A 70922-nucleotide genomic window follows, 5' to 3' on the forward strand; every position below is an offset into this window, starting at 1 on the left:
AAAAGAGAGAAAAAAAAAAAGGACGAGAACAAAAAAGAGAAATGAAAAAAAAAGGCGGGAGGAAAAGAATGGAAAAGAAAATCAAAGGAAAAAGGAGAAAAAAAAAGGAGAAAAAAAGGGAAAGAAAAGAAAGGGGAAATAAGTGAAAAGAAAAAAAGGGGAAAGAAAAAGGGAAAGAAAAAAGGGAAACAGTAATTAAAAAGGAAGAAAGGAAAAGGAAGAAAGGAAAAAGGGGAAAAACGAAAAATTCAAACGGAAAAAAGAATAAAAAACATGAGAAAAGGAATAAAGGGCAGAAGAAAGGAATAAAGGACATTAAGGAAAAAAAAAAGGGGGAAAAGAAAACGGGGAAGAGAAAAAGCGGGAAAAGAAATGATGGAGAAACAGGGAGAAAAAAAGCAAAACCCCGAAGCCTGTCGGGCTCCGTCCCCGCTCCCGGCGCTCCCGAGCCGCCACCACCCGCCACAGCCGCGACACGGCCCGGGCGGCGACGGGACCGGCCCGGCCCGGAGCCCCGGCCCCGTTCCATCCCGGTCCCGGTCCCGGCCCCGTTCCATCCCATTCCCGGTCCCGGTCCCATCCCCGGTCCCGACTCACGCATTCCGGCTCCCCGGCTCCCCCGGCCCCAGCGCTCCGCGCCGGCCCCGCATCGGCAACGCGGCCATGGCGGCACCGGCCCCGCCCCGGACCGCCCCGAACCGCCCCGGAACCGCCCCGGAACCGCCCCGAACCGCCCCGAACCGCCCCGAACCGCCCGGAACCGCCCCCGAACCGCCCCGAACCGCCTCGGAACCGCCCCGAACCGCCCCGGAACCGCCCCGGAACCGCCCCGAACCGCCCCGAACCGCCCCGAACCGCCCGGAACCGCCCCGAACCGCCCCGGAACCGCCCGGAACCGCCCCGGAACCGCCCCGGGAACCGCCCCGGAACCGCCTCGAACCGCCCCGGAACCGCCCCGGAACCGCCCTGGAACCGCCCCGGAACCGCCCCGGAACCGCCCCGGAACCGCCCCGGAACCGCCCCGGAACCGCCCCGGAACCGCCCCGGAACCGCCTCGAACCGCCCCGGAACCGCCCCGGAACCGCCCTGGAACCGCCCCGGAACCGCCCCGGAACCGCCCGGAACCGCCCCGGAACCGCCCCGAACCGCCCCGGAACCGCCCCGGGACCGCCCGGAACCGCCCCGGAACCGCCCCGAACCGCCCCGGAACCGCCCGGAACCGCCCCCGAACCGCCCCGAACCGCACCCGAACCGCCCGGGAACCGCCCCGGAACCGCCCCGAACCGCCCCGGAACCGCCCCGAACCGCCCCGGAACCGCCCCGAACCGCCCCGAACCGCCCCGGAACCGCCCCGGAACCGCCCCGGAACCGCCCCGAACCGCCCCGGAACCGCCCCGAACCGCCCCGGAACCGCCCCGGAACCGCCCCGGAACCGCCCCGGAACCGCCCCGAACCGCCCCGGAACCGCCCCGAACCGCCCCGGGACCGCCCCGAACCGCCCCGGAACCGCCCCGGAACCGTCCGGGAACCGCCCCGGGACCGCCCCGGAACCGCCCCGGGACCGCCCCGGAACCGCCCCGAACCGCCCCGGAACCGCCCCGGAACCGTCCGGGAACCGCCCCGGAACCGCCCCGGGACCGACCGGAACCGCCCCGGGACCGCCCCGGCCCCGCCCCTGGAACACGGCCCCGGGATCCGCTCCTGGATCCGGCCGCGGTTGCGGTCTCGGTTGGGGCAGGGAGCCGAGCGATCCCCGCCGCTCCTCAGCCATCCCTCAGCGCTGAGCCCGGCCCGTCCGGACCATGGAACCGCCACACTTGGGAGGGATCCCAAATCCCATCCAGATCCACCCCTGCCATGGCAGGGACACCTCCACTGTCCCAGGCTGCTCCAGCCCCAGTGTCCAACCCGGCCTTGGGCACTGCCAGGGATCCAGGGGCAGCCACAGCAAATCTGGGAATTCCAGCTCGGCCCTTTACAGGGAAAAAATTCTTCCCAATATCCATTTAAATCTCCGCTTTTCCAGTGGGAAGGCACTCCTTGTGCACTCCCCAGTCTGCCACGTTCCAGCCTGGCCTTGGGCACTGCCGGGGATCCACAGCTGCTCTGGGCTCCCTGTTCCCTCCCAGGGAACAACTCCTGCCCCAAATCCCATCTAAATCTACCCACTGTCAGTTTAAAGCCATTCCCCGTGTCCTGTCCCTCCATCCCTCCATCCCTCCAGCTCCTTCAGGCACTGAAAGGTCACACTTGTGTCAGCCCGGCTCCTTCTCCAGGCTGGAGAATCCCGATTTCCCCAGCCTGTCTCACAGGGGAGAAGCTCCATCCCTCTCTAAGAAGACACTCCTGCCCTTCCGACTGCACCAGTCAGTTCTGCAGGAGAGAACACGGATCGTTCCCTGGCATTCATTCCTTCTGGAGCTTGTTCCTCACTCAGGATCCAGCATCCACGAGATGCTCTGTCACATTCCCTGAATCTGAGAGCGTCTCACGAAAGATAATCCACAGATCCTTCTGGTTTTTTTTTTTTCTTTTTTTCACTTAGCACTTGCCATGCCTGGATAGCAGAACAACCAAAATCCAGGTAAATCCAGTTTGCAGAACATCCCAAGCCCCTGCAGAGCTGGAACCAAACCCAAACCCAGTCCCAACAAATCGGATTTATTGTCTTAATCCCAAACCACCGCCCAGTCCCACCGCAGAGCCTCTTCCGTGCCCTGCCAGGCTCTGTGGAAAGTTTTCCAGGGAGAACAAGGGGAAGCACCACGAACGTCCTGTGCCACATCCACCTCATCCATCACCCGATTTTTATCTGACAGACTTTGCCCTGGCTTTGCAGAGGAATTCCTTTGTACCACCCCAAACCCCTCGTTTTTAGGTTTGGTGTTTTATCCCGAGGAAGTGAGGACTCACAAGGCTCGTTCTCCCCTCAGTTTAAAATTAATTTCTTCATTTAATACCAATTCTATTTTATTATTAGAATAATAATTTCAGAATAATAATAAAAAAAGGATGTAGCCACATAAGAAAAAAGTCGCTAGGTGAATTCTGAAGTTACTATTTTTTATTTTACGCTGCAATAAATAATATTGCAGGATCAAAACAGAGTGTGGAGATATCCTGAATACTGGGCAAGTTCCAGCTACTTCCAGCTGGCATTCCAGTCTCATTCCTCTTATGTCTTTGTCTATAATATTAACAGCATTAAGCACCAGGAACTTTCCTGCAAGAAGCTGTGGGATCAGGGACTGGAGAGAACGGGAATTAGGTTAAAACATCAATATTTCAGGGAATTCCCAGCAGGAAGGTGTCAGACTAACCCTGTGTCCACTCCTCCAGCTGGGCACTAAAACCAAAACCAGCTGGGCACTAAACTGTGGAAATCAGCACATGTAAAGGGAACACTTTGGGAAACTGCTGTGGGGTTTGGGAGCAGTCGGGAGCACCCACCCATCCTCTTTCCCTGGGGGTTTTCATCCCAGTTTGGGCTCCGCATCCACCCCCTTGGAGCAGCAGGGGAGCAGGGTAACCCTGGTTTTGTGCCTGACGTTTTTTGGTTTGCTGAAATCCTTCTCCCAGGGAATTTGCTGTAAACAGGAACCATGTTTTTGTAGCTGTAACTTTGTTTCCATCCCTTTCCCCTAGGAGGGATTTCTTCTTGAGGTCCCTCTGGTGTGACCAATGTGAGCGAAGAGGCTTTGCCTTCGTGTCACCAATGTAGAATAGTATAAAAGACAGACACGTCTCAAAAGCAGAGCAGTCATTTTGAACCTTCTGAAAGTCAGGATCTGTGTCGCTGTGGTGCAGAACAGCGGCAGGGGCTGTTGATTTGTCCCCCTGCCTGCTCCATCCCGAGTCCTTGGGGCTTCCCTGGGCCGCCGCTGCCACGGCTCCATATGGGATCCCAGAAATACAGCCCGAGGGGAGGCAGATTTAGCTCTTCCCTGTCTCCCTGGGCCCATCCATTTGGAGCAGCTTTTCCCTTCCCAAGGAACCTGCAAAAGGTCTCGGGAAGCTCTTTTCGAGGCTGAGGGTTTGATTTACGGGGCAGAGCTGGAGCTGACATTGGCCAACGGAGGGAGGAGATTTATGTCCATCTGTCCCACGCCTCATTCCCGGAGCCTTGGCCTCCAGCCCATAATGTCTGCACCCAGATTCCCTCTGCTGAATTCCTCCACAGCCCAAAATTCACCTCTGTTTGTTGGGAACTCACCGGGAATGGGACTGGAACACGGAAAAATAATCCCCAACCCCAGCAGGAAGCCAGCAGGAATTCCAGCCTTTGCCGTGGAAGTGACACGCAGGGAATGTCCACAGCAAAACTGTGTTTGGTGGGGAACTCCAAAGGCAAAAGGGTTTCCCGTTGGAAAATAGGAATTTGTGGGAATTGTTTGTGGAATTCCCTGGTTTAGCCTCACTAAGGGCACAGCACGGTGTTTTCCCTGTTTTCCCTGTGGGATTTTGCTTGATATGAGCTGGAATCTAAAATAAAATTGGGAAATCCTCTTATAAAACAATAAATCAGGATTTAAACAAAATTAGTTTCTTCAAAACAAATATTTTGTGGGGGGAAAATCCCATTTTTCCCCTTGTTTTGTGAGAGAGGAGCAATAATTTTGAAAGGCCTCCAAAACTCAGCAAAATGGGATTAAACCCCAAACATGCTTTTCCTAAAGGCTGGAATTTCTGGTTATTCCACTGACTTTCTGTCGGGTTAAAATGTCAGAGAAAATAATCAGAATTAGACTTTTTTTTCTCCACTCACACAATTTGTATCAACTACAATGTCTTTACAGAAAATGTGTCGGGTTTTATAATTTTTTTGTCAGTTTTCTTCAAAAATATTTTAGCCTCTAGGAAAAGACAACAAAATGAGACATTATTATTTTATTTTGCATTAATTTGCTTGTTGAGAATTCAGATAAAACATTGTGGATTAAATGTGTCAAGATTTTAACACGAGATTTCTCCAAACAGTGAAATTTCAGGGTTTCCTGACCCTCTTTTTTTCTACCAGCACAGAGCTCAGGGAGGTTTGGATTAATTCTTGTCTCTCTCTGCATCAGGAGGATTATTGGACAGAGCAAAATAAATATCCACTGCTCTGATCCACACTGCAATTCCCATCACTGGAGTAATCCTGGTTCCAGATTTCTGGGCAGCAAGCTCCAGGGCTGAGAATCTCATTTCACCTTGACAACATCCCGGGTGGTTTTCTTGGTTGTTTTTTTTTGGTTTTTTTTTGGGGGGGGGGGGGGGTTAGGTGTTTTTGTTTTGTTTTGTTTTGTTTTTTTCAGTGGAATATCCCAGGAAACGCAAAAGAAAATGGGAATTTGTCACCCTGAGCATCAGCAGGAGGATACTCTGGATATCTGGGATGATATTCCAGAGGGTCACTGGTTCCCAGTGCAGTGGGGCAGTGACCAGGGGGGTCCCCCACCTGGGGGTGCTCACCTGGAGAGGAGAAGCTCCAGGGAGAGCTCCGAGCCCCTGGCAGGGCCTGAAGGGGCTCCAGGAGAGCTGGAGAGGGACTGGGGACAAGGGATGGAGGGACAGGACACGGGGAACATCTTCAAATTGGAAAAGGGGAGATTTAGATGGGATATTGGGAAGAACTGGCTGCACGTTACACAGTTCCCTCATTAATTAGTGTTCTGTCTTCTCCTTAATGAATCTCTTGCTCCTCATGGATTCCTCTGCTTTTGGGGTTTCTCAGGTTGCTGGTCCCTCCTCCTGGAATCCCCTTCTTTCCCACTGGGAGCTGATCCAGCACACCTGGCCAGCTGTTTATATTGGTCTCCTTTTTGTCTCGGGAGCTCTGCCAAGTGTCCTTGGGGCTGGCAAATTCTGTGTTCCCCGTGCCCTTTGTCAGCGGGAATCCTTCCTCTCAAAACATGGGAGACGAGACCAAGGGGAGATGTCAACAAGTCATTCCAGCAGCTGGACATCACTTGGAGGTCACGTCAGTGTTTAAATCTGGATTAAATCTCCTTTCTCACCCATTGGGGTTCACGTCAGTGTTTAAATCTGGATTAAATCTCTTTTCTCACCCACTGGAGGTCACATCACTGTTTAAATCTGGATTAAATCTCCTTTCTCGCCCATTGGGGTTCACATCACTGTTTAAATCTGGATTAAATCTCCTTTCTCGCCCATTGGGGTTCACATCACTGTTTAAATCTGGATTAAATCTCCTTTCTCACCCATTGGGGTTCACGTCAGTGTTTAAATCTGGATTAAATCTCCTTCCTCACCCATTGGAGGTCACGTCAGTGTTTAAATCTGGATTAAATCTCCTTTCTCGCCCACTGGGGTTCACATCAGTGTTTAAATCTGGATTAAACCTCCTTCCTCGCCCATTGGCGGAGGCGGAACATCCCAGAAGGGCGTTTTCAGGAGAATTTGACACTTGGCACGTTTGGGAGGCTCAGGAGCCGGGCCGGGTGTGACCTGGGGCATCCCGGTGGGACACGCGGGGATGTGTCCGTGCCCTGGCAACGGGGGACAGGGGACACGGAGGGGACAAGGGACACGGCGAAGACACGTGACACTGGATGGCCACGTGACACGAGCAAGAACACGTGACAAGGGCGGGAACACGTGACAAGGGCGGGAACACGTGACAAGGGCGGGAACACGTGACAAGGGCGGGAACACGTGACAAGGGCAAGACCACGTGAGGCGGGCGGAAGCGCGTGACCCGGAGCGGACGCACGTGACCCGGCGTGACCCCCACGTGACCCGGCGTGACCCCACGCGTCCCTCCCTCAGCCGGGCCATGGCGGGCGCGGTGGCGGCCGCGGGCTCCGCCGAGCAGTTCCAGCAGCTGCTGCAGCGGCCGGACAGGTGAGGGCACAGCGGGGTGTGTCTGTGTGTCTGTGTGTCTGTGTGTCTGTGTGTCTGTGTGTCTGTGTGTCTGTGTGTCTGTGTGTCTGTGTGTCTGTGTGTCTGTGTGTCTGTGTGTCTGTGTGTCTGTGTGTCTGTCCCGTTCCTTTGTCCCTTCCCGCGGTGCCATCCCCGGGTACCATCACTGGGGTCCCTCAGGGCACAGCTCGGTGCTGCTGCTCGGTGAAAGCTGCGCGGGGAAGGTAAAAAAAAAAAAACAAAACAAAACCAACAAAATGGAGACAAACCGAGCCCCAAACTGCGCCAGGGTTCGGGCAGTGCCAGCCCCGCGTTCCCTGGCACAGCGGTGGGAGGGAATTTGGGGCCGAATTGGGCGGAAAATCCCCCGAAGCAGAGGTGGGATTGTCCTCCGGCCGCGTCAGCAAAACCACCGGGACGTTTCAATGGGAACGGCAGCTTTGGGTCCTCATTGCCGCCGAATAAATTCATTTATTTATCATACTGTTCCCAATTATTCGTCTCCTGCCCAAGGTTCTCGTTAATCCGGTTTTGTGCTCTAATGATGAATGACTGGGCTCTGCTTTTCCCGCAGTCCCAGCCTGGTTTGGGAGCTGAAATCGTGAATTGATTATTTTAATTCATTTGGTTTCTGTTTGATTATTTTATTTTTATCCTTCTTGGGCTCAGGATGAGTTGATAATTTTGATAACTCTTCCCGTGCTTCCCATGAAAGCAGCATTTATAATTAATTTCAGGGGGTTCCTCGTTTCAGAAAATGAACATTTCCTGCACTGAGTTATCAGCAGGTTTGTGGTGTGGAATAAGTTGCAAATCTTGATATTTAAAGAGAAAATTTGGGGGTTTTTCGTGACCTTTTTGTCCATGTCGCTGTTTAACAGAGGAGATTTTTTTTTTTAACCTTGGTTAAATGCATTTAAATGAATTTAATTTAAAGAAATTAAACCATTTCAATTAAATGAGTAAAATAATTAGTTAAACAAATAAATAAATTAAATAATTAACTAAATAATGAATTAATTAAATAAATTAAACCATTTCAACCTGGCTTGAATGCAGGGAACACTTTGTTCAGAATTCCTGAAGTGCTTCGCTTTGCTGAGTCCTTAGTTTTATCATTCTTCATGTTTTCATTTACTCTGGCTTTTTTCAAAGGTGAAATTGAAGTGCTCAGGGAGCAGCTCCGTTGCAAAATTTGAATTATTTTGTAAATGAACTAAAAAAAAAACCCAAAACAACTCCAAAACTCGCAGTCCAAATGAATTTAAAAAATGTTCTTCCTGAAGATGAGAATGAATATATTTTGGGGGGGGGGGCACAAAGAAAAGTTGTTCTGTTGTTTTTCTGCCAGAATTTTCTAGAAATATCATTGGAAAATCGAGTTTGTGGAGGCATCCGGGGGGTGTGATCAGGACCTGCCCCTGCAGGGATCCTGTGCTGCTGCAATTCCCAATGAACTTTGGTTATTTGGGAATAAAAAGACAAAAAATGTCCCTCTGTGGCACGGGTGACTTGACTCCTCCGTTTTTCTAAGTGAATTAACATCATCCCACTGTATCTTGAATTCCTCATTCCCGTTCTTTGGTGGGTTTGACCTCTGCAAACCTGCAGAAGGGGATGGAAAATTCCAGTTTCTTCTCACTGTTGTCATCCCAGATGTGATGGGATTTCTGCTGCATGGAACCCATCCCAAACATCCCAGAAAACCTGGGGTCAGAATGGTTCCTGGGAAAGGAAAAAAATCCTGGTTATCCTTCCAAAAACCTTCCTCAAAGGGTTGGTTTTAACCTCAGGAAGGTGCTGGGAGTGGGTTTTTATGGAATTCCCATCCTCTGGAGTATGCAGGGAATTCCTGGAGGTGACAAAGTGAGGATGGGGCACCTGAGCCTGAAGTGTCTGAAAAATATGGAATTAGTTCTGTTCCAGCTCGTTCTTTAAGGTCAGGGGAAATGGATTGAAGGGAAAACAGAATCCATGTGAATTTTAATACTTGTACTTTTGTAGTGCTCCCCACTGAGGAAACGCCTCTGTGACTGGTTGGAGTTATCCAGTGGAACCTGAAAGTGGAGATAGAAATGAGGTTTTGCACTTTATAGGGAATATTTCAGGGCTTCCTTTAAGTGCTTCTGGATTCACACATAGTTGGTTTTTTTTTTTTTTTAAATTTTTTACTTTTTATTATTATTTTTTTAAAGTTTTTTATTTTTGTACTTGGGTCAAAAAAATGTATGGATGGTGGCCCTGGAGGCCTTTCCCAGGCTCAGTGATTCCATGATCCTGGGGGTTTTTTGGGGCAGTTTTCCCAGGAATTCTGTTTCTCCCCAGGTCCCTGGTGGTGGTGGGTCACTTTGGGGCTCAGTGATCCCACAGTCCTGGTGGTTTTGGGGCAGTTTTCCCAGGAATTCTGTTTCTCCCCAGGTCCCTGGTGGTGGTGGGTCACTTTGGGGCTCAGTGATCCCACAGTCCTGGTGGTTTTGGGGCAGTTTTCCCAGGAATTCTGTTTCTCCCCAGGTCCCTGGTGGTGGTGGGTCACTTTGGGGCTCAGTGATCCCACAGTCCTGGTGGTTTTGGGGCAGTTTTCCCAGGAATTCTGTTTCTCCCCAGGTCCCTGGTGGTGGTTCACTTCTGGGCGTCGTGGGCCCCGCAGTGTGTGCAGATGAACGAGGTGATGGCAGCGCTGGCACAGGAGCACAGCCAGGTCACCTTCGTGCAGGTGAGGCCAGGGAATGTCCCAAAATATGGGGGAGGTTCCTCTCGGAGTGCCTGGATGGCCTCATTGCAAATGTCCCTCTCACATCTGGCTGCCCTGAGGTGCTGCTGCTGTCAGGGAAGGGCTCCGACAGGGAATCCTTTGGGTGGGAGAAACCCTAAATCCCATCCAGTGTTATCCCAGAGGTGCTGCCCTCAGGGAGGGGCTCAGACAGGGAATCCTGGAATCCTTTGGGTGGGAGAAACCCTAAATCCCATCCAGTGTTATCCCAGGCCTGGGCTCAGACAGGGAATCCTGGAATGCTTTAGCTGGAAAAGGACCCCAAATCCCATCCAGTGTTACCCCAGGGGTGCTGCTGCCCTCAGGGAAGGGCTCAGACAGGGAATCTGGGAATGCTTTAGCTGGAAAAGGACCCCAAATCCCATCCATTCCCCCCCCCTGCCATGGCAGGGACACCTCCCAGTGCCCCAGGGTGCTCAGCCCTGCAGATGTCACTGCCTGGGGGAATCTCAGGATTGCCAGAGGGCTCCTGTGGCACCACAGGGACCCTGCAGGAAGGTGAGTTCAGCCCCTCACTGTGCTTTGTGAGAGCCTCTGCACATCCCACTGAGATCCAGGGGCAGGAAAAAAGGAATTCCCTTCATCCACGTGGTGTTAACGCGAATGTTTAATGAGACACTTGTGGGATGATGAAGGCAGGCAGCAAAGGAGCAGCCAGCTGTGTGTGAGTGTTTTAATGGGGTTTTTACAGCCTTTAGGGTGTGTGTGGGGGGGTTTCTTTTTAATGATTCCTCTCAGTTGGTGTTTGTAAAACAAGACAGAATGATTTTAATGGTGTTTTATGACTTAGAGCTTCCAAAGACTAATTTTCAACATATTGCAAATTCAAGATGCTGGAATTTATCTGGAGATTAGCAGCTCTTACTCAGCCCAACAGAGTCTGAAATCTCTCAGTTGCCTTTTTCTTATTCCTGTGTTATTTATTTATGGCCTTTATTATTCAGCTGTGATTTATTTTTTAATAACGAGGTTCCAAAGTCATCCAGGATGTGGAAAACCAAAGATTTTGGTTTTACACATCCTTCCCCCTAACTTCCCTCCTCCCAGTGATTTTCATATTCCTGCTGTTCCTGCTTAGGGAAGACAAGCTGATGAAAATTCCTGGGTGAATTTTCCTGGTTAGTTTTGGAGGGAGGAGCTCCTCAGGAGGAATATATTTGATTTTGGCAGTTCTTGGTGGGATTTTTTTTGTCTTCCAGAACATCCAGCCTGCCTTTGAATTGGCAAAGCCCCTGTTACCTCCTGGGATGTTTGGTTGAAATGAGCGTGTTCACATCCCAAAACCCTCACAGACAACGTTCTGGGGAGCTGTGCCAACAAGAGCAAGGTCCTCAAATACCAAATGAATTTTTTTTTTTTTTTTTTTTTTTTTTTGTCATAAATATCCAAGCAGGGAAGAAAAGGGAGTATGAGAGGTGGAGGTGATGATTTGCCCCTGGAAAAAGAATCAATAATTGGAATTATTTTCAATTATCTCTGAGCTTTCAGTTGAATGCAACCTTTCATTTTTCTAGCTGTAGCTTCTCAGTTGATTCCCTTAGAGGAGGCTGGGGCTCAGTTTTGATGCTCCTGCTTTGCCTCTGTAATTAGTGGGTTCATTAAGAGCCAGTTCAGATAAATTTTCACAGCAGATCCCCACATGCTGGAAGTGGGAGCAGGAGTCCCCCAGGCTGGGCACTCAGCAGCATTGCAGGAGTTAAAAATCAAGTTTTAGCCCCATCACCTCCTTTTTTCCCCTCCTGCTTCGCAGATGTCAGGGGTGATGTAGAGCCCCAAAAAGGGGCACCAGAGAACCTCTGTGATGGTGACAAAACTGGGGGGCAGTGATTTATGGATTCCAGTATAGCAGGAGCTGCACAGGAGGGAAAATTTACCGGATCAGGAGTGCACCAAAAAAGATTTTATTCACAGCCTCGGGGAGTCTTTGGAAATGTGCAACAAAATAAAAACCTCTGAACCTGTTGTGACACCAGGGAGGTTCGGTGGGTGCCCCAGCAGCCCTGAGAGTCTCATTTAAATGCAAATGTCTCCCAAACTTCAGCAGCAGAGCCTGTTTAAATGTATAAAATGCCAGGGAGAACATTCCAGGGTTGACACTCGCAGTGAAACTTGAAAGAAGATTATGAAAATAATCCAGGGTTTGTTTTTTTTTTTTTTACTTTGTTTGGTTTTTAGCTGGAAGCTGAGGCTGTGCCTGAAGTGTCTGAAAAATATGGAATTAGTTCTGTTCCAACGTTCTTGTTCTTTAAGGTAAGGGGAAATGGATTTAAGGGGAAATGAATTGAAGAGAAATGGATTTAAGAGAAAATAGAATCCATGTGGGCTCTTAATACTTGTACTTTTGTAGTGCTCCACACTGAGGAAACTCCTCTGTGACTGATGGAAGTTATCCAGTGGAACCTAAAAATGGAGATAGAAATGGTTCCTGCTCTTTATATGGAATATTTCAGGGCTTCCTTTAAGTGCTTCTGGATTCACACACAGTGTTTTCTTTATTTCAGTTGTTGTACTTGGGTGTAAAAATTTACAGCAACGTTTCTTTGTGCTGCAGTTGGGAGAAAACCCAAGTAAATATGGTAATAATAGAACTAAATCTGTTTCAGTGCTGTGATGATAAAATGGATAATATTTTCTTTAATAAATGTTTCTAGAGGCAAATTTACTGCTGTTACTGATGCCTTGGAGTGGCTCCCTAGAACAGAGGCTGGACAAGATTAAGAGAATTAAGTGGGGATTTATTAAAGGCTTTCAGCAGATAAACCTTGGGCAGTCAGAGCCTCCCAGAGGCCAGGTGGATGATGGTCACAGGTTTTTCAGACACAAGTAAATTTACATAATCAGGGGTTAATCCCAAATTAGAGCTTCAGGTAATGAAGTCATATTCCTCAGTTCACTTTTATTTACACTTTCAGTGCCTGAGGCTGCTGGGTGTCCTTGAGTTTCAGGCCCAGAGGGATTGTTTTGTCTGGCCAAAATATGAGGACAGTTAACTAAACTTCACATGAATTAGGCCCTAACGTAGGATCTGAAAACCAGAAAATCTGGAATCCCTTGGGTATCACTCCCATGAGCAGAAAGTCCTGAGCCTGAGAGTGCAGATCCTTTGCTGGGATACAGGTTAACACCTGGCCAGAGAGTCATGAGCCACCTGTAAATGGATCAATCCCTCAGGGTCCAGCCCTTGCAGGTTGGCTGAAAATAATCTTAGCCGGAATGCTCTTCTGGTGTTTTGTAAAGCAAAAGGTTTAATAATGAAAAATAACAAAGTAACAAAACGTTGCAGAAAACAAAAAATAAGCGAGGACAGGCGCCTGAGAAACCTCAGACACCTTGCTGAGACATCTCAAAAGCCCTGGAGTTCCTTTGTTCTCTCTCTTTAGTACCTGATTGCTTAGGTGGGCTTTTGGCCCTTGGCCCAATAAGAAAAACAACAGTCTCTGAGTAACATTTCCAGGGTCCAGTCTGCACTTCTGGGCTGGCTCCCAGCCAAATGCAAAGAGAAATCCACAGAACTTTCCAGCTGACTTCTTAACATGTCAAAAGGGAAAGTGAAGCTCTTCTCCTACTTGGAAACAGCTGCTGGAGGTGTAGGGATTGCATTTCTGCAGAGAGGTGCAGGGTTTGAAGAACAGGGAAAAGGTTCAAGAGCTGCTTCTCCCATGGCCCTGAGCCAATCCCGGTCAGAACCGCAAAGAACTTTCTGGGCCCGTATCAGAAATGCAAGGGGTGACTCTTAAACTTTTCCCCTGTATGGAAACCACTTGCTGGGTGTGGGAAATGCATCCCTGCAGTGTGTGCTGCGCTGTTAGCCCATGCTGCGTGTGTTTTTCCCCCGCAGAACTCCCAGAAGGTGGACAGGCTGGACGGCGCCCACGCCCCGGAGCTGACGCAGAAGGTGCAGCGACACGCGGCCGGCGCTGCCCCCGCCGCCAGCCCCGCTGCCTCTGCCCAGGAGCAGCTCCAGGCCCGCCTCAAGAAGCTCATCAACGCTGCCCCCTGCATGCTCTTCATGAAGGGCTCCCCCAAGGAACCCCGCTGTGGTGAGCATTTCCTGGGCTTTCTCTCCTTCCTGGGCAGCGTTTTCCCCGTTCCGTCCGTTTTCCCCGCAGTGCCGTGCTCGCCCGGTGGAGCCACAGGCCAGTCTGATGCACCAGCCAAGCTGGTGGAGAGTAATCTTACCAAGCCACCTGCAGTTGTGTGGGTAGAGCTCTCAGGAATTCGTTAAGGTCACTGAGAAAACAGCGGGATCAAAAATAAGAACAGAGAGCCTGAGAAAATGTCTTTTTTGTTTTTCATCCATCTGTAATCCTGCAATTCTTTAGCGTAGAACTCTAAACCCCACACACAGTGGGAGCTGCTGCTCCCCCAGTTTGGGCAGACACAACAATTCCTCTCCAGGCCTGGGGATCAGGGACACCTCACTGCCTCAGGCCTGAGAGGTGGGAACTAAACTGAATTGGGGGGAGCAAATTTGGGGTAAATGACTTCATTACCTGGAGCTGGAATCGGAAGATTTACCCCCAGTCTGCAAATGGGCCAAACTGATCAAAGTGTGAAAATTTGATACTGTTTCTCTTTATTACTGTTATTTGTTACTGTTCTCACTAGTTTAGCTTAAAAGTTGATTTTTGTAAGTATTTTCTACTTATATTTATATTATACTAATATTCTTACAATTACACTTATTAGATAGAGCATTTTATTACTATAATATATATTAATAATATATTAGTATATGTATAAAATATATATGATGCATATTTCATTATTATACACATAATATATAATTATACACACGTAATATACAATATATTATATATGTCATGAATATATGATATACAATATATATTTTATTTATATATAAAATATATATTATATAATAGATATATGTATAATATGCTAAGCATATTATATACTTACATAATATAAGTATTATATTTATATTATACTATATATTAGATTATATATTATTACTATAATATTATACTTATGTAAGTATTTACTTCTTACACTTCCTACCATTTTACTTCTGGAGCATCCTTCCCTACTTCACCTAAAAGGCAAATTCCTTTTTATTTTTTAAATATTTTTCATGTTTTCTCGAGCATTTAATGTTATTTTATTGCCTCTTTGATGCCTTCACACCATATTTTGTTTTCCTTTCCGACAGATTTTCACATCAGCACTCTCAGCAGGATGCTAAGCACTGAATATTCTGATTTTACAAGATTTTGTGTGTTTATAAGTGGCCAACCCGAGGAGGAAAGTTTCTCCTTTTTTTTTTGTAACTAAGCATCTTTTTTTTCCCCAAGAAAATTGTCACATTATTTGTAAAGAGTTGTAGGCATGAAAATTTTAATATTATTGAATTTAGAGTCATCTTTTTCCACCTCCCAGACAACACAATCACATCGTTTGCAGGGAGGATCCAGCAGAACTTGCCCCTAAATCAATAAAATAATCCGATTTTCCACCTTTGCCAGCTTTGCATTCAAACCCCCCTGCAACCCTTCCAGTTCCCTCCAAGAATTCCACCAAATGAAAACCTTTACACAAATATCAAATAAAAAGAGAGACAGAGGGAGACAATGCTTAAAACTTCAATAAAAGAATAAAAAAAAAATCGAGGCTGAAGTGGGGAAAGGATGGAAGTGGCAGCACAGAACCACCACAAATAAAAATTGGCATTTTTACTGGAACGTTTTTAAGTTGTTTTTCCTTCCCTTTCCTGCTGCATTTTTGGAGTTTATGGGAGAGAAGGAGGATCCTGAAATTCCCCTTCACCTGGGAGCTCCTCAGCAAACACCTCCAGGCTCGGTGCTGCTGGAGATTATTATAAATAAATCATTTTATTCCAATAAATGAGCTCCAGGAGCTGGGGAGAGAGGGGAAAAAACCAACTTTGTTTGAGCTGTGGGCAATGCCATGCAAAGCAGGGAGATGGATTGGTTGGGATTCACTCGGAATAAAACGTCCCAACATTCCCACAAGGAAAGGATTTCTGCAGGAATAATTAAATTGCTGAGGAAATGGTTTAAAGCGAGGGCTGGGTGATCACAGCAACAAAAACACCTCGGAAGACGAGAGTATGAATGAAGCAAATAAAAACCGTTTGTTTGCCAGCTATTCAATGGTTTTTTTCCCCTTTTATATTGTTGGAAGCTGTTAATAACAACAGCCAGAGGAGTTTGGAGCCTGCTGGGGGGAAAAATGTCATTTTTTAAGCAGGTGAGGTGAGCACAGCATTATTAAAACCCAGTTTATTTCCTTGTTTTTAGGCTTCAGCAAGCAGATGGTGGAGATCCTGAGCAGGCACAACGTGGCTTTCAGCAGCTTTGACATTTTCTCTGACGAGGAGGTTCGGCAGGGGCTCAAAACTTTCTCCAACTGGCCGACCTACCCGCAGCTCTACGTGTCCGGGGAGCTCATCGGGGGCCTGGACATCATCAAGGTGACAAAATTGAATTTTCTCACCTTCTTGGCTTGCCACAAATGGCTTTTTCTTGCTTTTTTTGGGTTTGTTTTTTTTTTTTTCTTGCTTTCTCCACCTCATTTTTTTTTTTTTCTCTTCCCTGATTTCCCCAGGAGCTGGAGGCATCAGGAGAGCTGGACACAATCTGCCCCAAGGCGCAGAAGCTGGAGGACAGGTGGGGGAATTAGAATAATTATTGAGGTTTTATTTTCTATGTTCATATAGGGAAAAAAAGTTCCTACTTTATCAGAATTGCCTCGAGAATTTAGTTACTTACAGAATTCCTGCAGTTTTTCAATGTCTTTTTGGGGTTTGTGCATTTTAGTCCGAGAATTTTTACTTATATTTGTGGTTTAATTTCTGCTTATAGCAAGAATGAATCTATTTTTATATTTTTATATTTATATTCATGCATTAATATTTATATATTTATAGATACAGAAAGTTATATTTTAAAATTTATTCAATAAATAAATTTATATAAATCAAATAAATTTATATTTTATATTTTATATTTTATATTTTATATTTTATATTTTATATTTTATATACCTATTTATGTATCTATTGATATATTTGTGTCCCTATGTATCTATATATACCAATATAGATATCTATAATCTCTATACCTATATAGATTTATAAATCTATATGTTAGCTCTATATTTAAATATTTATGAATCTCTGTTATCTATCTGTCTATCTATCTATACATTTATAAATCTATCTATATTTTTACATCTCTGTAACTATTTATATATTTATAGCTATATATTTATATACTTCTATTCATATATTTATACATCTACATGTATATATATCTCTATGATTATAAATATCTATATAACTATATATTTGTAGATCTAATCTATTTATATATTTATAAATCTTTATATTTAAATATTTTTATTTCTATATTTATATCTAATTATATATTTATATCTATATGTGGATATATAAAGATAGAGATTCCTTCTGGTGTCCTTTTAAGATTTTATTCTTTAAGAATAATTGGGAAAAATCATCTTTTTAAGCTTTTTCCAGCTTTATTTGCCGCTCACTTCCCAGCTCAGGGAATCCCTGCCTGGTTCTTCTCCCTGCTCAGTGCAATGGAGAAATAATTTCATTAATCCTGTTTAAAAGTGGTGATAAATAATAATCCCACCGCTCTAAATTCTAGGGATTTATTAATTCTTTCCAAATTTGTCCCAAGGCTTGGGTTACTTTGCTTTTGAATCGTTTCACTGGGGCCACAAACCCCAATTAATGCTTTTAATTGGAGATAAATTGGATTAAATTGGAGACAAGAATGAGATGGGCTCGTCTTTCAAAACTTGCTTTTTGTGGCCTTTAAAAACTTATTTTTTAAAAACCTTTTGGGCCCTTCTTGTGCTTTTTAAGGAGTTTGTTAAGAAATGGGAATGGGATCCTCTCCAGCCCCATCCCAGTGGGGAATTCCTGGAGATTTCTCAATTTTAATTTTCGTTTCCCCTTCTGCATTTTGTTTGGGGTGATAACCAAGGTGTTTGCTGTCTTTCTGCAGGCTTAAATCCTTGATAAACAAAGCTCCTGTGATGCTCTTCATGAAGGGAAATAAGCAGGTAACGTGGAGTGGTTCAGAAAATATTGAATTCTTCAACCTTGTTCTTCCTTAATTCAAATCAGGGCTGCTGGAAAAGTTATTCAGCTTTTTATTTGGTGCTTCTATAAACCATGGAGCAGGTTTTTGTTGCTGGATTTTGCTGGGTTTTATTGAATTTTATTGTCGGATTTTATTGAATTTTATTATTGAATTTTATTGCTGAATATTTTCTAAATAAGAGATATTTCTACCAATATCTATTAATATAGATAGTAGGTATATTATTATACATTTAGATATTAATAGATATTATAGTAATATATGTATATGATATATAATATATGTATATATGCATATAATATTATTATATAATATTATATATTATACGTATAATATTATAGTATTAAGTGTATATTATATACTATTATTAGAGTAATATACATATGTTGCTATAATACATAATATATATTATAGTAATTTATGTATATTATATATTATATGTTATATGTATATTAAATATGTATATTGTATGTATTTATATATTGTATATATTGTATATTGTTTATTATATATAATATAGTATTATCTATTGTAGTAATATACGTATATTATATATAGTAAGATATGTATATTTTATATGTATATTAATATGATATATTATTTTTATATTATATTACATATATTATATGTAAGATATTATCTCTTATATATTATTGTAGATATTATTAATATATGTTTATTAATAATATCTATTAATATCTAAAAATGGTTGGGTGTTTTTTGTCCTTGGCTGTGGATATTAATTACTAATTCATTATAATTATAATAAATATCACAAGGTTTCCTGCTCTTGTTTATTAGCTGCAGTTCATTCTCATGATGAATCCAGGCAGCGATGCCTCAAAATAAAGCAGATTTATTCCATAAATCCAGAAAAAATCAGGAGATAAAGGATGAAGAAAGGGATTAAGGAGTGGCGCATCCAGCCAGAAAATTGGGAATTGCTGTGGTGTAGCTGGAATTCCATGGATTACAACAAAACAAAACAAAACAAAAAGCAGAGAAATTTAAATATCTGTGTTTTTTTCATTTCAGATGGCAAAATGTGGCTTCAGCAAGCAAATCATAGAAATCATGAATAACACCGGGTAGGTGACGGGGATTTGGGTTCCAAACTGCATTTCGTGGGAAATCTATTGGAAAACGTGAGGGGAATTCTGCCTCAAACATAAATTTTTTGATTTTTAAAGAGGATTTCAAGCAGTTGAAGGGTTCCCTGAGAATTTTAACGGGGTTTTTTGAGATTATTGAGGAGATTTTTGAGGGTTCTTTCAAGATTTGTAAAGGGGTTTTTTTTTTGGGAATTTTGAGGGGTTCTGTTAGAATTTTGATGGTTTTTATTCGAATTTTGAGGAATTCTTGAGGGCTTTTTGAAAACTTTTTGAGCGTTTTTGCTGAGAATTTTGAGGGGTTTTTTTTTTTTTGAAGAATTTGGAGTGATTTTTCAAGATTTTGGGGGTTCTCTGTGAGAATTTTGAGGGGGCTTTTGAGAACTTGGAGGATTTTTGAGCATTTGATGGGTTTTTTAAAAAAATCCTGAGGTTTTGAGACTTTTGAGAGGGTTTTTTTGGGAATTTTGAGTTTTCTAAAAATCTTGAGATTTTAGGACTTTGAAGGTTTTTTTTGAGAACTTGGAGGAGTTTTTGGAGCATTTTAGGGGTTTTAAAAAAATCTTGAGTTTTTGACACTTTTGAAGGGTTTTTTTGACAATTTTAAGGGGTTTTTTTGCAGAATTTTGAGAGTTTTTAAAAAAATCTTAAAGTTTTGAGACTTGAGGGATTTTTTTGAGAGTTTGGGGTGGTTTTGACACTTTTGGGGTTTTTTTGAGACTTTTGAGGGTTTCTTTGAGAATTTTGAGGGATTTTGAGAATTTTGAAGGCTTTTTGTGAGTGTGTTGAGGTTTCTTCGAGAACTTTGAGGGTTTTTTGAGCATTTTACAGCTTTTAAAAAAAATCCTATGGTTTTTCAAAATTCTTTTTGAGAATTTTAAGGGGCTTTGAGAATTTTTGAGGTTTTTTTGAAAAACTTTGAGGGTTTTTTTTTTGAGATTTTTGAGGGCTTTTTTTTAGAATTTTTGAGGGGTTTTTTGAGGATTTTGAGGCATTCCTTCACCATCTTCAAGGGATTTTGCTGGTTTTTGAGCATTTCTCCACAACCCTGGTCCTGGTCCGAATAATATGAATAACCCATTTTCCCCCCCTTCTCCCCAGCGTGGATTACGAAACCTTTGACATCCTGGAGGACGAGGAGGTGAGGGCACCTTCCCCATTTCCCTGCTGCTTTTTCCAGAGCTGAAATTCCCCCCCAGAATTCCCAAAATAATTCCCATTTGCTTTTGCAGGTGCGCCAAGGGCTGAAATCCTTTTCCAACTGGCCCACGTACCCCCAGCTCTACGTCAAGGGGGAGCTGGTGGGAGGGCTGGACATTGTCAAGGTAAGAATTGGGATTTGTTTGCAAGAAAAAACCCCTCAGTTTATAGGAATTTTCTTGCCTGGCTCCCACAGAATTCCTGCAGCCACCCCGGGATGCTTTTTCCAGGGAAAGGAGCTTTAAATTTCCAATGAATGATTGGGAAAAGCCAATTTTTACCCCCTTTTTTTTCACTTTTCTCAGCATTAATTTTATTCCTGATTTTTTTTTTTTTCCCTAGCCAAGCTGAGTGGGGTTTTTCCAAGAAAGCATTCCTGGGAAAAAGGAAATTTTATTGGAGTTTTTCCCAGAATTCCCAAATCTTCTTGAGCTCATTCCTGCCTGGAGGGTTCAGAGCCAATTCCTCAGATTCTGGGACTCCTGGGAAGGCTCAATCAATAAATCCCATTTCATTCTAGAAAATCCCATTTAATTCTAAAAAAATCCCATTTCATTCTAAAAAAATCCCATTTCATTCTAAAAAAATCCCATTTCATTCTAAAAAAATCCTGGTACTTCTGAAATTCTGGAAATTAGATTTATTGAAGAAGAAATTTGATTTATTTAAGAAGGATTGCTTCAATTACATAGAGTAATTTTATTTATGTAGATAAATGTTACTTAAAGGATATGGATTGATTTTGTTCACAAAGATTAATTTTAGTTAAATGATACAGATTTATTTTATTTATATGAATTAACTTTACTTCTATTATATAGATTAGTTTTGCTTATATAGATTAATTTTACTTAAAGTATATAGGTCTTTATTTAACAAGTGTAGGGATTCCTTCAATTATTATATTGAAGTAATAATTATTATACTATTATAAATTATAAAAATTATAATTACACAAATACATAATATATATGCTATATACATAAAACTGTTACATAAATAATAATTTTATTTATATTTATTATTTTTTACCTAAATTGTATCGATTCATTTTATTTATATAGATTAACTCTACTTAAATTCTATAGATTAATTCTATTTATATAGATGAATTTTACTTCAAGTACATAAATTAATTTTATTTATATAACAAGTACAGGGATTGCTTTACTTATATGGATTATTTTTGCCTAAATTCTGTAGATTAATTTTATTTATATAGATGAACTTTGCTTAAAGTATATAGATTAATTCATTCTGTTTATTTAACAAGAGTAGGGCTTGCTTCCATTACACAGATTAATTTTGCTTATATTACATAAATTAATTTCTAGATTTTATTTATTTATTATTTATTTAGCAAGTGTGGGGGTTGAGTAAATAAAATTAATTTGGATAATTCAGGAAGCGTGGGGGCTTTCTCAGTGCTCAGGAAGGGGAGTCTTGGGCACTGGGAGATGCTGTAAAATCCTTTTCTCTGGTATTTAAATGGAATTTTTCTCTCTGCACCCTTGGGCTGTTTCAATTCATGACTTGTAGGGGTGGGTGAGCGTTGTCAGTGGTTTAAATTTCATTTTTTAATGCAGCATAACACGGAATAAAATAGAGAGAGTTGTTTATTCCAAGATGTGGGAAGAGAAGAATATTCCACGTTGTTTTCCTGGTGTTCCTTAGGCAGTTCCCAGCCCTGGAATTTGAATTTCAGTCCCCAGGGGGAGCTGGGCAGGCACCTCCTGCTCAGAATCCCCAGGATGTTTTATTGCCTGGTTGGCTTTTATGGGTGGGAGGCACAAAATCCATCCATGGGTGACTTTTCCTCCTTTGGATGGGAATGTCTTTGAATGGGAATTTCAGCTCTCAAGGTGTGATTTCCCACTTAAATTTCTCTCTTTTTTTACTAAATACACCCAAACCAGAATTAAAATACTTTATAAACCTCAGAGTGTTGACCAGGAGGGAGCTCTAGTGATGCATTCCCTGCTCCCAGGGAGTATTTCCTGATGGATAATCCCCCCCAAAAAATCCATAATTGCTGCGTTTCTGTCTTCCAGGAGCTGAAGGAAAGTGGGGAATTGCTGCCTGTGCTGAAAGGGGAGAATTAATGGGGAAGAACATCAGTGGGAAGAGAAATCCCTGGAACAGCCTTCCAGTTAGAGATTCTCCTGGAAAACCAGCCAGCTGCAGCCCTGAGGAGCACCAGGAGGGAAAACAGCCAGGAAATAAATAGAAATATTCTCTGTATTCCATCTGTATGAAAAGGGGTTTCACTGGAGACACAAAAAAGGTCAATTAAAATTCAGTGTCCCTGGATTTGGGCTCTTGGGGTTTCATTATTTGCGGCCCAGAATGATTTAAAGTGAGATTGGAACTTGTTTGGGTTTTTTGGGGGGGGTTCAGCTCCGATTAGGGGAATATTAACGGAGCATCATCTTTTCCTGCCGCTCTGAATTGTTTCCATGTCTTTGGAGTGGGTTTGGAAGTGTCGGTGAATGGTTTTTGGGGATGTTGGAGTGGGTTTTGGAAGTGTTGGTGAATCCTCAGGGATCCTTCAGGGACGTGGAAAGGTTTCCTGGGCTGGTCCAGGGATTTTTCTGGACCCAGGGGATTTAATTTGGGATCAATCCTTGTTTCAGCACCGGAGTCTGGGTAAATCCCAAAGCCACAAAATCCTTGGGGGAAGTTTCTCCTTGTTAGGAGGGGCCAGGACTGACCTTCCCAAGTGCGCCTGGAAAAAGAGGTCAAGGTGAGGTGCAGACGCTCAGGCAGGATTTGGGAACAACTTTGGGACTTCTTCCCCTGAATTCTCAATATGATCCAAGTCTCAGAATCTCAACCAAAACTGGTGTTCAGCTTATCCCAACCTGGAAAAGTTTGGCTGCAGGGAAGCAGGTCCTTCCACGTGTTAGAGGATTCCTAGGGATGGATATTGAATTTTCTAGCATTAGTTTCAGTAATTGCTATCAAATAGATGTTATAACTTTAAACCCGATTTTAATTGCTCTAGAAAAAAGAAAAAAATTCCTTGTCGTGAAAACAAACCTTAATTAATCCTCTTAAGCGAATTGCAAATGCATTCAGGTAACTGTCAGCAGGAAAAAAAAATAACTTATTACAGCAAAGAACGTAGCATCCCTGTGGTGAAGTGAAGAGTTGGAAGCCTTAATTAAACACTAAATACCAAATGCTATTTGGTTTTCCTTCAGAATTCAGTGTAGTGGAATTTATTTGGGGTTTGTGGAGTCCTGTTAATGGATTTGCAGACATGCAACAGAGCAGCAGGGAATAGCAGATGATTCCTGACAGTTTGTGTTTGTATTTATTCCAGTATTGGAGTTTGGGCAGGAATTGTTCCCTGGGAGGGTGGGGAGGTCTGGCCCGGGGTGAGAAGTTGTTAAATCCTCCTTGTTTTGCAATATTTCCCTTGTTTGTCCCAGCATTTCAGCTGGGTTATTTTTTTTCCCCTGCAATTTAATGTTGGGATATTAGGGGAAAAAAAAAAAAAACAGCAACTCAAAACTATTCCCGAGGATGATGAAGAGAGGAGCAGTCAGTGATTAAAGCTATTAAATATATTAAATAACTTCACCTAACAGATAATTGTCACTTCCTGATGCTGCTAGGATAAGAAATTCCTTCAAACCTCCATGAAATATTCCAGGTTTTAAAAGGAAGTCTCGCCTGCCTGAGATCAGGGACGCGAAACCTGGGGTTGAAATTAAAAATTAACCTGCCTGCATGTGAAAACATTGATTGAGGGCTTCTGCTGGGCCAAGGAGAAATTTGGGTTAGTTAATGATTTTAATTAGGGGGGAAATTCGTGGGGAAAGTGGGGTTTAGGTAATGATTTTAATTAGGGGGGAAATTCATGGGGAGATTGGGGTTTAGGTAATGATTTTAATTAGGGGGCATTTCATGGGGTAATTGGGGCTAGCTAATGATTTTATTTATGGGGGGAGTTCATGGGGAAATTTGGGTTAGTTAATGATTTTAATTAGGGGGGAAATTCGTGGGGAAAGTGGGGTTTAGGTAATGATTTTAATTAGGAGAGGAATTCATGGGGAGATTGGGGTTTAGGTAATGATTTTAATTAGGGGGCATTTCATGGGGAAATTTGGGTTAGGAAATGATTTTAATTGCGGTATTTCATGGGGAAATTGGGGTAAATTATTTCAGTTGGGGGAAATTCATGGGGAAATTTGGGTTAATGATTTTAATTAGGGGGGAAATTCATGGGGAAATTTGGGTTTAGGTAATGATTTTAATTAGGGGAGGAATTCATGGGGAGATTGGGGTTTAGGTAATGATTTTAATTAGGGGGGAAATTCATGGGGAGATTGGGGTTTAGGTAATGATTTTAATTAGGGGGCATTTCACGGGGAAATTGGGGCTAGGTAATGATTTTATTTATGGGGGGAATTCATGGGGAAATTTGGGTTCATGATTTTAATTAGGGCGCCATTTCATGGGGAATAATTGGAATTTCATTTCTTGGGGCTGAGACAAAAGCGGGGAGGGAACAGGGATTTGTTTTTCCTCCAAGCTGGAGTTCCAGGGAACAGGGTCAGATGAGATTTGGGGGATTTGGAGGACAGTCAGGGGACACGGGGTTAAAAGGAGAATTTTTGGGGTTAAAGAAGGGTTTTGGGGGTTAAGGGAGCTTTTTTTGGCTCACGCTGTGGCTCCCCTCATCCCCAGGGGTGTCACTCAGGGCAGGTCCCTGTCCCAATCCCCTCCGAGCTGGGAAAACTGGAATTGAGCTAAAAAAAAAACGAAGGAGAGGGGAGATGCACAGTCCTCACCCCCTTTAGGGGAAACCTCGGCCCCACTGTGGGTCCAGGGTGCCGAAATCCTTCTGCCATCCCACAGTTCCCGTTCTGCCGGGTCCTCCGGAGGGAATTCCCAGCAGGAAACCAGGGAAGGGAGTTGGGATGGCGGGGATGCAAACACCCGTGTGCTCCCGAGGGGAACTGCCCGCGCTGCTCCCGGTGAATCCTCCAGGCACAGGGGATGGAGAGTCGGGATTGGAGGGGAAAACTCAATCCCGGGATTTTCCTGCCGGCGGCAGCAGCGGGAATGGGCCACGGGGCGGTGCTGCGGAGCGAGGGATGGCAACGGGATAACAGCGGGAAAACAACGGGAAAACAACGGGATAACAGCGGGATAGCAACGGGATAACAACGAGATAGCAACGGGATAACAACGGGATAACAGCGGGAAAACAACGGGAAAACAACGGGATAGCAACGGGATAGCAACGGGATAACAACGGGAGAGGGGGATAGCGGGATAACGGGATGGTAACTGGATTACGGGGCTGGGAATGCTGTCCCGGGATAATGGGATACCAGGGCTGGGAATGCTGCTCTGGAATAACGGGATAATGGGATACCAGGGCTGGGAATGCTGCTCTGGAATAACGGGATAATGGGATACCAGGGCTGGGAATGCTGCTCTGGAATAACGGGATAATGGGATACCAGGGCTGGGAATGCTGCTCTGGAATAACAGGATAATGGGATACCAGGGCTGAGAATGCTGCTCTGGAATAACGGGATAATGGGGCTGGGAATGCTGCTCTGGACTAACGGGATAATGGGGCTGGGAATGCTGCTCTGGAATAACAGGATAATGGGATAATGAGGGTGGGAATGCTGTCCCGGGATAATGGGATCCAGGACTGGGAATGCAACCCCGGGATAACGGGATAGTGGCAGAGCAGAGGGGATGCTGCAGGACAGGATGATGGGGGGTGATGGGGGACACGGGACTGGGGATGCTGCCAGGAGGGAGAGCCAAGGATAATGGGAATAACGGGATAGCAGGGCTGGGAATGCTGAGGGGGAGCTCGGGGGGATAACAAGGGAAATGCAGGGAATGCTGCAGGGCGGGATAAGGAGGGGATAACGGGGAGAATTGGGCTGGGAATGCTGTGGGATGGGTGGGAGACAGGGACAAGAGGAGGGCACGGGGCTGGGGCTCCTTAGCTCGGCACCCCCCGGTCTCGCTGGGAGGTGTCCAGTGGGGCTTTGCTGGGGATTCATTTCAAACTTTCCGTTTCAATCCATTGGCTGCGGTTCCCAAGGCAAACCTGGACTTCTCAGCCGTTTCTCAGATCAAGTCCTTGGGAAAAAAACAATAACAATAATAATAACAATAATATTAACAATAATAAATTCTGATGATGGAAACAGCAGCTGCGGTGGCTGTTCAGTCTGAGCGTTCCCAGTGAACTCCCGGCAGTGCCTCGGATGCCTCTGAAGGGAGGGCAGGAGCCGAGGCTTTCCTGCCACTGGAAAGGTTTGGGTTAAACTGGGAATGCTCCCGCTGGAGCTCTCAGGAAGACACAAACTCTCAGGGATTTGGGGCTCCTGGCAGAGCCAGGCTGGCATTTCTGCCCCTCAGCATCTGGGCTGATCCCTGAGCCGAGTGTCTGACCTGGCACTGCGGGGCGCCCGTGGGGCTGCTGAACACCCCGAGGTCGGCACAGATTCCTCCTGGATTCGGGTCCAGTGCTGGTCACAGAGCAGACCTTGGGGTAATGAAGTGATGGCAACAGAATTCATGGATCACACGTGAGCCATCAGAGAATTCCAGACTGGTTTGGGTGGGAAGGGAGCTCAAATCCCACCCAGTGGCACCCCAGCCCTGGCAGGGACACCTCCCACTATCCCAGGCTGCTCCAGCCCCAGTGTCCAACCTGGCCTTGGGCACTGCCAGGGATCCAGGGGCAGCCACAGCTGCTCTGGGCACCTGTGCCAGGGCCTGCCCACCCTGCCAGGGAACAATTCCTGCCCAGGATGCCACCCAGCCCTGCCCTCTGGCACTGGGAAGCCATTCCCTGTGTCCTGTCCCTCCCTTTTCCAAAGTCAGGGTGGAAGATCTGGCCTTCACTTGCTTTGGAGTTGTTTGGGAAAGCAAAGCACGTTAGGAACCTTCCTTTCCTTCCTTTCCTTCCTTTCCTTCCTTTCCTTCCTTTCCTTCCTTTCCTTCCTTTCCTTCCTTTCCTTCCTTTCCTTCCTTTCCTTCCTTTCCTTCCTTTCCTTCCTTTCCTTCCTTTCCTTCCTTTCCTCTCCTTTCCTCTCCTTCCTCTCCTTCCTCTCCTTCCTCTCCTTCCTCTCCTTCCTCTCCTTCCTCTCCTTCCTCTCCTTCCTCTCCTTCCTCTCCTTCCTTCCCTTCCCTTCTTTCCTTTCATCATCAACTGGCTTTCCCCCCTCTTTCCTCCTTTTCCCCGGGAATTTCCCTGTGTGACACTAGATGGAGCCTTCAGCGCACGGGAGGAGTTCGGAGCGTCGGGAGCAGCGTCCGCGCTTCCAGCGGCGCCCTGGAAATCGTGTAAATGCCATCACGGCTGCAAACAGGGACGGTGTTTAGCGGGAAAAACGCGGTGGGAGAGGATTCCTTACACCTGCAGAGGGCAAACGTCACCTGGGGTTTCCCTTCTCCACCTGAGCTGCGAGGTAGGATGGTACACGCCGTTTTTAAAGTGGATTTTTAAGGCTCCCTGCCCGTGGCAGGGGGTGGGATGAGACGAGCTGGAAGGTCCCTTTCCGCCCAGACCAGCCTGGCATCCCATGGCTTTGAGGGATGTGCAGGGGAAGAGTTGTGCCCGTGGCTTTGGCAACGCGTGGGGATGTGCAGAACCTCCTGCCCTTCAAATATCTGAATTGTAACTGTCCTTCCTGGGAAAACCATTCCAAGTGTGATAATTGTTTGATATCGTGGCTTTGGAAGCACTTCCCGGTGCTCTCCTCGCAGCAGCAGAGCGGTGTCACCATTCCGAGCACATCCTCAGCCTCTGAGAGCACCCGGCAAAGCAGATTATGGGATAGCAGTGTCGGGGAGGTGGAATTGCAGCGTCGTTCTGGGACGAGCTGCGGCGTCTCCATCGTTCCCTGCCAATTTCACACGGAGCGTAAACAATTTGGACACTTGGCTGGCACCCAGCAGGATGGGAGGATGATGAGAAAACGCAATTATCGAACAAATGTGGGGCAGAATGTCTCGGGTTTTACTGAGGATGAGAACTGAGAGGGGAGTTCTTGTAGGGAACTCTGAGAGAGGGATGAGGGGAGATCCTCTGCCCCAGCTGCAGAAATGGAGCTGCCCCGTCCCTGGGAATATCCAAGGCCAGGTTGGAGGACAACTTGGGATTATGGAAAATGGGAGAGGGGTGGATTTGATAGAATCACTCCGTTATGATCTCTTCAGTGGGAGAACAGAAAGCGAATCCAGCCCTTCACTCTCCAGCGTGGCACGACAGATTTTTTTAAATGCTGAGGTTTAAGATTCATTGCTTAGAAGAAAAAAAAATGACATTTTCATCTTGAAGTTTTTTCCTGCCTTCCTGTGCTTTGCTTGTGAACAGTTTAAAGGAGTTATTGTGGAAGGGATGGAGAGGGAGAAGGTGGCAGAGTGGCCCTGGAATGGGATTGGCCCTGGAATGGGCTGGTTGTCTCTTTTTAGTGAGAAACGCTCTCTGCAGTAGTACAAAACAACCCAGACAGAGTCAGGACAGGAGCTGAGCCCCTCTTGGTCAGGGTGTTGGTGTCAGCCCAATCCAGTCCCCCTGCAGTGCCAGCTGTGGTTCTGCTGGAGCAGAGATGATCCTGGAGAAGGGCCCAGTGGTGCTGGGATGGGTCCGGGCTCCCTCTGGGAATCCAGGGCACACAGGCTGTGCTGCTGTTCTGAATGCCAGCTTTGATCCAGGCGGGAATGCTGGGCTCCTCCCCCTGGGTGGAGCATCTCCCCGTGGGATGATGGGATTGTATCAGCCCTGCAGTGAGCCTGGATGGCCCATGGACAGCAGATATCCCCTGGAGGGAGGACGGGTCCTGGAAGGGATAGAGAACAGAACTCAGCCCCAGCTGGCTTAGCAGCTGTGACAGAACACACACCTCTGGTTACATCCTGCACTGCAGCCCAAGACAAGGAGGATCTTCCCTTGCCCATCCCTGGAGGTGTCCCAGGAATTCCTGGAGGTGGCACTGAGAGCTCTGGGCTGGGGATGAGACACAGCTGGGACTCGATGATCCTGGAGTTGTTTTCCAGCCTGAATGATCCTGGGATTCCGTGATTCTGTGGCAGCTGCTTACCTGAGCAGACCTCATTAACTTCAGATCAAATGCAACACCAAATTCGTGCCCTGAAAAGGCCAGTTTTCAAAACATGTTTTGTGTTGAAAGGGGTCTTTTTTCCTCCTCGCTTCGCTTTCATCCGGAATTCATTTCCAGTCTCTCTGAGAACCGACTCCTGTGTTTCGGGAAATGTCTCCGAACTCCTGGGCTAAAAAAACCATTTGAAAGCCTCATTTGAATTTTTAAACAGCTTTGCCTGCCCCCAAATGGTTTTTGCCAAATGAAAGAGCTGCACCTGAAAAGTTTTTTGTTTTTTTTTTTTTTCCCAGCTCCGGGGAAGAAGTGGATGTGCATGTGGAAGCAGCTGGAATGCTGAGGGAGAGCAGGGAAAGAGAAACAGCACAATGGGAGGGAAGGATGTGGTTTCCTATTAGTGAAACCTCCACCTGCATTTTTAAGGCATAAATAAACCCACAACAGGCCTTTGGGAGCAGCAGGATGTGGAATAGGAACGCGAGGTTGGAACACAGGGATCGCTGTCACCAGGATCCTGGTTTCCTCTGTTCTTGGGCCTTCCAGGAAAGGGGAAGGGCTTCAAACTGAGTCAGTTTAGATGGGATTTTGGGCAGGAATTGTTCCCTGGGAGGGAGGAGATGGAATTCCCAGAGCAGCTGTGGCTGCCCCTGGATCCCTGGCAGTGCCCAAGGCCAGGCTGGACATTGACAGTGGGAGGTGTCCCTGCCATGGCAGGGGTGGGAATGGGATGAGATTTGAGCTCCCTTCCCACCCAAACCACTCTGGAATTCTTTGAAAGCCGCTGTTTCAGTAGCTTGATCTCTCAGGACAAAAGGAATTAGAGCAGTGGAATCTTTGAGGCCGGAAAAGACCTTTAAAATAATCCAATCCCACCAGCAAACGTTGCTCTGCGTTGTTTGTTTTTCCCCTCCAAGGAATGGAGAGCTGGATGTCACCAACCCACCCCCTGGCTGAAATCCTGCCCTTGCACAGCCAGGAGAACTTCCAGGTGAAAGCAGAGGGGTTTAATTCAGATTTTTAGGTGATTCAAAATGCATTAAAGGGTTTGGTGCACGTGGAGCAGAACAGCTGGGGAGAATTCCCTGCTGTTGGTGCAGGAGCAGGGCCAAGTCTCTGCCTGGGTGGGAGATTCAGGGCTCTGGCCCAGCACAGAGAAAGTCACAGAAAATGACAAAAAATCCCCTGGCACCCCGTGTGCAGGAGGCTCAGGAAAGGAGTGGCTGAAGGAAACACAATTCCAGCCCTCGGAGCTGGCTCCCGGCACTGAGCATTCCCTGTAAAACAGGATATTTCTGCTGGGGGCAGAATTCTGCTGGGTTGGATGCCAAAAGCTCGTTAAGGTCTGATGTTAAACAATTAATGCTCCCAGGGACGAACTGGTTCGTGCTTTGGCTGGCCTGGCTGTAGCCAGAGGAAAACACAATATCCCGGGAAATTACAGGGCTGGTAATAAACTTGGTGCTTGCAGGGCGATGCTCAGTGCAGGGCTCAGGATTTCCAGGGATTCTGTCAGAATTTGGGTGCAGACCCTTCCAGCTGCCTGGAAAATTTCCTCCTGGAAAGGTTTTCCAGCCCCAGCACAATTCCCCAGGCCAAATCCGGAATCCCCATCCCTGGGGCATTAAAAGCCTTTGGATGTGGCCTTGGGAGCGCTCTGGAATCGTTTGATTTGATGATTTTGGAGGGGTCTTTTTTCCCAACCTCAGCAATTCTGGGATTCTGGAATTCATGAAAACACCTTCAATGTCTTTGAAACCCTTCCCCTCCCCGGCTGTTTGCTGGATTTAGCTCCAAACGTTACAAAGGAATTGCACCGGTGATTTTAATGAAAATCCTATTTTGGATTGAATTCCTTTTTTTTTTTTTTTCTCCCCTGCTGCATCTTCATAAAAGCAATAAAAACAAAATTCCTCGGGGGATAAAGCCGCTTCCCGGGACTTGAGTTTGGGGTCATTACCCTCAGTGTGTGTGGGGGGATATTTTTCATGCCTCACCTCGTGGTCCTGGTGACTCCTCCAGAGCTGCAGCCACTTCACAAAACGTTCCTGTGGAGCCCAGATTTCCCCAGGGACACTGAAATCCTACTCCACCAGATATTCCAGACTTTCAGCAACCAGCCCTGGGGACACAGACCAGAGAACTCATCCCCTTTTAATTTACTTTCTGAATTTAAGGAGTGACCCCTGAGGTGTTTTTTTCTTCCTCCTCAATTTCTAAGATCTACTTTTTTGTTACTCACTTGAATCAAAATGAAAATACTTTCCTCCATCTTTTCCTCCTCTTTTCCTCCCTCTTTTCCTCCTCTTTTTTTTCCCTTTTCCTTCTCCCTTCTTTACCTCTCCTTTCCCCCTTTTCTCCTCCCTTATTCCCCTCCTTCATTTCCCCCCTTTATTTCCCTCTAATCCCCCTTATCCCCCACTTTCTTCTGGTTCCCCAATTCCCCCCATTTCCCCCCCATTTTTCCCCATTTCCCTCCATTTCCCCCCATTTCCCCCCATTTTTCCCCATTTTCCTCCCATTTTTCCCATTTTCCTCCCATTTTCCCCATTTCCCCCCATTTTTCCCCATTTTCCCCATTTCCCCCCCATTTTTCCCCCATTTTTCCCCCATTTTTCCCCCATTTTCCCCCATTTTCCCCCTTTTTCTCCATTTCCCTCCCATTTCCTCCCATTTCCCCCCATTTTTTTCCATTTTCCTCCCATTTTCCCCATTTCCCTCCCCATTTCCCCTCCATTTCTTCCCATTTTTCCCCATTTCTTCCCATTTTCCCCCAAACTCCTGTCTCCCAGCAGTGGCACAGGAGTCCCACCACGGGGAGCTGAGGCTGCCCCACTCCTGTTCCCTTCACCCTTCCCACACAGCAGCTGCTGCCAGATGTTTCCAGGGGAAAATGAGAGTAACTTCCACCCTCATCCACGCTTTTCCTCAAAATAATTCCCCGTTCCAAACCCAGAAGCTGTTTGTTGCATCCAGCTCTTTATTTCCTCAGAAAGCCAAGCCGGGTTTAGGGTGTCTCAGATTTATTTTTCCCCTTTTTTATGGGCGGCATTTTAAGTCCCGGCATCTCCCAACTTTTTTCCTTCCCGAGTGAGCTTTGCAAAATTCCCCTTTTTTTTTTTAAATCTCTGGGATAAGATTTGGGATCCGATGGAGTTGTTGGGCTGGGCGTGGTGCTGAGAGGGAAATCTCAGTTTTTCACGGGAGAGTTTCTTTGTGTTCTCCCAGATAAGGAGCCTCATCTTTGCCCCAGGATTTTCCAGGGCTTTGGGAAGGAATTCCTGCAGGGCTGGGTGGGATTTGGGGCAGGAATTGTTCCTTGGGAGGGCGGGCAGGCCCTGCCCACAAATAAAGAAGATTTTCCTCACGCTCAGGTGGATTTTCCAGCGCCTGCTTTGGCCTCCTGCAATTCCCTGTCCCTTTGCAGCCGCAAATTCCATCCGTAAATTCGTGTTCAGCAGAGCCCGGCTCCCAGCCTGCACAGCTGGGATTCCTGGATTTCATCCCTCCTACCACAGGGTGAAGGGAAAATACATTTCAACTGTCATCCCGATTTTTAATTGCTTTTTTTTTTCTTTTCCTCCTGTAGACATCCCACAAAGCTCATTTACGGGAGCAGCCCGGTTTGGGAGCGGCTGCTGGAAACATTTGAGTTTCCGTTTTATCACCTGCAGCTCCAATCAGGCCTTGCCACGGTGCCCAGGCTGATCACAAATAATTTTGCTCCCAGACATCTTTAGTCCCTCTCCTCCCCCCCCCAAAAAAAAAATTACTTTGAGAAAACGAGCAATGATGCATGAAAATGAGTTTTACAGAGAAATTATCTTTATAGGCTTTGTCTTTTTTTCCTTTTGTTTGTTTTGTTGGTTTTTTGGTTTTTTGTTTGGGGAAAAAAAAAATACAGTTGCTGCCAAACCACAAAACTACAAAAAAAGCATCTGCTGCACTTGGGAAAAAAAAAAAAAAAAAAAAAAAGAGGATTTGCAAAATATCCCCACTGATGTCTTGGAATCATGAATGGGTTTTAATAACCACCACATTGATGAGGGCAGGCTGCAGATACTGATTAATTATTCACATGTTTACAACAATTTTGCAAATAATGGGCTAATGGCTGCAATTACGTGGTTGTTTTTTTGGTTTTTTTCCCAGGCCGGGAGCGGGGCTGCGCTCCCAGGCAATCCTGGAAAACGCCGTGCCCAAGGCTCTGCTTTCCCAGGGCGCTGTTTATTTTTTGTGGACTATTGATTTTCTGCCAGGGTGGAGCGGATTTAATTTGAACGGATCGTCCCAGCTTTAAATTATTGGTGAGCCTCGTGTTTGCAGCATTCCAGTGCCTGGGAAAGGGGGGGATTCCTTACAAATACCTGCGCAGGGGAGAAAGGGAAATATTTCCCCGTGGGGATTCCTGCAGGGTAAAGGAACCCCGGGAAGTAACTCAAGTGATGGATAAATACAGATCCAAATCCTGCTGTAAAAAAGGAAAGAGCACAGGGAGAGGTGGGTTTCTCACCTTTTAAACTCCTTTTTTTTTTTTTTTTTAGGTCCTGCAGGCCACAATCAGCACAGAACCCTCCAGGAGGGTTTGGGTTGGAGGGAATCTCCAAGATCATCTCATCCCACACCCCTGGGACTCCTTCCACGAGAATCTCCTGCACTGGGAATATTCCAGAGGGTCTGGACATAATCCTGTGCCAGCTGGGGCCACTGGGGTCCCTTCCAGCCTGACCCAGGCTGGGACCTGCTGGTTCTGTCCTGGACATGGAAGTGCTGAGGGAATGGGGAATTTCTGGACACGGGAAGGCTGAGGGAATGGGGAATTTCTGGACACGGGAAGGCTGAGGGAATGGGGAATTTCTGGACACAGGAAGGCTGAGAGAATGGGGAATTTCTGGGCATGGAAATGGTGAGGGGATGGGGAATTTCTGGACATGGAAAGGCTGAGGGAATGGGGAATTTCTGGACACGGGAAGGCTGAGGGAATGGGGAATTTCTGGACACGGGAAGGCTGAGGGAATGGGGAATTTCTGGACATGGAAAGGATGAGGGAATGGGGAATTTCTGGACATGGAAAGGCTGAGGGAATGGGGAATTTCTGGACATGGAAAGGCTGAGGGAATGGGGAATTTCTGGACACAGGAAGGCTGAGAGAATGGGGAATTTCTGGGCATGGAAATGGTGAGGGGATGGGGAATTTCTGGACATGGAAATGGTGAGGGGATGGGGAATTTCTGGACATGGAAAGGCTGAGGGAATGGGGAATTTCTGGACATGGGAAGGCTGAGGGAATGGGGAATTTCTGGACATGGAAAGGCTGAGGGAATGGGGAATTTCTGGGCATGGAAATGGTGAGGGGATGGGGAATTTCTGGACACAGGAAGGCTGAGGGAATGGGGAATTTCTGGACATGGGAAGGCTGAGGGAATGGGGAATTTCTGGACATGGAAATGGTGAGGGGATGGGGAATTTCTGGACATGGGAAGGCTGAGGGAATGGGGATTTTTTTTGTCCTGATCTGGACATGGAAGTGCTGAGGAAAAAGGGGATTTTCTGGACGTGGAAATGTTGAGGGAATGGTGAATTTCTGTTCTGGTCTGGATATGGAAGTGCTGAGGGAATGGGGATTTCCTGTCCTCTGGGAATGTGCTGTATGAGGTTCGCCGGGATTTCTGTGGGATTTTTCGGGCAGCTGTTAAATCCTGAGCAGCCTTTTCCATCAGACACCCAGTGCTGACCCCAAACCCCTCTCCCCAACCCCTGAAATTTGCCGAAACTCCACAAAGCTCCCTTAATGACGGGATCACCGCCGAGCGCACAGCAGCACAAGGAGCTGTGTGTTGTAATGCCTGATTAGAGGCTGGATTTAGGGCTGGAGCAGCATTAATGCGCAGCCACAACGTAACTGGGTTAATAACAATCAACTGATTAATGTCGTACAGCTCCCGGCAGCCCGAGGAGAACGGGCTGGGCTGGTGAGCAGGGATGCAGATGTGCAGAGGAGCACAAGGCAGGAGGGTGAGACAGGGATCAGGAGGGATCAGGGTGCCAAAAAAGAGGTTTTTGGGGAGAGGAAATGGGAGGTGGCTCGGTGAGAGGTGCAGCGGCCCTCAGGGGTTTTGTGTTACTGAGCGCTCCTGGCTGCTGGGAGGGAATTTCCGTAAGGGGAGGGCACAGGAGGTGTGAGAATCACAGAATCGTGGAATTATTGAGGCTGGAAAAGCTCTCCAGGATCACAGAGTCCAGGCTGTGGCTGATCCCCACCTTGTCCCCAGCCCAGAGCTCCGAGTGTCACCTCCAGGAATTCCTGGGGCACCTCCCCCACCTCCCTGGGCAGCTCCTTCCAGCCTTTCCATGGGGAAATTCTTCCATCAGGGCAGGTTTGGGTTGGCTGTTAGGGCAAATTCCTTCATGGAAAGTGTTGGCTGTGGCTGTCCCTGGAGGGATTGAAAAGCCATGCAAGTGTGACACAGGACACAGGTGGCCTTGGCAGGAGGGCTGATATCATACCCCATATTGAATAAACTCTCTGAAACGCAATTTTCTAAAGCTGGAGGGAGGAAAAGGTCTCGCCTACCACGGCACAATCACAACTTTACGAGATGGAGGAATAAAAGGTGCGTGTGACAAGGCCGGACCTGCAACAATGAACGAACAAAAGCACGGTGAATGAAAGGGAGGAGAGACTTAAAAAAAGGAGTGCACGGGTTTGAAAACTTTAAATAGAGCCGCAAAAGTCAAATTGCCACAGCAAACAGAGCTCCCATCACCCGTGGGGAGCGCAGAAACGAGTCAGGCCGTGCCTGGATTGGGGATCGAGGAGGGGAACAATCAGTTTGTGCTGCAGCCCAAAACTGGAGGTGTTATTGTAAGGGAAGAGTAACTACCTGTGCACCTGAGGCGTGGCAGGGGATATTACTGTGCTGCTGGTTGGTTTGGGGCAATCTCCGCGGTCCCCCCGACCTCCCAGGCTGTGGTTTGAGCACAGCCGGGCTGATTTCTCATTTCTCCTGTCATTCCCTATCTTTGAAGGCATTACAAAAAAATTCCAGTGAGCTATTTTTAGTCAGCCTTGAAAGCACCTATTTTTTTAATTTATTTTTTTTTCCCAGGCCTGACTCTTGAGGGGCAGCTTTGATTCTGTTTCCTTTTGTTTCTGCTCTCAGTTCTGGCTGCCTTAAAGTGCAGTTTTCCTTTGGCCACGAGGTCCCTCTGGGCAGGGAGCTCTCCTGCTGCTGTTCCCAGTTCCAGGCACACCTGGGACCCAAAGTTGAGATCCAAAGGTGATTTTCACCTTGCAGGAGCAGCCAAAGGCAAGAATTTGGTTTCAGCTGCGGGGAAAAGGCTGGAACAAAGGACAGACTGCATCCGAAAAGGAAAATATCAGGGAATAATCCCGATCTCCTCAGTTCTGATCCCAACAGGAATGCTGGAATTGTCACTAGGCTGAGTGGTTGCACCTCTGGCTTTTGGAGGCCTGAGTTCATCTTCCTTGCTTGGATTCACGCTTTGTAGGAGGGTGAATAAATGTGGAAAAGTCAGCGCCAGCTTTGCTCTGTGCTTGTGACTGGTGCCACTGCTCTGCCTGGTGTTCCCTGCGGGGCAGCTGATCTCTCGTCCCCACCCTGTCTGGATTTCAACTCTTTCCCTTTTCCATTTCCTTCCCCTCCTTTGTCCTCAGCTGGAAGGATCCCCCTCAAAGGCTCTTTAGGTATTCCCAATCATCAGAAAGCAGGAAAATGAAATTAAAATTTCTCTCAACTCAACGTGTCTTTGTTTCATGGCTTCAACTTCCTCCTCCCACCCACACTCATCGATCCCGAAGTCTCTCCGTAATTCTCTCCAACACCCCCACGTTTGGTTTCTCATCTCTCCATCCATTTCCCACCTCCAGGGCTGCAGTAACCGGATCCAAGGCGCCATGAGGAGTGATCTGTCCCCTTCCCGCAGCCCCCGGAGCAGCAGATCTCATTCTGGAGCTGGGCTCACGAGCAGTTTCTCATTTAGGAAGAAGACGGATGGCGGGCACAAAACAGATTATCCACGGGAGCTCTGATTCAGGGAGCTCATAAAGGTGGAATTCCTCATTTGTGGGGGGGGAAACGTGATTGAGCCTGGTGGAGGAGTGAAGAAATCCCAGGAATATCACAGGCTGGAGCTGTCCATGGTTTGCTTGGAGCAGCAGGGATTCCCCTCAGGCTGCAGGGAATGCTGCTGGCTGTGCCAGGCCAGCGAAGCTGGAACAGGGAGAGAAATCACATTTGGCTAAAAGTCGCTGAGATTTTATCCCAGCTGTATTTATCTTTCATTCCCGCTCCGAAGGACTCAGCCCTCTCCTTTCCAGGGCACACAAAAACTCCTCACACTCTGCTGTGCCTTAATTGCTTTTAATTTCCAGGGGAGAACGACGCTGCCTCTGCGCTGAGGGGAACTGCAGTTCCTGGGATCCAGCACATCCCCGAGGCAAAAATCCTGGAATCCCTGAGGCTGGAAAAGCCCTTCAGGATCATCCAGTCCCAGCTGTGCCCCGTCCCCACCCTGTCCCCAGCCCAGAGCTCTCAGTGTCACCTCCAGGAATTCCTGGGACACCTCCAGGGATGGGCACTCCAAAGCACCCTTTCCATGGGGAAATTCCTGCTGCCCACCCTGAAGGCTCAGGGTAGGTGAGGGAGGGAGAGAAGTGGCAGTAATGAATGAAAATCCCGTGCGGATGAGTTCAGAGCCTTTTGGTGTTCCGCCCCTGCTCCTTGATTTCGGCTCTGGGGCTGCTGAAGTTCTCCAGGGGTTTTAGGGATAAGGATTTTCTTTACCTGTGTGGAGAAAGGCAGAGTAAGACAAAAGTCATTTTCGCCTATCTATGCATCCTCCTCCTCCTTTTGGCTTTTATTTTATATTTTCCCTGATACTACACAGAGATTAGAACAGCAAAGAAGAAAGGGAATAGAAAAGCAGAAAAAGAACATTTTACTATTTCTTCTTTTTTTTCCCATTATCCACAACTTTTTAAGTGCCAGAACCCAAATTTTGCCCCCTGAGCAGCAGCTTTTGCTGTACTCGTGTTTGCTCCTCGTGCTGTGCCCCACCTGAGAGTGAACTTCCCCTCAACAAAGGGCTTGGCGAGGGATTTCCTGATTTGGCACGTGGATCCAAGATTCAACCCGCTGCTCGTTAAATCCACAGTAACTCTGGAAAACGCCACACCACCGCAGAGCTTTGCCCAGATCCCGTAACAACACGAAGCTTTGCCCACATTGCTGATTCTAATACCAAACATCCCTTTTTAATTCCCATTGCTGATTATTGAGTTGCCTGAACAAGACTCCCCCTCTTTTGGCGCCCCAGGGATCCTCTGCTGGCCGTTAAAAGAGGATTTAAAGGAGCTGTGAGGGTGACAAATGAGCTGTTTCCTATCAATCATTGACCTCTCAGGCAGGTGCTGAAGGAGTTCTCTGGGAATTTGGGCTGCAACAGGATCGCTCCATACGGGGGGATAATTCCTGAGCACGGAACAAACCCGGCTTCTCCTGCATCAGATTCCATCATGTGGGAGGCCAGGGAGGGATAAACTGGGAAGGGAAAAGCTGGGAAGCACCTGTTTCGTTTTGGAAGCTGATTGGATTTGATTCACAGCTTCAGTGCCCAAATGTCTGCAGCAAAGACCTCTGCTGAGTGATGCTGGTGAAAAGCACAGGAGCTGTGGGACCTCCTGCTTTGGAAATTCATCTTTTGGGCTTTTTTCTTTGTTTCTGCCCCTGGATCCCTGGCAGTGTCCATGGCCAGGCTGGACATTGGGCTTGGAGCAGCCTGGGACAGTGGGAGGTGTCCCTGCCATGGCAGGGGTGGCCCTGGGTGGGATTCAATGTTCCTCCACCCCAAACCATTCTGGGATTCTTTGATTTTATGACAGGACATGTGGTTTTATGAGGAGAACCATCAGTGGTTTCCAACAGAGAACATCTCAAGACCATGGAAGGCAAATGATAATTCCTGTGTCCCAATGAAACACGCTCAAGAGAAAGAAAATCTTTTACCATTCTGAATTTCAAATGGAAACATTCATAAGCTCTTTAAGTGGATAATCAAAAAGAAGGGAATCACAGAATGGTTTAGGTTGGGAAAGGCCTCTAAGATCATTGAGTTCAAGAGATGAAAAATAATGACTTGGCATGTCCAGTTGTGTAAAATGAGGTGGCACAAAGTCGAAAAGATGACAAAAAAAAAACACTTCTGGCCTGGTGTGGTGCTCACCTTTAAATGATGTGGAGCAGCTGCGGGCAAAGCGAGGTGGATCAAGGAGCCAGCCCGGCTCTGGCTTCTCCCCTTCCCTCTGCAATCCTGGATCTTGGATCTGGGGAAATGGAATTGTGGAGGATTCCCAAAGCCTGGCAGAAGGCTCACACAGTCCTGTGCATCTGTGTGCAAACTCTGGGATGAAATATCCCGACTGAGAAAGGCCACGGGACAGGACAGACATTGCTGAGAGAGAAATGGAGCTGGAAACGAGTTCCAAAGGGCGGCCTTGCAAACAGACCGGACACTTTGGAGAAACGGAACCGTGAAAGGTGCATTGGAGCAGGACCCACGAGGGGTGATTTTAGGTGATCGGCTTTAAGGCATCAACAGCATTGTGTGGCAAAAGCTGACAGGCCAACACACACTTATAATGTGTTGTAATTAGGAAATAGTTTGGGTTCTGATTGTGATGGTGAGAATTGTGACACCTGCACTGTCTCACCCTTCTCATGAGACTGAAAATGGAATAAAAGTCTTTAAACGCCTCTCAGGAGCCCCGTCTGTGGGTCAGAAAAGGGATCATCCGACAGGATCCCCTCAAATCCATCCCCAAATCCCTCCTGAGGCTCCGTGAGCACCAGGCACTGGGGCCCCTCTCTCAGCCTGAGACTGAAATTGCTGCCATGGATTCCGTGGGGCTGCCTGACACATTAAAACACAATTCCTTTGTACCCATCCCTCTCTTTTATCCCCGGCCGCCCTTTCCCGCGGAATATTGAGAGGCTTTTCCTCCTGGTCAAGCAGTGTGTTTTAGATTAATTCCTCTGTTATTTTTCCCAGCTGGGCTGCCGGGGTTGCTGGAGAATGAAAACATTAATTTCCAGACTAGCAGGGGTTTGCTCCTTATCGACGTCAGAGATGTCTCAGAGCGCTGAAAATCTCATTTCTTTCCCCTCTCTTTCGGAAGGTTTTGGATGCAAATGAAGAAGAATTGAGGCTGGAGTTTGTAACTGGGATGGCGGCAGCGATGTCACACGCCCTGCCCCGTGCTGAAGGCGTTGCTGGGACATCTGGGGACATCACCAGGACAATTCAGGATAAATCCCACCATCCCCACCTGGAATGATTGCGGACATTATTTGATTAGAAAAGTACATGAGGAACAATTATCACTTGGGGAAAACCAAGGGAAATCGGAGAAATGCATCAATATTCCAAACCACAGGTTCTGGAAGTGCAAACCCCCAAATTCCCAGATGAGGCATTTAAATCCATTTTCTCTCGTGGAACTCCAGCCTGGAAAAACGCTGGCACCAATTCTGATTTGCACCCTTGATGATGGAATAGAAAATTCGGGGGCTGCTTTGCCATCAGGAGGAAATTGGGATTTTTTTTCCTCGTGCTTAACTCCTGCTGCTCTGTGCCTGGAAAAGCAACGGAGGTGGGAATGGGTGGGATGGTGCCAAACCCTTGGATGCAACCAAAATTAATAATAATTATATATTCTTCCATTTTAAAGTGGATAAAAGGTGCAGGAAGGACTTTGAGCACATTTCTGTGGCACAGCCAACCGCTCAAGCGTCTGAGATATTCCCAAATTTTCCTTTTAGAGGGAGTTGAGAGCTTTCCTCCTTCCTCCAGCCTGGGTGCTGGGAAGGAGGGAGGAATAAGGGCTGAACTCGCTGTCAACCCTCTTAAAAGCTTTTTATTGTAGCTGGAACGTGTGATAACGGCCCCCAGAACCATCATTACAGTTAATTAAAGGTCTGTTTCTTTTTTTTTCTAATGTGAGGGGTTTATTTTCTGCAGTTGATAACGCAGCAATAAAACCTTGCTTTAGGCAAAGTCTTGGTAGGCAAGGTCACAATTTAGAAGCAATTTGGAAATTGAAGGGAAAACCAGAAAGCAGCATCTGGTTCCTGTTATTTCTGAGTTGTGGGAAGTCCGGAGGGAATGATTTAGAGTTGAAAGGAAAGGAAAAGAGGAACATCAGAGACTGCGCGCTGACGGGATGGCCACGGGGAAGAGGTGAAAGGAGGACAGGAAATTTGGGGTAAACATCTACTTAAACATGAGATTTTGTCAGATCTTGGCTTCATTTGGGATGGAAAGGCAGAGCCTGCTTCCAGGGATGGGAAAAAGTCAGGATGAAGGCACAGAACTGTCAGGATTTTACTACTTTTGGGGAGTTTTTTTTTGTGCAAAACTGGAGATTTTCATGAGTTGGGAGTGGAGCTCATGTGGGGCTGGGATGTCGTGGGGAGCTGCCACATCCCAGAATTTGCTGTTGAGGGTGAATCTGTTCAGCGCTCGGAACCACCTGGGATTTCTTTAAGGATCTTTGGCTCAGAAATCCAGGGATGGGCGTGGAGAACTTGTGGGGGTCTCCATCCTTGGAGATGCTCCAGCCCCCTGGAACATCCCTGAGCTGTGGGGGCCTGGGGAACTCAACCTCTCCCTGAACACTCAACCCAGATCGTGGTTTCTAAACTTTATCATTCAAACGACACCTTTGCACTGTCATTCCGGGGCCAGCTGAGAAGCAGCAGGTGCTCAATTGGTCAAAAAAAGTCATTTCCCCAGATGAGAAACGTAAAATAAGTGCCAGTGGTGGAGATTTAATTTCTGCAAATCTGTCGAGTGGAAGCTGAGCTTTCTGTTCTCCAAAATGATCACGTCCAGCTTCCAGCCAGCGCAGCTGTGCTTTAGATGCCTTCAAGGCCGTAGTAAATTTGTTGTGGATATGTTAATTGAAAGGTTAATTACGGTCGAGATGTTCTGGTATTCAGGTTTGCTGCTGCTGATGTGGGGTGTAAACGCTCCTCATCCCAAAACCAGAGGCACAGAAGGAATGTGGGGAGGGCCTGGCGGATTATCCAGGGGAAGTGTGGCTGCCCCTGGATCCCTGGCAGTGCCCAAGGCCAAGTTGGACAGTGGGATTGGAGCAGCCTGGGACAGTGGGAGGTGTCCCTGCCATGGCAGGGGTGGGAATGGATGGGATTTAAGGTCCTTCCAACCCAAACCATTCTGGGGATCTGTGATTTGGGCAATGCCTTCAGTTTTATCTTCCCTGTATTTGAGGTTCTGTGGTGCCCAGGGGTGCAGCTCTGAGCTCACAGTCAGTGTCACTCAGCTCTGCACACAGCAGGGACACAAAACAAATCCTTCTCCTGCTGCACACCAAGGACAACTCTCAGCCCAAAAGCACAAACAAGGGTGGGCTGGAGGGAGGGACAAGCAGGATGGGACCTCCCAGCCTGGAGCTGGAACTGGGCAATTAAACCTCAATGTGCAAATGGACCAAAGCTTATAAAAATGTGAGACCTTGTGACCGTTTGTCCATTTTGTGACCATTTTGAGACCATTTTGGGTCCACCTTGGGTGTAGCCCTGGCCAGGTTCTTGTCCTGCCCACAGTGGATCCTTAGAGGCCTTTCAATAAATCTCTATTCTCCAGCTCTGCCCAGTCTCTGCTCCAGCTCAGCCTTCCCAAGGCATCAGGGGCTGAACAAGGATGAGGTGGGAAGGGTTTTCTGTGTGTGGTGCCAGGGACACCCACGGTGCTCCCAAAAATGTGTGATGTGACACTGTCACCATAAACTCCACAGGAAACTAATCCTGGAAATACACAAGAATTTTTTTTTTTTTTTTTAAAGCAAGAAAAGGTGTCATCTGGTGATAAGAAATTTCCCACCTGGTGGCAGAAAAACTTACCTGGCGATTAATGGCGAACCGTGTTAGGATTTCAAACGGCCTTTGGAATTTATTAAAGCAAGAGTAAACAAAACAGAGGCAAATCCCCAGAATTTAATCCTCAGAACTGCAGCTCTGCACCTCTGAGGCGGTGCCAGTGAGCTTGGACCCTGGGAAGAGCTGGAAAATAAATCTCCCACCCTCCTTTGGCAGCGCCAGGTGCTGGAAAAGCCTCCTCGGTGCCACTAATGGATCTCTGGGGACCCTGCCTGTGCAGCTTGGAATGAAAAGCAAAATTAAGCTCTGAAGCTCTTTGAAGAAAAGCAGCGTGTGTAAACAAGATGCACTTCTGAGATCCTGGTTGATGGAAGTGGATGGAAATCTGGGTTCCTGCAGAATCCCAGGAGTTCTGAGCGGTAACCTCACTGCAGGCCGAGGCTTAAATGGGAGAAACTCTTTTTTAGGTGCCTCATGGCCCAAAAAAATCTCTTGAAATCTGCAACATCTGAGCACGTAAACAAGCATCCCATCTTTTTTTCCAGCAGGGAGCAGAGCAGGAGCCGAGACCCAGTGAGGCCACGGAGTGGCTGGGAGGCCTGGGCTGCTGCTCACTCCCCGCAGTTTTTGTGGTGCCACTGCCCATCCTGGGCTGGGCTGTCCCAGGCATCTCCTGCTGGGACATCGAGTCCAGGGCAGCAGGGAAGTGTCCAAGTGACCCTGGAGTGTCCCTGGACAGGGCTTGGAGCACCCTGGGGCAGTGGGAGCTGTCGCAGCCCACGGCACTGGATGAGCTTTGGGGTCCCTTCCCATCCAAACCGGTCTGGGATTCTCATGTTTGAGGATAAACATGAAACTACAGCAGGATCCACACTGACAAATCCAACGTTCCCTTTCTGCAGCAAAGCCCCCAGCCCTCAGAATTTCCTTTGCAAGGCCTTTTCTGCCAAAATTCGGAGCCTGTGCCAAAGCCACAGCAACCCTGACGAGAAAGACTCTCTCTTTTTGAGACAGAGCTTCAGAAGAGAGCAGAAGCTGCAGAGAGAACTGTGCGAGCCCTGGCCTTCAGGGTGCTTTTAAAATGCAGGAGTTCTGGGATGCAGGGCTGGTTTAATGGGATATTTATCTCCCTTGGAGAAGTTTCTGCTGGAAACCTTGAAGTTGTAACAGGCTGCAGTAATAAGACTTCACTATTCATTAAGAGATAACTTCTTTTCCCCCCTCCCCTCCTCTTTCTATCAGAGATTTGTTTCCTAGGACTGAGTCTTTCTTTTTTTCTCCTAATGTTCTAAATTTTCTCATTTCAGGAAAGAGGATGGAAATAAATCTCCAACAGCAGCAGTTGAAGCCTGCTGGGTTGTTCAGTCTCATGGTGGTGTCCCCCTGTAACACCCACACCTGGGCTGAGCTGTGGCGCTCGGGGAGCAGCAGGGAACGTTTGTGGGATCAGAGGATTCCCACAGCCTCAGGCAGGTGGGAATTCCAGGAGAGTCTGTCTCTGGGAGTTCCAGGAGAGATGAAGGATGCTCAGACCCGGAATTCCCTCACTGGAGGGGCTTCATCCTTGGATGTGTTGATGAGCAGTTTTGGAGGCACCACGAGCATTCCAACATCATCAAAACAGGAGAATTGATTGGTTTAATGTTATTTTTTCTCCCTCTCCTGTAATTATTATTTTTTAGCTCAGCTTTCAGTGTGAGGTTTATTTTTATTCCCCTGTCCCACACGAGTGGCTGTTCCTGCCCCCAGATCCCAGACCTGCCTTCCCCTGCCTGCATCTGCAACAAAACCCCACCACAAATCTACATAATTCTGAGTGTTTGCTGCTCCTTAAGCCATTAAACAGAGAATATCCAGGGAAATCCATCAGCGTCTTCCCAGCCAGGACTTCTCCGTGGTTCTCCTGAGAGCAGCAATTAATCCCGACTCTCTGACAGCAGCAGAGCTGCCTGAGCACCCACATTCATCTCCCTCAGAAAAGAACCACGTAAGGGAACGGCGTTGGGACCACAACAGAGTTTTTCCTTCCTTAGAACTGGAAAAAAAACAAAATAAAATAATGGGAGGTGGAGTGGTGGCACCGAGGGAGTTCCAGCAGAGGTTTTGTCTCTGTCTTAATCCACTCTGCTCTGGAGTTGCTCTGGAGTTTCCTCTCCAGATTGAGCTGGAGAAGGAATTATTTAAAATCAGAGACCATGGAATGAAGGGGATACAGAGGAAAACCGGGGGGTGCAAGTGAAAAATCAAATTGCTGTGTGGAAAAGAAGGAGTGGGAGCCTAGGGAAGAGATTCCCTGGCTCAGGATGAGTGGCTGGGGCAGGGATGGGAACGGAGAAGCACAAAAAAAGCTCTTGGAAGTCAGTGTGGAAAAAAGGGAAGAGGGCAAGAGCTCACTGCAGGCTGCGGTTTAAATGGGAGAAATCCTTTTTAGTGCCCCAGAGGTGCCACATGGCCCAAGATCTCTTGAAATCTGCACCATTAACAAACTTTCCATCTTTTTTTCCAGTAGGGAGAAGAGCAGGAGTCAAAATCCATGAGTCCATAGAGTGGCTGGAAGGTCTGGGCTGCTGCTCATTCCCATTTCCCGGGTGAGTAGGGGAAGCCCCAGGAGAAGGGGTGGGAGAGCCAGGGATCCTTCAGCGCCAGGCAGCAACATTGCCCAGGGTTAGAGGCAGACCTAAAACAATTAAAAAAAGGATAAAAAAGGGATTACAGGGCTCTGTGTTGTCCCCAGTGTACGGATAATTCACGACATGCAGGATAATTTAATGAAGATCTTTTCAGGAGCACGGGGTTTGACGGGTTTGGGAATTTACTGAGTGAAACCTCCAGTTGTCAGCGGTAGAGAATTGGATCAGTGGCCCCGAAAATAGGCCTGCCACAAACCCAAACACGCCGTGCCCTCCTCTGGCATTTCTGCCTCTGGAAGTCAATCACCTGGAGAGGGGCTGATTTTTCTTGGCAGCTCTCAGGGCTGTCACAGCTCCTGTGGACACCACTGGTGCCTCCGGGATGTTTGATCCAGCAGGACCTGGCACGTGTCCCACCCCCCTGCTGGCTTTGTCACAAAATTCATCCCCAATTCCCCAGCTCCGTGCACCCCTTCCCCAGGAATCAGCTTTGTTGGATGCACGGGTGGAATAAGAAATAAATAAATCCTGATTCTGGAATCAGGGAACCCTGGAATCCTTCAGGGTGGAAAAGCCCTTTGTGATCATCAAGCAGCACCGTGGTCACCCCTGTGCCCTCAGCTGCCTTTGGCTGCTTGGATCCAATCACTGGAGTTCCTCCTCTGGAATTTAGACTCTTCCACGGTTAGTGATAATTTTATTTTGGCTCACAGAGGGCCTGAAATGGGGAGGGGACACATTTGTGTGTAGAACATGACGGTGTGTCCTTGATCCTGGGGCTCCAGTGGGTAAGGAAAGCTTCCCAGAGGAATTAATTTCTTATGAATTAATTATTTCAGGGAGGATTTCTTCCTGGAAAGGCCTTGGCAGGGGCTGCCCAGGGAGGTTTGGAGTGCCCAGCCCTGGAGGTGTCCCAGGAATTCCTGGAGGTGGCACTGAGTGCTCTGGGCTGGGGACAAGGTGGGGATCCAGCTGGACTCTGCTCCTGGAGGGCTTTTTCCTACCTCAATAACTCCGTGATTCTCCAGGAAAAGCTCATTTTCAGCAGGCAGCCTTCATCCATCAACCACGTGCAGCTCCCCTAAAATGGTGTGTGATGTATGAACACCCCCATAAATATTAAATTGTGTAGGTGACATCCCCTACCCCACAACAACCGCTTGTAAATCACGGAGTCCTCGCCGCAGCCGCAACTCCATAATAACAAAATGATTAGAAAGCCATAAAAAAAACAAAGTTGTTTTGTCAGGATCATTTCCTCCCTGATCACAGGGCTGCTGCAAAGTGGCTCTGGGCTTAAGTGATAGATGAGAGCCATTAATAGAGCCAGAGACCTTCCCAGGCTGTTTGTAGCCAAAATTAAAAGGGAACTCGAACAGTTCTGGGTGGTTTGGAAGCCTGGAGATGTGATGGGGTTGGTATAAAAATTCAGCCTCTCACAGCCATGAACGGCATTATTATTCAGGAATAATTTCATTACATTTATTATTTTGACAGTGTAAGTTTAGAAAATCCCCTCTTACTCCTCTGCTTGGAGACCCTCCTGCCATGAAATTATGAGATCGCAGAGTGGTTTGGGTGGGAAGGGACCTTAAAGTTTTATTTCAAATGCTTTTTCTGTGTCTCACAGATGCGGTTCGACTTCTCTCTCTCCCTCTATTCATCACTCCAACATGAAAACAAACATCTCCAGCTCCAAATGTTTTTTTGGCTGATGTGGGGAATATTTCTTGCTGTCCTCCACAGCTCCCCTCAGCTGTCACTGAGCACACAGATCTCTGTAGGTAAAATGAAAATAAATAATAATTTTCAAGACATCCTCATTGGGAGGTTGTGGCACCTGAAACTTGAGTTATAATTTCTGTCCCAGCCACAGCTGACATGTGGTGTGAGAGCAGCAGCTGCTGCAGCCACAACAAGCTCTGCCTTTCCAGGAGAAAAAAAATCAATGTTTTCAACAGGGAAATATTGGCCGAAACGCTTTTTGGTGAAATGTGAAAGAGATGGAAGGCTCCTGTGCTGGAGGAGTGCACAAGCAGTTTGTTTTCCTTTAAAAGCTTCAGAATGTCCTGGCCAGGCCGAGTGATATTTATTGCAGAAGGTGGAGAGAAGTGGCAAAGATGAGAAACGGGGAAATTCAGGGAGCTGCTCCTGCCAGGCACAAGGGGAAGGGCCTGCAGCTTTCTGTTCTCACTGTCACGATATAAAAACCTCGTTATTAGGGGCTGGTTTATGGGCTGGGCCCAACAGCAGGAAAGGGGGAATTCAGTGCCCAGGTGAGACCCCACCTGCAGAGCTGCCCCAGCACAGGAGGGACCTGGAGCTGCTGGAGAGAATCCAGAGGAGGCACCAAATGATCAGAGGATGGAGCAGCTCTGCTGGGAGAGCTGGGGGTGCTCACCTGGAGAGGAGAAGTTTGGGGTGAGCCCAGCGTGGCCTCACAGGGCCTGGAGGAGCCACAGGAAAAAGATGGAGAGAGACCTGGGACAAGGGCTGGAGGGACAGGACACAGGGAATGGCTTCCCACTGCCAGTGGGTAGATTTAGGTGGGATTTTGGGCAGGAATTATTCCCTGGGAGGGTGGAGATGGAATTCCCAGATTTGCTGTGGCTGCCCCTGGATCCCCGGCAGTGCCCAAGGCCAGGCTGGACATTGGGGCTGGAGCAGCCTGGGACAGTGGAAGGTGTCCCTGCCATGGCAGGGGTGGCACTCAGGGGGATTTAAGGTCCCTTTTAACCCAAATCATCCTGGGACTCTCTGGTTACATTCCGTGATTTGCCAGTCCGTGACTGGGATCGGGCCCAGCCGGTATGGAACGACCTGTGGTTTTCAGGCAGGGTTAATGAATGTTCATGAAGTCTTGCACTCAGGGCAATCTTTAGGAATGTTAAAGGTACATTAAAATGAGAACCAATCCTTCCCTGGGTTTCTCTGCAGCCCCTCAGAGGGCAGAGCTCTGGGGACCGGCAGGAATTGTCTTCCCCCTTTCTCCATCCCCTCCCTGCTGACATTTCCCTGGTTTGCATTTCCCACCCAACCTCAGCCAAGGCTCTGGCAACAGGCACAGTTAATTGGCTGTGCCAGGAGGGGGAAATCCGTGACAAACCATCTGTTAATGCCCTGGCTCCCTGCTGGGGACAGCAGTGACATTTAATCCAGACTTAAATACCACCAGGCTCCGGCCTAGCGCTAATGAGCCGGCCTTGGGTTGAAGGTTGAGAGGCTGCTCAGGACGAGCTGGAGCCGCAAACCAAAGTGATTTGTTGGTTCTGTTGCTTCACCTCGGCCCTGCGAGGTGTCCCTGGGGGCTGAGGATGTCCCCTGTGCCCGTGTCACCCAAACTGAGGGAGCTCTGCTGGTGTTTCTGCGCCACAACCTCAGATCACGTTTTGGGAGTGAAGTCTGTGCCCGGAAGGACAAGAGCTGAGCAGGATTCCTTCCCGCTTTCTGTCTGTTATGTAAATACACGTTTACCCTACAGTTCCCCTGTTTGAAGTTGCCCACAGCTGCGTTCGGGCTCAGATCTGTGGGATTGGGGGTTCCGTGCTCACCTGGGCCAGGTGGGCTCAGGTGCTCTGCGAGGATCAGCCCAGTGCTCCCCACTCCCTGCGCAAGGCTTGGGGTGGATCGGGGACATCCAGATCTAAAATGCAGACGACAAACTCCAAAGGCAAGTCCTTGAAGCGCCAGGTAAATAACGAGACATTTCCCAGGGGAGGCAGAAGTAAAACAGGATTTACCTGGGGGCTTCCAGGATTTTGGACACTGTGAGCGGAACAGGGAAGGGAATAGAGCTGGGAAAGGGGCTGGAGAATTCCTGAGGGAGCTGGGAAAGGGGCTGAGCCTGGAGAAAAGGAGGCTCAGGGGGGACCCTGTGGCTCTGCACAAGTCCCTGACAGGAGGGGACAGCCGGGGGGGTCGGGCTCTGCTCCCAGGGAACAGGGACAGGAGGAGAGGGAACAACCTCAAGTTGCACCTGGGGAGGTTTAGGTTGAAGATTTGGTAAAATTCCTTCCTGGAAATGGTTCCCCAGGGCAGTGGTGGGATCCCCACCCCTGGAGGGATTTAAAACCTCTGTGGATGCGGCACTTGGGGATGTGGTTCAGTGCTCCACTTGCTGGTGGAGTCATTTCAGGTTCATTCTTAATAATTTCTGGAGATTTCCATTTGTTACATCCATCTAAACACCCGGAGGTCTTTTCTTTGATTCCGTTTCCCCTCGGGTTTTCTCCGTGGTGTCTGACTCCTGCTGGATTTCCCCTCAGCTCTGGGGGAGGCACAGAAACCTCTGTGTCTTTTCAGTTCCCACACACCCCCCGTCCCTAAAAACCCAGTGTGATTTTCACTCCATATTCCTGTCATTTCCCGAACATTCCTGAGCTGCTTCTCTAATTTTTTATTTCCCCTTTCCTTCCCATTTCCCTGCAGGTGCCTGGGGATGTAATGATGGCTCAGCCTCCAATTTCCCTGATTCATCATGCGAAATCCACTGAACAAAATCTTCTGCTCTCAAATCCTATAATACTGTGGAGAAAATTTGTTTTCTAGCCAGGATGCATTATGGCTTTTAGGACTTGGAAACTGCGTCCTCAATAGCATTACATTTTTTTTTTTTTGTAGGAACAAAAGTCCAAGGATTTTTTTTTAAATCTGTTTCTTCCCTTTTTTCCCCCCCTCCCCTTTTATTTCCCAGGATTAAGACCTTTCAGTCTCAAAGTCTTTATTTCGGTGAGCAGCATTCCTACCCCCTTCTGAATCTCCACGGGTTTTTTTTCCCCCACGGGCTTCAGCATCAATCAAATTCTTTTAAATGTCAGTTGTGTTTCTTCCTGGGCTGTTACTGTTGTTTCTGCCATTTTAGACACCGCAAGCTGACCTTGCATTGTTGAGAGCAACACAAAACCGGATCATTACATCCTGGCTTGGCTGATTTTTTTTCCATGGAACAGGTTTGGGCGGAGTCGATGGGATGGGAGCAGAATTTTGGGGCTGTTCCAGTGTGGCCTTTCTGCTTAGGCTTGGAATTTTCTGCTTAGGCTTGGAATTACCAGACAAACCTGCGCCAGGGAGCGTTTGCTGCCTGCAGTCACAGGGAAATGCTGCCTGTGGGGCTTAGAAAAGGACATAAAGATGGAAAACTTGGTAAAAATGGAGAAATTCTTCTCTCAGCGGTCCAAAGGGTGAGAGACCTGTCTTCATCCAAAGCCTGCTGTGTGGGTTTGACAAGGAAAACGGGTGGATTTCTTCTGCTCACGCATGCAGGTGCCTCCAAAGGGCTTTCCCAAACCAGCTGTGGGTCAAATGGAACCTTTGTGTGTAGGGAAGAGGAAAATAATCAGTTTTACCCCTGATTATTATGGAAAAAGCACCAGAACCTTCCATTCTTTGCTCATGGGCATTGGCCCAGGGCCAGCACAGGGACACTGGGTGGGCTTTTTGTCCACCTGGACAATTCAGCATTTAAAAGACTTCACAGAGCTGCTCAGCTGCTTTTTTGGATTGTCTTAGCAGTTTAAGAGTGTTCTCTATACTGTGTTGGACTTGCGTTTCTTTTGTTCTATGATGTTTGTCATTTTTGTTGTTATTAAAACCTTTTCTTTTACAAAGCGTGTCCAGAGAAGTTATCTCACTATCATTAGGCCACCCTGAGAAATCTCCTCGTTCCAGATCCTGCCTCATTTTTGCCATTTAAATTAAGGTTTCAGCTGTTTTCCCGAAGTAAGTCCCTGTTAAGCTCTAATTCCTGACGTGGCATTAGACTTTTTTTATTATAATTGTTCCAAGGAAGGGCCACAATGACTGTGAACCTTCTGCTTAACTCCTGCTCCTGTGTAAGGAGGGGAAAAGTGAACCCATTGCTCACTCAGGATGATTTTCACCGAAGGATCACAGTTTTTAAAGGGCAAAGAAAACAGAGTTATTAGAGACAATTCAAGAACCACTTCTTGTCCCTATGCTGCAAAAATTAGGACGCTGAAGAACTCCCCAGGGAACCTCTGTGCTAATTCCCCCTGTTCTTACTTCCCTGATTGTCTGAGAGCGTGTGGGGCTGAATCTGCCTCTGGTTATTGCTGTTTCATGATAACATCCAGGCCCTGCTGCTGCTGCTGGTGTGGGGTTTCTTTTTTTTGGATTATCCTGGGAAAGAAATTTTAAACAAATCTTTGCTGCTTTGTTCTCCCTCTGAACGGTGTGAGCAGGGTTAGAACACCCTTTGCTTCCTGATATTTTCATTGACAACGACTGCGATTTCCAGCTCTTTGGGCATTTCTCTCTCCAGGAAGCTTTCAATAAAGGATGAAGCCTTCAGGATCTTTTATAAGCAGCATGTCAGGCGTCGAGTTAATGGAGTTTAGATCTTTTTGCTCCACAGGCAGCTCCAAAAAAAAAACCCAAGAATTTGACTTCCAAGGCAAAGGAATGTTGCAGCAGGAAGGGCCAGCTGAGTGCCAAGCCGGCAGCACTGAGATGATCCCTCAGCACTGCCCTGCTTCTTCTGCAATTAACGTCCCTGCAATTAGCAGTTTAATTGCTGTGAGGGGATGACGATCTGGCAGCAGAAAACACCAATTTTCCAGCGTGGTGCCAGCAGGGCTGAGCTGGCGTTCCCCATCCAGCTGCCCCTGGACATCTCCCCTGTTCCCACAAAGATCAGGGAGACAATCTGTGCTCGGGGCAGGGCTCCGGTGGCTTGTAGGAAAACCAGTGACAGGACAGCGAATCTGTCACCCAGGGCCCCCTCCCCTGCGCTGGTGGGGGAAGAGGGGACTGTGTGGCCCTGATATTTCTGGGCCTGAGAGATTTTTAGCCTGCTAGCAGCTGCTAACTTTTTCCCAAGAAAAAATTTCTCAAGAAAGCTTCTTCTCCAAACAATCTTGACAAACAACTTTCCTTTCTCCAAACAATCTTTCTCCAGGCGGTGTTTTGCTGTTCTCTCTGGTTTAACCCATGGGATCGGAGAGGTGCCGTTCCTATTCACCAATCACGTTAAATCTGTATTGGAACACCTGATAAAAGGCAGTGAGAATTAGACAATAAAAGCCTTTTTTCTGTGCTCTTTGCCTCCTGAAATATTTGGAGTCCCTCATCTTTCCTTTGCGTCCTACAATGACAGGGAGTGTTCTGCAAGTTTTATTCTGATTTTTATTAATTTTTTTTTCTCTTGTAGTTTTGTTAGTAAACCTTTCTTCATACCCTTTAAAGTTTGAGCATGCTTTCCTTTTTCTCCTAATCCTATCTCATGGCAGAAAAAGAGTGAATAATTCTAGCAGGCACTCAAGGCATTACAATTCCCTCATCCCTCTTTTCCTGCAGAACTTCCCCACTCACCCTCTGGACTCTTCTCTCCCCCCCTCAACCTCTGCTGCCCCACAGATTGCCTCAAAAATTGGGAAAATGGGAACAGAATATCGAAAGGCGGAGTCCAGCCCTGCCTGCAGCGATTTAATCCTTCACAGAATGAATGTTTCCTCTTCAGGAGGAGCAGCCCCTCCCAGGATTATTGAATTTACCCATTTCCAGAGCTCTCTGGGAGGGGCTGAATTCCCTTGTGGAGGTTCAGGGGAAGGGTCTGACACAAAACTGGGGAGCTGGAGAAGCTTCAGCAGCTGCCCCAAGTCCAGGCCTGGGGATTATTCCCAGCTGCTCTGGCACCACTTCAGGGCTTTGCTCTGTGCTCTGCAGGCCTCGGATATAAAATTCAAGGTATGGTCTAAAATACTTACATAAACATATTTATATGGAGATGGATTTCTGTAGCTTTCAGGGTTACAGAATCCCCCATGATTCTGTGATTTGATGAATTTATGTGGTGATTTTGTACCTGCCTGGGAAAGTGTGGTGGATGAAGCCCCTCTTTGGGCAAATTTTGAATTTTGCTCAAATCCATCTCCAAGCATTTTCTCCTCTTGGACGACAATTTTCTTATGGCTGCTGTGACTTCTCCTGGTGTGTGATGCCAAAATTTTGGCTTCTCCTTGCTGGTTTTGCCTTCTCCCATCAATAACAGCTCTTGGCAGAGGTTTAGAAACCTGACAAATTGTTGGCTATAAAAACAGATTTGCCCACGGCTGAAGCATCTTTGTGGCCAAACCCTTCCCTCCTATAAATCAGGAGCACCGGTGCTTGTTTAAGTGACAAACTTTAGAACTCACCGGGGGAAAATGAAGCCACTGACTGATGGCAAGGCACTCGTTCCTCTGCTTTTTATTCCAGGAATTCCATGCGGATAACGAGCACCCCTGAACAGCCCAGCAGCTCCTGATTAATGGGCTCGAAAGGCTCACTCAGGAGGGAAAACTGCTCGGAATAATTTGTTGTTGTTCCTAAGGAGCACTCGAGATGACGGCAGTGATTACCTTAATGAATCAATTAAGGCAATTCGGGTGGGAAAGGGGCTCCCAAAAACCAGTCAGAGCCTGGGCAGGCTGCTGGGGCAGCAGAGGAGCTCTGGGAGAGACATGGAAGCAGCTGCTGGAAGAGGAGATAATTCAACAGCCTGAGTGGTTCTCACCGCGGTAATTATTTTTGTTATTCGGGTTAATTATCTTTGTTACTTAGGTTAATTGTCTGTGCTGTTTAGGTTGGACCAGCTCTGGTCCTTGACCCTCTGGAAAGAGCAGAGGTGGGGTTGGAATTTGTGAAAATAAAAAGGAGAATACAGCTCCTGTGGCAGCAGCAAAGAAGTTCCCTGGCTCTTTGCACCATCAGCCATAACATTTTTTTTTTTAATGGAAATATATTCTACCTGGAGTGTTTCTTTGTATTTTCCAACAGCATTGAAAGCCAATTAGCAGAAATGTGGGTTTTGTTTGGAGCTGAGGCCCATCCCAGTCAGGATTTGATCAGTGCCCAACACTGTGGGATTTCCCTGAGCTAATTCCAGTCCAGTCTGGCTGAACTGGAACATCTCTTGTAAAAAAAACCAAAAAACACTCAGCCTTGTGTTAAAGACCTCTGGCAGTCGAGCAGCCCCGAGAACCTTTGGTAATTTTCTTCAGTCATTAATTATTCACAGCTTTGCTTCGAGAGTGGCTGTTTCCTCTGCGGTTCTGGCACTTTTCCCCTCGTAACCCCTGGAAATTGATACGTGTTCCTGTCTGGATGAAGTGCTTGCTCCAGCAGGTTTTTGTTGTCCTTTTCTGGCTCCTTAATCTGTGATCAAAGTGCCCCTTTCACCCCTCTTTGATAAACCAAGTGTTTTGACCCCTGCAGATCTTGCTCTGTGGTGTTGCTCTCTAATCCCTTAAGATGTTTTTTTTTTGTAGCTTTTGCCTCGACACAGTTTGGAATCGGGGAGAGCCACTCAGAGAAATCTTTTAAAGGGTCTGAGAACTGTGCAGACCCTTCGCTGTCTTCAGCCATGGGAGGTGAAGAATTGGTCGTTCTGCTTTTCTCTTCTGGGCCTGGCACGCATTTGCTGGAGGACTTTTCACCAAAATTTAAATCCTTTCCATCCTTTCGCTGAGGACAGCGGTTTTCTTGTAGCTCAGGCCCACGTCAGGCAACTCACAGCTGACTTCAGTTTGGGTGTTAAAGAGTTTTGACACAAAGACTTTTAACGTTTAGAAGAAATATTTTTGTCTTTGTTTCAGCTGAAATCAGTTACACGTTTTGAATTTGTGGATAATTTACATGTAAGACGGACAAATTTCTGGGAAGGTTCACTCCAGTCTGAGGTGGGTGACTCCAGAGGGTGGGAAGGGACCTCAAAACCCATCCAGTGCCCCCCCTGCCATCGGCTTTTCCTGTTCCAGGTCATTCCTGTGAGGGATTTTCCATCTTACCCAGAGCCTGGAGGCGTCCATGGTCTCCCAAGCACAGCAGAGTTTTAATTCACTTGGGAAATGAAGGACAATCCTATAAGAAAGAGGAATTCCCTTGGAATGTCTGTGGCTTGGCTCTGCACTTTTCCTGATTTCCTGCTGGCTCTGTGACCCTTTTCCAGCGCTTTCCTCCCTTCAGTGTCTTGGACCTTGTCCTGGTTTTGTTTTTCATTAAAAGAGCTGGGCATTCCCAGGGAGGGAAACCTGGAGTGCTGCAATTAAAGCCTGGCTCCGGACGAGTTCTGCTGTGCAAAAAAAATAAAATAAAATAAAAAATTGAGCATCTCGTGTAAAACTTGATTTGAGGGACTTGACAAAAACTGTACAGGAGGGGAAAAAAACCGCAGTAATGGATGTGCTGCTAGCTGAGGATAAACACTGCTCCCGCTGTTGTGTACAGAGGCAGAATGTGCCTGGGCAACGCTTGATTTGCCACGGAACACACCAGATATTCTGTGCATAAAACGGGGTAATTTCACAGTCCGGGAGGGCCGAGGTTTAACAACAAAGGACAGGATTCTTCTCAGGCAGCTCATCCTTAAATTGGGGAATTGTAAGCACGGCGCAGCAGAAGCAAAGCTGCAAATGGGCTCAGAACGAGTGAGGAGCGTTAAAACACAACGGCGAGGAGGCGCGGGCAAAATAATCCTGTTTGTGTTTCCTGCTCTCACAATTATGGGGCATCAGCTAAAGGCCGCTGGATGCAGTCCTGGAAACTTCAGATTTATCAAAAGCTGTTTCTAGAGCTTCTCCATGAAATGAAGCCTCCGTTTACCTCCGTGATTTGTTTGGCCTCAGTCACTGAAGGTGCCAATTGTCTGAAGGAGAGTGGACTCGGGCAGTTAATTTTGCGTTTAAAAAGAGATTTTTGTTTTTTGCCAGAACACGAATGTTTCAGATTTATTGTCATAAGAAGCACAAATTCTGTGTTTTCAGTGGCTGCAGGAGGATGGATGAAGACCATTCCCGCTTTGATGCAGAAATGGTGTTTTTTTGTCGTGTCTGAATGAGACTCGCTGCAGTGGCACTCGGATTTCTGGGATGGATATGAGAGCAATACGCCATTTTTTTTTTGCTTGTTTTTCATTAAATAACTACTAGGAGGCACAGAAGGAGATTTACAGTAGTCAAATGAGATGTGCTGTAATGTAGCATTGAATCAATTTTGCCGTAATGATGCTTTGCTGTGCTATTTACTCCGTGACATTCTCACAGAGCTGCTGCTCTTAACAAGAAACCCGAGTGCCCTACAGCTAATTCCTGCAAATCCTCTGATTTCCTCATTAAGCCTTTTTTTTATTATTATTTTTTTATTTTTATTTTTGCCTTCAACGTGACAAGTTGATCCGAGGGCTGGAGCACCTCTGCTGTGAGGAAGAAGTGGGAGAGTTGGTTCGGCTGGAGGGGAGAAGTTCCTGGCTAATTGTGGCCTTTCAGCACCTGAAGGAGCCAACAAGAAATGTGGAGAGGGACTGGGGACAAGGCATGGAGGGACAGGACACAGGGAATGGCTTCCCAGTGCCAGGGGGCAGGCCTGGATGGGATCTTGGGCGGGAATTTTTCCCTGGGAGGGTGGGCAGGGGCTGGGATGGAATTCCCAGAGCGGCTGTGGCTGCCCCTGGTTCCCTGGAAGGGTCCAAGGCCAGGCTGGACAGGGCTTGGAGCAACCTTGGAAGGTGTCAGGGTTGGAACAAGGTGAATTTAAGGTCCCTTCCCACCCAAACCAGGCTGTGATGCCACGGTAAAACAGCTGGCGAGGATAATGACTGCCATTCCCCCGCGCAGGATCCCCGGTTCTCTCCCCAGGATGCAAATGCAGGAGTTGTAAATCACCTCTAAAGATCTCAAAGTCGTGCAAAAACAGCTCTGGGGCGCAGCGAAACCAACTCCTTTTGTTGCCAGCCGAGCGTCCCCGCAAGGAAAGGAGCGCTTTGCATTCCAGATGAAACACACCTTGGGATGTACAGATAATCCTGGCAGCAGCTGGGACTGGCAGCCTGCAAAACAAAGGTCACCGTTTCCCAGGCAGGGCTCTCATTCGCATGCAGGAGCCGGCGTGGGGTTTGCGGCATTTTCGTGTTTGCAAACAAGCCCGGGAAGCATTCCCGCGGTGGGAACATGTGGGGGATGTCCTGAGGAGTGTCCTGAGTTTCCATGGCGGGGGGCTCTGCAGAGAATCACACAGACAGGCAAAATATCCCGAATTTTAGTGCTCTGGGCTGGAGACATGTCACACTTTGGGACACGAAAGAATGAGGCAGGCAGCAGGAAGGTCAGCAGGAAAGTTCTATATTTAATTTTCTGACTCCATCTTTTATTCAAAATCATCAGAAGGCACAAGATTGGCTAGAGAGGTTGCCACCTCTTTGACCTCGTTGGTGAAGACCTCCATCGGTCACCTGTCTCCTCCCAGAGGAGAAATATGTAAACAAAGACATAAATTCTAAAAATATACATTGTTTTCTAAAAGCTGCCTGAGAGCAAAATGCAAACTCTGAAAAGCAGGTAAAGTTAAAGCAACAGGGACAAGCTGGGGATGGATGGTCCTGGAGGGCTCTCCCAAGCTCCACACCAAGGTGGGATGGATGGTCCTGGAGGGCTCTCCTGAGCTCCACATCAAGGTGGGATGGATGGCCCTGGAGGGCTCTCCTGAGCTCCACACCAAGGTGGGATGGATGGTCCTGGAGGGCTCTCCCGAGCTCCACACCAAGGTGGGATGGATGGTCCTGGAGGGCTCTCCCGAGCTCCACACCAAGGTGGGATGGATGGTCCTGGAGGGCTCTCCTGAGCTCCACACCAAGGTGGGATGGATGGTCCTGGAGGGCTCTCCTGAGCTCCACACCAAGGTGGGATGGATGGTCCTGGAGGGCTCTCCCGAGCTCCACACCAAGGTGGGATGGATGGTCCTGGAGGCCTTTCCCGAGCTCCACACCAAGGTGGGATGGATGGTCCTGGAGGGCTCTCCCGAGCTCCACACCATGGTGGGATGGATGGTCCTGGAGGGCTCTCCTGAGCTCCACACCAAGGTGGGATGGATGGTCCTGGAGGGCTCTCCCGAGCTCCACACCATGGTGGGATGGATGGTCCTGGAGGGCTCTCCCGAGCTCCACACCAAGGTGGGATGGATGGTCCTGGAGGCCTTTCCCGAGCTCCACACCATGGTGGGATGGATGGTCCTGGAGGGCTCTCCTGAGCTCCACACTAAGGTTCTCACAGTGAGGAGCTTTGGATCCACAGAGGTTGGAGCCTCTGCTGGTGTTGGTCACTGGTTTGCAGCAGCTGCCTGTCCCCCAGCACGGGGACCTCTGGTGCTCCTGCCTGCTCACTCTCTTGATACCTTCAGTTTCAGCTTTCATATTTTCCAGATTCTGCACTGCATTGGGGCGTGACTCCGAACTTGTGCGCAGCTCATTATTTGTTTTCTGTAACATTTGTTATTTTGTTATTTTTTCCTTATTAAACCTTTTGATTTACAAAACATCCTCGAGGAGCAGTCTCGCTCAAATTAATTTTAGCCACTTTTCTGCCAGGCTGGACCCTCAGAGTGTCGGGCAAACCCACAGGGTGGGAACAGTGGAGTTGCCCAAAAAATAGAACTTTACTGGTGGTAAGATCACAAAGGCAGACCCCACGATTTCAAGAACAACATCCAAAGATGGACGTGGCCAGCTTAACAATTTATAAGGTTACCCGAGGGCAAGGGTTCAACCCGAAACACAGGGTAGGGACGTGACTTAATATGTCAAAGATCCTGAACCAACGGAGAGCCAGAACCAGAGACATGACCTATTTTGCAATGATGCCATCAGCATCCTGATTTCCATATCCCGCCTCCCGTGGTCTCAGGTTTGTTGGTTTCTGCATGAACTCCCTGGGCTAAGGTATTATCCGTCCCAGCTAGCTCGGTTGCCACACTTTTCCAGCCCCACAACCAAGGGCATCGTTGCAGCTTCAGGCCCACAAAGTGCAAACCACAGGGAATTGAGTGGAGCAAACTGGGAGGGTGGGACTGCATCACCTGAGGCTGTAACTGGACAATGAACCCCAATATGGAAATGGACCAAAACTTTTGAAAGTGTGGAAACTCATGACCCACCATCCATCTTGCGTGGAGCCATGACCAGGCTCTTGTCCTGCCCAAGGTGTGTCCTTTGAAGGCCTTTTAATAAATCCCTGCTTTATTCCTTTAACTCTGTCCAGCCTCTGCTCCAGGGATCACTCTGCCATCAGACCCCAGAGATGCTCTGGCTGCAGCCTCAGGAGTCAACCCTGCAGGTGACCCCAAACCTGCCAGGAGCTGCTGCTGGGATGGGGAATGAGGCAGGGCAGGCCTCGGGGCAGGGGGAGCCACCATCCCTGGAAGTGTTCCAAAACTCCCTGGAAGGGGCACTTGAGGACGTGGTCAGTGGTGACCATGGGGGTGGTGCTGGGACACGGTTGGTTTTGACCTCAGGGGGCTTTTCCAGCCTTAATGAGTCCGTGATCTTTACCAAATGAGTTTGTTCTTTCCTAGACAGACCTATGGTAGAGGATGGAATTGTATTTAATCTCTTCTTGTCAGCTCTCTGGGCAGCATTTTTCCACCAGTGCCTTAATTTTTACAGCCAATTATCTCCAACACTCATCACTCAGTGCCCAGTGCCCCTCAGAGATCCCAGACTCTTCCGTTTCCTCATGTGTGCATCTTCCTAACTCAGCTTTTTCCTCCTGGAAAAGGAAAACCTCAAATTAGAGGAGATGAATTACACACACACACAGAGCTATTTATTTATCTGTTGTTTATCTAGGTATGCATTTATCTGCTTGGAACGGGATCATTTACACCTGGAGTAGGCGTGGGAGGTTTTACTCTCACACAGGGAGGGTTGGGAATGTGCCAGGCATGGCGTCACTAAGGCTGGAAAAGACCTCCAAGAACATCCAAATCCCCTTCCCAGCCCCTATTTCCTTAAAAACCTGACCGTGGAAGCTTCAGGATCCAACTTGGGAAAGCTTTTGGGTCCTCAGGGGCAGGAGGGTGTCCCCTGGTGAGTGGCATTGAGCTGGGGGATGCCTGGGGCAGGCCTGGGGGAAGGAGCACACGGATTTGGGCTGGGAAAAGCCCCCAGCAGAACAAAAACCGCCTCTGGCTGCTTCACATTTTCAGCGCTTGAAGGGAAGGTGGTCAAGCAAAATAACGGAGAAAACCCAGGGGTAGAGCCTCACCCCCTATTTAGAGAAGCAATTAGGCACCTGTCAGAGCAATTAGCGAGTAATGTGATTTCTGGATAATTGCAGAATAATTGCCCGTGTGCCGACGGTGGGTTGGGTTTCTCTGTTGTTGTTAAAGCTAATGTAAGTTAATATGCCACTGGTGTTTGGGCCGGAGCCACAAAACACGCTTTAATATCCAATTAAAATGGATAAACAGGCGTTCGTCCGAGTCAAGGTGCTCGTGGCAGTTCATGGAAGGCGAGCATAAAATCCAACATTTGTTTTGGATACTGTGGCCAGGCAGCATTCTGAGGAGGGGAGCAGGCTGGGGAGGTGCCTGTTGCACCCTCACAGTCTCTGGGAAATTCGGAGGGGAGTTATTTTGAGTCTTCTAAAATCATATTTCAGAGCTTAAAATTGTTGGAAGTGCCCAAGGCCAGGCTGGAAATCGGGGCTTGGAGCAGCCTGGGACAGTGGGAGGTGTCCCTGCCATGGCAGGGGTGGCACTCAGGGGGATTTAAGTCCCTTCCCACCCAAACCATATCCAATTTTGAGGAAATTATGGGAATTCTGGGTATGGAATCTGCCTCCCTAATTGCTGAGCTGATGGAATGCTGTGCTGACTCCTCGGGGAGGGCTGGACCAAACCCCTCCCAGTACCCTCACTCTCATCCTCTTGGGGCAAGTGCCTTTTGCAATCAAGATAAATCACATCTCAGATTTCCCTCTGCATTTTTTGTCCCGTCAGATTTCTGCAGGGTTTGCTGTTAAGGGAAGTGTTTGATTTGATTTAAGCACGAGATAAGATAAGCACATTGGAAATGGAGCTATCGATGGCGGGGCTATAATTTACAAAATTGCAGCATTCTCTTTATTGAAGCTCTGAAAAATAAAGCAGCATCACAGCTCACAGCTGGTTGTTTAAGGTAAGTAGGCACAGAGTGATCAACTCAAATCACATAAACCCAACAGGAATTCTCCCCCATCCTCCAGTGCTGAGAGAGGGAAGAGCTGAACTTTCTTTGCCATTAAGATTATTTTTGGTTAGAGCTGAACTCAAATGGTTCCGAATCAGCAGAACTCTGCATCTGGAGGAAAAAAGGGCTTTTATGTCCTGGTAGTTGTGGTGTGAGCATGGGGGATGTGAAATGAGAACATTTGTGGGGTTTTCTGCTTTGTCTTGCCGGGAATTGTCTGAATTTGGGGCCTGCAGGATCCTTGAGACCGTTGTTAATTTTGTGAAGCAGCTCAGAGTGTTTGTAGCTCTCCTTCATCTTCCACCACCATGGAATCATGGAATTGTTTGGGCTGGAAGGGGCCCTAAATCCCACCCAGTGTCACCCCTGCCATGGCAGGGACACCTCCCACTGTCCCAGGCTGCTCCAGCCCCAATGTCCAACCTGGCCTTGGGCACTGCCGGGGATTCAGGGGCAGCCACAGCTGCTCTGGGAATTCCATCCCCACCCTCCCAGGGAACAATTCCTGCCCCAAATCCAGCTAAACTTCCCCTGTTCCACTAGTCCTTATCCCATCAGTCCCTCTGCACTTCCCTGTGATCCTCCAGGCCTTGGAAGGTGTTGGGAGTTAATTCCCACACAACCTTCTCCTCTCCCGGTGAGCACCCCCAGCTCTCCCAGCCTGGCTCCATAGGGGAGGTGCTCCAGTCCTCTCATCAACTCCATTGGCTCCTCTGGACTTGCTCCAACACTTCCATGTCCTTCTCATCCTGGCATCCACCAGGAGAGGATGAAACCGTGGTGCCTTGGTGAGGGCAAGGACTCGTCACCTTTCCTCTCCTCCAAACCATCAGCAACTCTCAGGCTCTTTTGAGGAAGGAGCTGGTCAAGATTCTCCATGGGAGGGTCAGGCTGGAGATTAGGAAGAATTTTTTCACTGGAAGCGTGGTCAAGCCCAGGGACAGCTGCCCAGGGCAGGGCTGAGTCCCCATCCCTGGAGGGATGTCAAAGCCCTGTGGATGTGGCACTTGGGGACATGGGGCAGGGGTGGCCTGGGCAGACTGGACTCTCTGAGATCTTTTCCAGCCTTAACGATTCCATGATTCATAAGGAATCCCCAAACTCATGCTGTCCAAACTGTCCCCTGCTCCCTGTCCCCTGCTCCCCACCCATTTCTGTGGGAAGTGCTCAGGTTTCCTCACCCAGTCTCCAAACAAAGCCATCAAATTCCTTGGATCCCCTGGCAAAGCAGAAACCCCAGATTTTGACAATCTATTTTTTCCGCGGGCAGGAAATTATTTTTCAATGAATTTTCGCATAACTCGAAGTAATTGGAGGCTTAATATTTGCAATATTTTTACATTTGCTTTCGACGAGTATTTAAATATTTGCACATAAAATAAATTCTTTCACCGCGCTAATGAAAATCTAAGGACCCAATAGTCACATTCATTATTAGAGGCAGTAAATCACCTCTGGTGAGTTCAGTTTTACTTCCAATATAAATGCAGATTTATGAGCTTTCCTGTTGCATGATTTATTTGCGTGATATTTTTTTTTCTTTCCCAGGAAGACTATTTCCCTCTTCCTAAACATCCAATATACATGGAAAGGGATTTAAGTGCTGAGGAATTATTAAAAAAAAACCAACCTAAAAATAAAAAAAAAAAAACCCACCATGTTGCTGTTTCTTCAAGTGGACAGTTCAGGTAAGAATTTGAAGCTGATGTTTTGATGGGAATTTTGCGTGGGAGAAAATGGTGACTTGTGGAATAAGATGAGACATTTGTGTGTGTGCTGCCGCTTTTACTGCTGGGTTATTGACTTCAGAGTGTGTTTCGAGCAGTATTGAATTTGCAGCAGTAAAACACTTCACATTGCCGAACATTTGTGTTTAATAAATTGCTTTTTATGGAAGCAGGAGCCTGTATTTACCAATTGCCTTCTGGAACCGGCGGGATTTTTCATCATTCCGCAGAGAACTACCTGAAAACTTTCAGTGTCTGAGTGAGGCCAGCCAGTCTCATTTGTTCTGAGGCTGAGGAAAAGATGTACAAAGGAAAAAATCTGTGCCACGGGAGCCTCTTAGGAAATATTAGAGGCGAGAAATACATTTATGGGGATGGAAGGAGGGAGAGAACAGCGTTAACATCCAGCTGCTAATGGACTGTGTGGCATCCACCACTTCCAGGAGTTCTTAATGGCCTTTGCGACCGAGAAAAGCAACATTCGCTGAGGTTTAATAAATTTTTTAGCTTTCTAAGCGAGGCTGACAGCTCCAAAGAGCGACATTTTCACCAGCCCATTAATGCCTCCGGAATTTTCGACACTGCAACCTCCTGCCTTTCCAGTTGGTGCCTCTTCATCTGTGCTAATTAAGCAGCATTTCCACCCAGTGCCTTTGATTTGCACCCGAAGATCTCTCCCAATTCCATTTTAGTGCCATTTTGTTCCCTTGGACGCCTCTGATGTCACGAGCCGAGGCCGCCAATTCCAGGGTATAAATTTTTCACCAAGTTCTACACTTTGGGCTTTTTTTTTTGGGGAGGGAAAAAAAGGGTGCATGAATACAAAACGACTCCTCTATTTTCACTTCAAAGGCTATTTGGGTCGCTTCAAAGGGTTCCTCTGCCAAAGAGAAATCATGGAGTTTTTTTTGAAAATACTTTTTTTAAAAAAAATGAAAGGCCAAAAAGAAAAAAAAGCAGCTTTGTACCGAAAAAAAAATCCTCCTCAGATGACTGGAGCAGGGCTGGGCAGTGGTGATTTCGGTGTGCTCAGAGGACTTAATCATCCTGTGAGCTTTGATTGGCGGTGCTTGGCGCCTCTGGGCTCTTCATCTCTATAACTACATTTAAATTAAAAATAAGGCAAAAAACATTTTCGCTCCGACACGTCCCCGGCGCTCCCTGTTTAGCATTCTGCTGTCGTCGCCGGGATTGCAACGGGAAACCTTAATTTATCTGTTTGCCCTTGTGGGATGTCTGGTTAAACATCCTTCATGAGGAATTTAAGAGGCCTGATCTGCGTGTGATTCCACCCCGGGTAATTCTGTTTAATGTTATTTAATTCTTGCAGCAGAGCCGCGAGGGTGAGATATGGTGTTACCCGCTCGTGTCCCTTACCTGAGGAGCCAGGTGACACTGAGATTATGAAACGAGGGGTAAAAGGCACTTCCTGAGATGGGTGCTTAATATTCCTGGGGATTTAACGAGCTCTGAGTCAAGCAAGGAGGGAATTATTAACAAGAATCCCACTTTTCTCCTCCTCGCTGTCTCCAGGAGGTCGTGGCGCTGACAGGAATTCCTGGGAGGATTGAGCTGCTCCCTGTGGGTGGCACAGCCACCTCTCTCTTCTGGGCTTCCTGAAGAGAAACCCAGGGGGAAAACTGGATGTTATTGGCAGAAAATAGACTGAGATCTTGGCTGGGAAAAGTTTTGGGGTTTGTTTTTTTTTAATTTTTGTTTCCTTACTTTTTTCCCCCTCAGGAATTTTGCTCCCGTGCTTTCCTTTTCACTCTGCAGCTGAATTGTTTTCCTCACTAGCAATCCACGCTGCAAAAAATGTCTTTTGATTAATTTTTTTTTTCTTTTTTGTGTTTCCAAATATAAGTAATTCTGGATTATTCCAGGAGAGATGATGGTACCTAGAAGTGGAATTTTGACCTCCTGGCTTCCAGAACAGGGTGGTTTTCTTGAGACTGGTAAATGTTTGAAATACTGAAATATGGTTAAATTGAAAATAGGTAGATTTAGATGGGATCTTGGGCAGGAATTGTTCTCTGGGACGGTGAGGAGGGGTTGGGATGGAATTCCCAGAGCATCTGTGGCTGCCCCTGGATCCCTGGCAGTGCCCAAGGCCAGGTTGGACATTGGGGCTGGAGCAGCCTGGGACAGTGGGAGGTGTCCCTGCCATGGCAGGGGTGGGAATGGGTGGGATTTGAGGTCCTTTCCCACCCAAACCACTCCACAATTCTTTGCTTCTGTGCACTTCAGCAGATCAGTCTAGGAACATGCAAATATATTTATTTTTGGATGCCACATTCTGGTTGATTTCCAGCTGGACGTTCTCCTGTTAGGCCTTGGCTCTGGAGCTCTAAACCCAAACCAACACTTCCTTGCAATAGGAACCCTTCCAGAGGTCAGAATAGGAGTAAAATTCCTTCAAGCCACATATATGGCATAAATTCAGCCCTCAAACATGAAACAAGTGTAGATTAGAAATACTGACCTTTGTAACAAGAAGCGGATTTTGCCCTTTGAGGCTTGAATTTGTGAATAGTCCAGAATTAGAAATGATAATGGGGAAGGTTCATTTTGGAAGAAGACAGGTGGCTCTTGGATAAATTGTTCAAATTGTTGTTGTTGATTGTCGTTGGATATTCTTCTTGTTTTCCTTCCATTTACAACTTGAAAAAAAAAATATTTTAAAAAAGCTTTTCCTGATCTTCTTTCGGCTGACATTGACATTTCCAGGAAAGCCCCCAAGAATTTGATTTGTGGTTGGACGATACCTATTTTTATGGGAAAAAGAGCATGTGAACTTGACATTTCTCCTGAGCTGTGGCCCATCCCAAAGGAATCCTCCTGGCTGTCTGGGAGAAGCACAGTTGAGTTGTCTGAGGAAGAGCATGCACTTCCACCAATTAAAGCATTTTTTCATTCTTTTGAGGAGCTGTTTATAGTGGTTTGAAAGCCAAATCAGTGAGACACTCCAAGTCAGAAATACAATTTAATAGGAAGAGAGAGAGGGGAAAAAAAAAAAAAAAAAAGAAGTAAAATAAAATAAATGCAAGAATACAAAAGACCGCTGAGAGAGTCAGAATACAACCTGACACCCCGTTGGTCAGGGTGTTGGGAACAGTCCAAAGTAAACCCTCCTGGAGTGGCAGATGGGGCCCTGTTGGAAGCAGAGATGGTCCCGTAGAGAAAAGGGTCCAAAGATGGGTCTGGTCTTCCTTTGGGAGTCCTGTGGGAACACTGGATGTCTGGTGACACTTGTGGCTCCTTTTTATCTAGGTGGAAATCGTTTGGCTCCTCCTCCCTGGGCGGAGCATCTCACAGTGGGATGACGTAATGTGTCCTGTCATTGGTGAGCTTAAATTGCCCATTAACAGCAGATAAGGAACACTGGGATGATGTCATGTGTGACGTCATTGGTGAGCCTTGATGGCCCATTAACAGGAGATAAAGAACACTGGGATGATGTCATCTGTCATTGGTGAGCTTTAATGGCCCATTAACAGGAGATAAGGATCATTGCGATGATGTCATGTGTCATGTGATTGGTGAGCTTTGATGGCCCCTTAACAGGAAACATCCCCAGGGGGGTAGTGGAAGAGTGAGCAGAGATAAGAAACAGTGCCCCACCCAGTTTAACAGCTGGGTTGTTATCAGAGAGGGCAGTCACCTCTCCCTACCGGAGTTACAACAGATAAAGAAAAAATCTCCCCAGCCGGGTTTCAACAGATGGAATAAAATAAATTTTTTTTGTTTGTTTTTTTTTGTTTTGTTTTGTTTTGTTGCAAAACCCAAGACACTGTTCCATGGAGGGGAGATTTATTCCTTCCATTCCTGATTCCTCCCCTTTTATCCCAAGGACTCCACACCTGAGGTAAGGCACTGCTGAGCCTTTCTGGAAGGAAAATCCTGGGCTCTGGGAATGCTGCTGGTGCTGATGAACAACACTTGGCTCTGCTTTCCCAGCCCTTTTCCCGGAGAACCAGCAGCAGCTTGGCTGTAATTGCTCACTGCTCTCCATTAGTGCCTCTCCCTCCTGGCAACTCTTTAATAGTTTACATCTCTTGGGGTTGGAAATTACTGTTTTAATTAAAACAATTTGTTTCAAATGGGGGCTCCCAAATCCCCACATGATGTTTCAGGAGCCTTGGGCGAAGAGCTGGAAATGGAGAGCAGCAATTGTTGGGAGGGTGTTGAGTGAGGCTGGAAGGAGGAATCGGGATTTTTTGCACTGTTTTTGAGGCCTGGACTGGCAGTGGGGGAGATAAAATTGTGTAGGACTGAGATTTTGTCTTCCCGAATTAAATTCATTCACCGTGGGCAAGCCTTTGCTGAGTTTGGACCACCCTCTCAGGGACATGGTGGGATTTTGAGGCGTCCTGTGCAGGGTCAGGAGCTGGATGATCCCTCTGGGTCCCAGCTCAGGATTTTCCATGATTCTGTGAGGTTTAGTTTAGCTTTGTTTGTTTTGTGATGGAGAGAAGACATTTTTTTCTGGTGGAGGAAAGGAGAGAGCCCAAAAAAAGGGACCTTGGACACCCAAATGCCACAAAAATTCCCTTTGGAAGTGGGATTGGATGGGCAACAGCCACCAGTGGTGTGCTCAGGGTGGGAGGTGAGGGTGGCAGTGCCAGGCAGGAGAACTCCTGGGACATCCTGAGCTGGAAGGGACCCACATGGATCACAGAGTCCAGCTCCTGTGAGGATCAAGCCTGGATCTACCTTAGGATGCACTCTCTCTGTAGAACCCATGGAGAACTTCAAGGCTATGGAGGTTGGCTTTGCTCTCAGTTGTCAGGAATTTTATTGTTATTTTAAATAATATTTCAAAACATTTTCCTTCAACTTTGCTATATTGGGTCTTTCTCCATGCTCTGTGTCACTGGCACAGGGGGCCCAGAGGAGCTGTGGCTGCCCCTGGATCCCTGGAAGTGTCCAAGGAATGCTGGACAGGGCTTGGAGCAGCCTGGGATAGTGGGAGGTGTCCCTGCCCATGGCTGGGGTGGGATGGGATGGATTTTAACGTCCCTTCCCACCCAAATCAGGCTGGGATTCTGGGATCTGCTCCCCTTGGAGCAATGCCAGAAGGCCTAAACCTCACAAGCCACGAGACTTTCCCATTCTTGAAAACAGATTCTTTTTCCCCTACAAAAAACCCCAGTTTATTCCTTGAATTCCAAGGAAAACACACAGAGAGACTCGGAACTCCGATTGGTGCTGCCTCTGCTTTTCCATGTTTTCCCTGCTCTTCCACTCCCTGCAGCCTTACGCCAGTCTCCCTTTCCTTCCACCTGGAGACAGGAGCTCATTATGGGCATTTGTCAGACACTTCCAGCATTTTTAGCAGGAACAGAACAAACCCACAGCATTTACACCGTTTCCTTGTTAGCTTTTTTAATTTTTTTCCTGACAAGCGATTCCCGAATTCCAGTTGTTTTAAATGCAGCCTGGCTTCAGAACATATTGTAAATTATGATTTCCTTCATGTACTCGTTCTTCATTTTCCTCCCAGGCAGGTTCCGCAGGCAGCCTGGGAAAACACAACCCGGAGGATGAGTTGTTTTGGGTAGAGAATGGATTTTGCCAGGATTTATGTTACCTTTATGGAGACACAAGGAATTCTTCTGACAATTTAAGTCCCTACACTGAAGTAAGTTGTTTTTTGGGGTTTTTTTTGGTGTTGTTGGTTTGGTTTTTTTTTTTTTCCCCCAGTGCTGACAGTAATGTAGACAGAAAACACAGAGGTTTTCAACTCTGCTTCCCTGAAATTGTTGTGTGATGGGTTTTGCATGGATTTCGTGTCAATAGGGAGAATAATATCCATGGAAAATTGTGGATACCCATCCCTGGAAGTGCCTAAGGCCAGGTTGGAGCTGCCTGGGACAGTGGGAGGTGTCCCTGCCCTGGCAGGGGTGGCCCTGGGTGGGATTTAGGTCCCTTCCACCCCAAACCATTCCATGTTTTTAGGATTCTAAGCGTTCAATCCTAGTCCAGAGCTGCTTTATGGAATATTTTTGAACTACAAACACATTTTTTCCTGAGGATGTTCTAATTGGCTTTGAGTTTTTGAGTGCTGATGAAGATTGGGATAAAATCGAATGTCAGAGGTGGAAGAATTGCTGCAAATAATCAAAAATAGTAATCAATAATAAATATTTGATTATTAATCATAATCAAAGCAGGTCAGGGTGTGATTAGAAATTTAGGGAATTTGGCCTGGGAGACACAATGACAGGTGGAAATTCCTCCAATAACCTTAGACAGTAGTTAATGGATCAGGATCCTTTGGAATGACACAGAGCTTGAGGCAGCACATGGATTTTCTCAGTGGATCCATTATAAAATACAGAATTTTTTCACGATATTTTACAGAGGAGAAAACCAAACCAAGCTTTCTCTGCAGCAGGAAATATTTTGTGTTTCTCAGTGCTGGTTTCAGTGCTGCTTGGTAGAAAAACTTACTTTGAAGCTCTTGGAATTTAATTTCCATTGGAAAAAAAAAAAGCAAAAAAAAAGCTGCTTTCTTCAGAGCAACAATCCAGCAACAAACAAGCAGCAATCCTGTAAAATTAATGGGCTTAATTAAAATGTACATGGATTGGGGAAGGATCCACAAGCATTACAGAGATTTACTCTCTCCTACCAGACTGAATAAATTTCCATGAATTTCCTGGGAGATTTTTAAGGCATTTTATGACCTTGTTTATAAAAGGAAACTTGGGATTTCGAACTTGATTAGTTTTAAGAAAATACTGGAAAAGAGCATCTCCGAGTGTTTGGTAAAGCATTTCTTATTATCTCCAGGAGATCATTATCTTTCTAAATAAATATAAAGCAGAACTCACGGACTTTGCATTTCTAATTCAAAACAGAGATAATTTTTTTGGTAATTTTTACTAATAATTTACAATTTATGGTTCATTTTCGTGGCTGGCTTTGGCCGAGAGCTCTCACTTGTGACTGGTTGGAACATTCCCTGTTCACAGTTCCTTCCTGCTGGTTTTTCCAGCAAAATCTCCTGGATCTGTGTGGGTTCCTGGGAATTTGGTGGTGCCAGGGATTGGGATCTGTGCACGGTTTTCCTTCTGCACCAACCCCACCAAAACTTGGGGAGAGGAGGCTCAGGGGGAATCTTCTGGTTCTCCACAACTCCCTGACAGGAGGGGACAGCCAGGAGAGGAACGAGGGACAGGAAAAGAGGGAATGGCCTCAGGGTGGCCAGCAGCAGGAATTTCCCCATGGAAAGGGTGCTCCGGCCTTGGAAGTGCCCAGGGAAGTTTGGAGTGCCCATCCCTTGAGGTGTCCCAGGAATTCCTGGAGGTGGAAATCAGTGCTCTGGGCTGGGGACAAGGTGGGAGTTGTCACAGCTGGTTGGACTCGATGGGCTGGGAGGGTTTTCCAGCCTCAGGGATCCTGTGGTGCAGCTCCAGCTGTAGATGTGCAGTTTAAGCTCCAGTTAAAGGAGGTTTAAGAGGTTTTAAGGAGTTTAAAGGCTGG

General features: G+C 47.2%; 1 protein-coding gene across 1 annotated transcript; it reads left to right on the forward strand.

Moving 5' to 3' along the window:
* The first annotated feature begins 6744 nt into the window (after positions 1-6744).
* On the forward strand, positions 6745-22367 carry GLRX3 (glutaredoxin 3). The gene is made up of 11 exons (XM_066208745.1): positions 6745-6846; positions 9469-9577; positions 11810-11884; positions 13473-13674; positions 15913-16085; positions 16220-16281; positions 17650-17707; positions 18784-18836; positions 19959-19998; positions 20090-20182; positions 22109-22367. Exons 1-11 carry the CDS (start codon positions 6779-6781, stop codon positions 22157-22159), a joined length of 984 nt encoding a protein of 327 aa, XP_066064842.1. The 5' UTR covers positions 6745-6778; the 3' UTR covers positions 22160-22367.
* Positions 22368-70922: the final 48555 nt, after the last annotated feature.

Source organism: Chamaea fasciata, unplaced genomic scaffold (assembly GCF_029207755.1).
Source record: "Chamaea fasciata isolate MVZ Bird 193981 ecotype frontalis unplaced genomic scaffold, bChaFas1.0.hap1 SCAF_455, whole genome shotgun sequence".
NCBI classification, from domain to species: Eukaryota; Metazoa; Chordata; class Aves; order Passeriformes; family Sylviidae; genus Chamaea; species Chamaea fasciata.

Bases quoted from the DNA above. Each gene is read 5' to 3' on its own strand.
- GLRX3 (XM_066208745.1), top strand. From the start codon at position 6,779: ATGGCGGGCGCGGTGGCGGCCGCGGGCTCCGCCGAGCAGTTCCAGCAG. The intron at 16,282-17,649 runs GTGGGGGAATTA...GTCTTTCTGCAG, and splicing joins GCGCAGAAGCTGGAGGACAG to GCTTAAATCCTTGATAAACA. The intron at 17,708-18,783 runs GTAACGTGGAGT...TTTTCATTTCAG, and splicing joins TCATGAAGGGAAATAAGCAG to ATGGCAAAATGTGGCTTCAG.